Here is a 72,089-nt window from a genome sequence, read left to right on the forward strand (position 1 = left end):
AATCAAAGATGACACAAATAGATGGAAAGATATACCATGCTCATGGATTGGAAGAGTTAATCTTATCAAAATGACTATACTACCTAAGGCAATCTATAGATTCAATGCAATCCCTATCAAATTACCAAGGACATTTTTCACAGAACTTGAACAAAATATTTTAAAGTTTCTTTGGAAGCACAAAAGACCCAGATAGCCAAAGACATCCTGAAAAAGAAAAATGTAGATGGAGGAATCAGGGTCACAGACTTCAGACTATACCACAAAGCAACAATCATCAAAACTGTATGGTACTGGCACAAAGACAGAGATCTAGATCAGTGGAACAGAATAGAAAGCCCAGAATTAAACCCACGCACCTACAATCAACTAACCTATGACAAAGGAGGCAAGATTATACAATGGAGAAAGGACAGCCCCTTCAATAAGTAGTGCTGGGAAAATTGGACAGCCACATGGAAAAGAATGAAATTAGAACACTCCCTATACCATGTTTACATATTTAAAGTCATAAGTGAAAGACAACAACAATAAACAGGAAATCATTTTTCTATAACAGAGCTATCTAAAGTTTTAGAGGATTTTTCTGTGAAAAAGAGTAAAAGATATAATAATCAATGTGTGGTTTTTATTGTTATGAACCAACATATTGTGAAAAATAGTATATTTCAGCAATACATAAAAATGATATTTACTTGATATTACCATTGATAATATAAATCATTAAGAAGCAAATAGTTACACAAATTAAAGATTAAATAAAACAATTCAAAATACTGAAAGACATACTGCAAATGTTTAAAAGCTACTCCTAAATTTTTAAAAATATAGACAGTTTTAATTTCCCTGTTCCATATTTTTGATCTTTGCGTCATAACAAATACCAAAGATGTGTAAAATTTTCTGTCATTTTTCATTTAATATCTTGGTTGGACTATTAAAAGTGGATCTAAAAGCATCTTCACAGTGTTGCTTCAAATGAACTCTTCCTTAGTTTCCTACAGTTGCTGTAACAAATTACCACAAAATTACTGGCTTAAGACAACACAAATTTGTTATTTTATTATTTCACTATTTGTAGGTCAGATATATCATTGGGTTAAAATCAAGATATTATCAGGGTTGCATTCTTTCTGGAAACTCTCAGGAAGAGCGGAACATTTTTTTTGTCGTTTGTTTGTTTTTTTCCTTTTTCCTTTTCTTGGCTAGTGGCTCTTTCAGCATCCCTTCAAAGTCAGAGTGCACTTTCAAATCTTTTCCTCTCTAACCATCTGCCTCTTTCTTTCATTTTTTGACATCTGTGATTACATTGGATAACTTATATAATTCAAGATAATCTCTCCTTCTCAAGATCTTTAACTTAATTGCATCTGTGAAGTCTCATTTGCCTTTTAAAAATACTCATAGTTTCCAGGGATTGAGATGCAAGCATTCATGGGAGCCATTATGCTACATAGCACAAACCCATTCTCTTTTCCAGTGATGAAAATGTTGTGTCTACTTTACAACGAACTATACTTTATAGTGAATATTCAAACACTAGCATTCATAATTAGGCACTTGATATTGTAACTTACAGATCTCCTTAGCATCATTCACAACACATACAAACTCACCTATTTGAAATTGCCAATTTAAGAACCTATTTTCCTTCCAAAATTTATTTTTTGGAACATCACTCATAAGATATGTATGTGATGCATCTAAATTTATTAATATATGTCTTCCTTGGAAGAATGACTCATTATTTTTAGCAGACAAGGCCATAAACCTGTACTTCTAATGTAATATCAGTTGTAAGCAAGAAGATCAATTATGTTATGACCATTTCTCTCCTGTGCTCCCTTTCTGACTCCCAGAAAAGTCTCTGTTTTTTGCTCTTGCTTAGACTTGACAATGGCAGATTCCTTCAAATTAGTAAAGTCTGAATGCTGATTGTCACATTTTAAATTTCTCGAAGTTATAATATTTTCCCTATTTCCTCAATTTCTTACCTCATGTTTTCTCAGAACACAGGCCATATAAATTTTATGAGAAATGCCACATTGAAATTCCCAGAAAGAAATACAGATTAACAGAGCAACAAAATTCCTGGATTGACTAGTACTTAAAGTTCCTCAAACGTATACCTTACAGTAAATTGTCAATTCCTTTGTAAGAAGTCTTCCTTCATTTGACCTAAATATTTGGCTATGCTTCCTCTGTTAAACTCCAGGGCCATGAGGAAGTGTTTTGAAACAGTTAGGTATGAGTTCAAATCACCCATCTGCCAATTAGTGGAAACAGATTTTTCTGTAGCATCAACTGAAATACTTTAACCCTTTGACACACTGTATTGTAATATATAAGAGAACAGGCTAAAGCCAGACAGATTTCAGCCAGACTTAGTTCAAATTCCTTATTTGTCTCTTAATTACTTGGCAATCATTGGACAGTTATTTCACTCCTTTGTACATTATTTTCTTCAACTGCGAAAAGAAGGTCATTTTATTATTTGCTTTCCAGAGATTTATTTTTCACAACTATTTTCTAAATATAAAATAAAACATTTATATTTTGTTCTCTTCTCTGAGGTAATCATCATCTTAAAATTGTTGTGCGACATTCGCAAACATTTTCTTTTTTTGTTTACTATGTGTTGTAGCCACAAAAGACATCCTTGGCATTTTTTTAACATATCATGTGAGTCTTATCATGTCTGAGTTATCATTCTGCAGCTTGCTTTTTCGACTCCAAATTATTATTTTTTTATATTTGTCAAAGTTGATAAAATAAACCCCATTTACTATTTTTAATTGCTATATGATATTTCCTTGGTTGGTTACAATCCAACTCCTATATTACCTCTGGTGTACATTTGCAAATATTTCTCTAGGCTATAGACTAGAAATTTAAATTGCTGGTTACTAAGTATATTATCTTCACATTACCATGTACTAGTGAATTGCTTGTGTTTTATGTTTTTATTTACATATATTGTCACAAATGCTTGAATTTACTATTAATTTTTTTTTCCAAACTAATGGATGTAAAATGGCATCTCACTGGTGTTTTAATTTTCATTACCCAAATACTAGCATGGTTGAGTCACTCTTCATTGGTTTTTTGATGATTCAACTTTCCACTTTAGGGATTGTTTATAGACTTAGGCATTTTTTTCTTTTGTTTTTCTTAATGTTATGTAGGATTTCTTTTTTACATAGAGATGCCCTGAAGTTTAATGTTGACTTCAGTATTCATAAAAAAATATGATACCTGGTTTTATTGCAATTTGAAACACAAGCTAATAAAATCCTGCTTCATTTCTGGGACATTGGTCATCTGCCTCAGTGAGGTCATGGCCACACACATTCACATAATCTCTAATCTGCTAACATTCATCTAATCATCTCTAACATTCATTTTTAAATTTAGGTAAGTATTCTAGAAGTAACTTGAAATGAAAACCTCCATGGGTTTCTTCAGGCCATTGAAATATAGGCCTGTTTATTTATTACAATAATAAAATCTTGAAATAATTAATGCTGATTTTGAAAGCTGTTAATTTGGTGTACAAAAATTATTAAGAACTTTCAAATAGTTAAACAATATTAGAAGTTATAATGAATAAGACAGAGTGCATTAGATAGATAACATTAACAATAACATAATATCCGTTTTGAGCCAGCAAATGTTTATAAAAATTTAAATGCTAATAAAAAGGAAGGATAATAGAAATTAGATTATATCACAATCCTAATCTTTAGAAGCATTAAGAGCTATATTTAATTTTTAGTTATTTAATTCAGCTTAGGCCAAGAGTTTTTCAAGGAAAAAGTCCCATTTGAGAAGTCTTCTTATCTTGTAAAGATGAATTAAAAGCAGAATTTCAACTTTGCCACCTCTAAATGTCATGAGGAGGAAAAACTGCAAAATCATGTGCAACAATATCCATGATAAATCATTTTTGGTCTCAACATAGTGAAGAATATAAAGAGTATAAAGCCTAGAAGAAAGAGTGGAAGGGAAATAAAACAGCTCAAACAAATTTTCTTCTCACTTATCCAACTTCAAAATCACATCCTTTAAAAGTACACTTTAAGAAGACAATTTCTCATCCCTTTGAGTCTATGGATGCCAAAACTTTTACCATGGTTGAAATAAATTTTAGAGACTGCTAACTATTTTCAGTATCTAAACCTGAAGGAGTTTTGAGTCATGCTCAAAACTTTAAAAAAGTCTTCTTGAAATGTTACTGATTTTTTCTTTCTGAATTACATTTTGGTGCATGTAACTATATTAGTGATGTTATGGTGTGTCTCTTACAAGTGAACTTCATTCTTAGTACATTAATAAGACTGTACAAGCTATTAGTAGCTAATAGTGCAGAGAAATGATTGCTCCTGCATCATAATGTCAAACGTTTAAATTTGACCATTCAAATTCTCAATAAGTAAATTGCCACATCCATTGATGTTTGCCAAAATTCAGATTTAATCTTGTACCAAAAAATTGATTCTATGGTATTTGCAGTCAAAGTTGGCCATATATTTGTTATTCAGTCACAATAGGGATTTAGTAAACACTACCCAGTAGATGTTACTCTATTATTTATTTGATTTTCAAATATACACATATGCACATATATATATATATTTTTTTCAGTCTGTTGGCTTACTTTAGGATTTTATTTATGGTATCTTTTACATAAATTACAGCCCTTTGATGATTCAGTTCCATTGCCCTCTGTACCTATTATAGCTGCAGAGACTTTGGCTATCAGTTAATTCTACTATAGATATTCCAGAATCAGCCCAGGGTTCCAGCAACCTAGATATATTGTGGTATAATGAAAGTCGGTCATCTTGCTTAGTTTTTCCTTTTCAGTATTTATACAGAGGCCTAGCATTCTCTGACCCCTCCTAGGATTCCAAGGTCCTTCAATGTGGTAATTCCATTTTGCAGACCCTTGTGTACATCATGACAGGAACACAGTATTTTGCCTGCAGTATTGTCCATTGCAAAGATGAATAAGAAAGGAACACTGCCCTCTATACCATGTAGCTTGTAGGGGAATAAATATGGAAGAAATAGTTACTCATCAACATGTTATCCATTAAAGTGAATGTAGATGTATATAACACAATTGTGATAATTTTCCTACGTATACAAATATAGAATCCGATTCCTAACATATTGGGCCATTTTTTTTGTTACTCTGTACAAGTCAAAAATACCTATATTTGAAAGATTTCAAAAATCTCCCTGCGAATTTGAGAAGTGAGGGATGCAGAGAGTTGGTGTCAGACTGCTCATTCCATCCTTTGAAACTTAATATGATCCAGCTCATTGTCCCTATGAAATCACCAACCCTGCAGTCAAGGTCTGCTGAAGCATCCTACTCCAGGGAAACTGCCCTTTGATGTCCACTCTCAAGTTGCAAACTCTGGGATTGTTTTGCACCACTCCATCGCACTTGGTGAGCACGTTCTCCCTTACGGAGTTTCTATAGCCCCCTTGTGTGCAAATAACAAGAGTGAACTTCTTGTCTCTGACTGGTTTCTCACTAACTACAATGGTAGCAACAGCAGCTCAGTGCCCTCATGGGGAATGTTAGGGCTCCTAGAAAGCTTGTACCTCCCCAGGAGTGTGCTCTTGCTCTGAGTTACTTTCCCCATACCCTTCAATTTGGCCTGTTTGTTGTCTCTCCATTGGTCATGACAGCATCCCGTTTCAATGACCACAGATACCCTAATTAAATATGTTACCTACTGTGGTAACTAGAAAATAATAGGTTCTGCATATTATGGAAGTAAATATGCAAAAATAATATGCATATTCAAATTTTCCTCATGATTATAACATATGTAAAGTACCTCAGATACGATGCAATAAAATTCCAACTGGACAGCAGTCATTTACTTGAGGATTCTTCCCAAAGTAATACTTTTTAATTTTGAACATTTTTTAACTGCTTATTTTACTGGAATCTGCCTCTTTACCATTCTGTCCCCCATGTCCCATTTTGCCCTGTATATGTTTTTAAGTGTAAACTTTCCTTTCCCTGAGTCCTTCAAATATTGAAATGAAATCACTTATATCTTTTTCTCTTATTTTTTTGCCATTTTTCATCATAGGGCTAATTTTCCAACCTTTTAATTCCATGTGGCCTCCTTAAAAATACACCGTGATCTCTTAATTTTTTTCATATGTGTTAATTAGAACCTAACAGCATCCTTCTTCTGGCCTGTCTGAGGACTGTAGGATTACAATCTACCTTGTTCTTTCTAGACACCCAGCATCCTGGAATCAGCTTCAGTTTGCACAGACCCTTTATTCACTACAATTTTCCTATTGATCACTAATATTGAACTCCTGCTTTCACTCAGCATTTGGAACACACTTCAATTTTCTGTTCCTCATATTGTACACCAGTCCTTATTTTGCACAGCAGTTTTTAAGATCCTTGAGGAGAGAGGCAGATTATTTTTCACCTATAAATGAAATATCTTGTTCCCTTTTTATATAAACAATCTTAGCACATGTACTACTATTCTATACATGCAATTCCTTTTTTGTGTCTAAGAATGGGATTTTATTATTTTATTAATTTTTAATGCATCTGGAATGCAGAAAATTGAGTTAATCTTGCTTTTCAGTTAGCTCATGGCATGTTTTTTTCCTTGGCCAAGGTCAGACTTTTCATTTGCTCCTATCAATGTTTAGCATGGTGTCTTGTGCCCATTACTCCTGCCCATCATAATTTGTATTTTCTGGGATCAGCTATCTCACACAGTTCTGCATCATTTGCAATTTGTTCAGCAGAGTAAGAAGATTAAGGTATAACAAACAACAACAAGGAATAGATGACATATTAAGTGCTGAATTTTAGAGCTGGAGACTTTAAATATCCCAAGAATTTGGCAGAGAGGTAGAGCTTTAGCAGGGAAATACATAAAAATAGAGTAGAACCATGGAGAAGTGAGCCAGGTCAAGAAGGCTGGATGGGATTAGAAAAGACAACAAGGAAAATGTGACCAGAAAGAAACTAAGAACCCTGGGTGCTTGCCAGATGAAGAGGGGTATGCTGTGGAAAGAAAAGTGGTAGGATACTCATTTGGAGATTTTGAATCAGGATTCCTCTTCCTATTTACCCTCTCTCTATTAAGGCAGATGGAGTAAGAGACATTGTCAAGAGGCATCTCATATTTTCTCAACACCTTCCTGTAGACTTTACCTTGAAATTTTCAGATCTGAATTAGAAAGAATAAAAGAATAAGAGGGCAAGTAACATGAAGAGAGGTAGTAACAATCTCAGTGTCTGTTGTTGCCACTTGTCTCTCTCCCTTTTTCCATATCCGGTAGATCATCCCTTAAGAGGCCTCATTCCTAGTTTTTATTTTAATTCATACTCCACCCTTCTAGAGGTATGAGGACTTTTCTACTAGCTGCCAATAGAGAATTCATTGAGAAGGTTTCTGTCCACAAATCTGGAATCTTGGAAATCCTATATTTAGCTGGGAGTATAGATAATTCATTATTTAATAGTGTGTCTTTTCTTATTAACAACGGTGATTCTGCTGAGCCCCTTAGATGCTCCATCAGCTCTACTTGTAACACTATGAACCATCTAACAAGTTTTTGCTTTTCACTTCACACTGGCTGATAAAATATAAGAATGCCAGTGTTTTCCTATTTACTGCTAATATTGATATCATCATATAATTTACATTTTTAGCTTTATTACTTACATTTCCTAAACCTCACACTTGTTTTATTTTATCTCATGATTATGTCATGGTATAATTCTCCAACCTATCTCCACATCCTGGACATCCTATCTAAAAGCCATTGATCTAAGTAATTTTTTCTAAAATATAGACTTCAATCTAAACATAGCAGTTGACTTGTGACTAAAATAAATAAGAATTGACTAATTAGACTGCAGATGTTAAACTTTTCCCAACATCAAGTTTAAGTTTTAAAGCTCTGTTTTCTTTATTATATTATATTTGCATTGTAACATATTTTGTGAATAATTTGCAAATGATAGGTTAATAAAGTTACCAGAGATTTTCTGCCTGGCTTTATGTACACATATGGAAATACTGTCAAGTACTAAAACAGTAAAGAAAGAACTTGGCCATACATGCTTCTTTTCAGCTTACTATCCTTCCTTTACTTCAATCAAAACCAAGATTCAGAAGTTTAGTTCATAAATTATGTGATGGTCTTAACCAGAACCCACGTGATTTTGGAAGTGGATGTGTCGTATCAAGATTCTTAAATCCCCATGGTGCTGTTGAAGACATTCAATAATGAAAGAACATTGCAGTACCTGGTTTTCTTTCATCAAAAAATACTATATAGATTTTAGATACATACAGTCTACTTAGTCCAATCTACGATGGGGACAGAAATGAACTGTTAAGGGAAGGCTTGTTGAACCTGAAATAAAACACAAATGGTAAAACATTCCTAATGGCTCTATGTTTTCTTGACATCTGAAGCTGCTATTCAACATTTAGGACTATTAAAAATACCAAATAGTTTGATTCTTTCCTAACAGCAGTAATTCTACCTTCCCAGAACCTAATTATAGTAAAAAATAAGAAAAATTGTATTTCTGCTCTCCTTGAGAGTAGGGTAAAGACATTTTTAGGTTATAGCAATCAGATATTCCTTGACAAAACTTACTTATAATTGAATTATGTGGGGAAAGTAGAAGTGTGCAGAGAATCTATTTTGCAAAGGTGGGTCAAGGCAAAGTTATGGGAAGTAGCATTAATCTAGGCTTCCTGATTCTTATTGCCCATAGCAAAAATAAAGTGACCCTAACATGATTCTGAAACCTCAACTTAGAGTCTCTTTCTATTTAAACTAGAGAAAAGAAAGTCTGATGTCTGCATTAAGAACCCTGTCCAATACAAACTTCTACCATAAATCCATCACACATTAATTTATCTGAAACAATCTTAAATGTGTGACTATTTTACATTTTTGGGATTTAATTTATTATGTTTTCTACTAGGCATGTAAATATATGGCTATTTTATCTCCACAATGCCATTAGAACTTAATGAGACATAGAGAATAATCTATACATTCAGATCCATCAATGTGGACTAAAAGGATTTAACAAAGACTATTTGGAAAATATTTTCAGTACAAGTACAGTTTGTTTCCATTACTCTACAATTACAACTTAATCTTTACATTTTAAATTTTAAAATATCACCATTCTCTAAAAGCAATAATTATTACATGCACAAGTGGACACAGTTATATGAGGTAATTAGACTATCCTAAAGCAATCTATAAATTAATCAATAATCATTTATGGAGCACTATTGTGCAGCAATCTGGGCTAGGTACAAGCAGTCCAATACATTGTCCACTTTATATTCCAACTAGAAAATTCGATATAGATAAAACCACAGTTGTGGCAACAACACTACTAAAAGGAGAAGCAGTCGACCATACCAAAAGAGAAAAGTTAAGTTTCTACGCCTGGCTCCATCACTTATTCATTTGATGCTTTGGGGATGGTTTTCTGAATCTCACTTTTGACATTTTTGAAACAGAAGAGATATGAGACAATACTTAGAACATTTACATTACATTCTAAAATGGATTTCCCCCAATTTACTCACCTGCAGACACTTCACATTGCGTTCTAGCCCAGTCCATTTTTTTGACCCAACCTTGCCCCCCTAAATTGAGAACATTATAACATCATCACAAAGACACACTGGGGAGCATGACTGTCCTCAACGGTCAATTGTCCAGTACTTGATGTATGCAGGGTATACCTCAGACCTCTGTTTGTTTCCCAAGCTGTGGCTTTCCCCTAAGCATACTGTATACAGTTTGGATTTCTATTCACCATCTCATTACCATTCCTGGGGGTTGGACCCCATCATCCCAATTTCCAGTCATGGATGTGACCCTTTGCCAGAGGACCATCTGGAACCACAGTGCTGCCATTCACCTGGTAGTTATCATTGCCTCAGACTGAAACCTCCTGCTATGTGCCCCAACAGGCAGGGCTGGATACTCTCATATATGGACATTGGCCTAAATCAAGCCTGAGATAATGACACATCCTAGAAAATTGCAATGGATGCTGCTACTTACATTCCTCTGGGGCCAATCCAGTAAAACAGCTAACATTTATTAAATACTTTCTTATGCCAACCATTGCTCTAAATAGCTTGTGTATATTACAATATTCTTTGAATTACATACTATAATTATTAATTACATATCCTTATCTCTCTATATCTATATCTATACCTACACCTATTTATAAATCTGACAATGCATGCTCAGGTAATTTACCCCAAAAATGGTGAGGGCCTGGAGTTCCTGTTGTGGCTCAGTGGCTCAAGAGCCCAACATAGTCTCTATGAGGATTCGGGTTCAGTCCTTGGCCTCGCTCAGTGAGTTAAGGATCTGGCATTGCTGCAAGCAATGGCATAGGTAGTAGGTAATGCTTGGATCTGGTGTTGTTGTAGCTGTGGTGTAGACCTGAAGCTGCAGCTCCAAATCAACACCTAGCCTGGGAATGGCCATATGCTACAGGTGTGGCTATAAAAAGAAAAAAATGGTGAGGGCCAAGTATAAGCTCTTAGACTAGGCCATGCTAGTTAGTGCTGCATCTCCTGACCTGTGTGTTTTTTGTTTTTGGTTTCAGCCATGTTCTTTGCCAAGGACTAATGCTGGTGTTTTAACATTTCATTAATGCTATGAAAGACATTCATTACCATTATAACAGTGTTAAACAAGGCAACACTGTGCATGTAATATAATACAAATAATCTTTTAAAAAATTTTAAACCTATATTTTTAAAGGATTTTAGTCATGTATGTTATTTAGAAAATTAGTATTTAATTTTTTCAGTATCAAAATATTTTGAACACTTTTGGTTTGAAAATTTTTTAAACAATTTCATAAACTTCCCAAAGTAAAAAAAAAAAAAATGGAATGGTGAACATAATGCATTATTTTCTGAATTCTGCCAAATGATTTAAATAGGTCTGAGTGAAGGAAGGTGACTTCTGAGGGTATGAGATTTTGGATTTGTGCAGTGTGTTGGTAATAGGCTCTCAATTTCATTCTTAGACCAGTCAGAGAACCTAGGAGGGTAGAAGAAAATTTCTTCCTCCCCCAAGAGCCTTATTCAATTCCATCTAACATGCCCCATAAGGTACACATGTGATATTGACATGTCCACTTAATTCATCACCTCAATCCTTAGAATAGAACCAAGAATGAAGATAACAGTCAGGACAACCTATTACCAACACACTGCACAAATCCAAAATCTCATATGTTCATCATTCCTTTTTTTTTTGTTTAGTACTGTTATAATGGTAATGAATGTCTTTCATAGCATTAATGAAATGTTAAAATATCAGCATTAGTCCTTGGCAAAGAACATGGCTGAAACCAAAAACAAAAAACACACAGGTCAGGAGATGCAGCACTAACTAGCATGGCCTAGTCTAAGAGCTTATACTTGGCCCTCACCATTTTTTTTTCTGCTTTAGAACAGGATATTTCTCTCTTCCTTTCCCATTCATCCACAGATTTCTTCCTCCTAACCTACTTACACATCTATCCTTTTATTGTAAGAGGAAAATTCTGATATGCATTAGCAATTAAATTAACTTTTAAGTCCCCCAAATTGCCATATTCAATTAAACATTTTAATGGGAAGAATGGGGTGAATATGAACAGAATCAGAGAGGAGCAGATTCCCATTTCTTCTTTAATTCTTTGTGCATTGTGTTTTTATTAAACAACTTTCTCCTTCTTTCTTTTATCTCATGACATGAGTGCACTACAATGGATTCTGGGTTATCTTTCACGTTAAGTTATCCCTGTTCTTTTGATGTCAAATAGGAAAAAAGGATGGGGGTTTTCTTAGACTGGGGCAGTCAGTAAACCCCTAGGCCTACATTCAGTTTAGTTAAGAAGGAAATGATGACCTTGAGGGCCAACATGGTACAAAAGAATAAAAGTTTAACTTGAATTTGGAGGCTAATATCCCAGCTAGTAATAATATATGACTGCCTTAAGTGTTCTTTTTTACATATCTCTCCTAAAATAAAACGGTGGATTGCAAAAGGAGATATGCAGCCTAAATTCAAATTCTGGTCATCTTTCCACTTTGTTAAAAAAAAAAAAATGTATTTCATATGTACCAGTCCTAAAGGCTTACTACAGACTCATGTAACAGTAGGGAAGACCCCTGGAATTTTGATGGATTTTAAAAAGATTAAACAATAGATCTAACAGGCATGTTCTATGAAATAGACAGGCACACTGGAGTGAATGTGAACCAGAAGCTCATTCTACTTGGGAACATTTAAATTCAGTATAAAAAGCATCAGCTAATTGTCCAAACCAAGTTTATAATTGAAATTGATAAAACAAGATGAAGACAGTAGAAGCAAAAGGAGGAACAAAAGGCAGAGCCTTGGTATGGATCTTGGCAGTCAGACAGGAACACAGGGAGTATCAAGTTATCCCTATGCATTTTCTTAGAATCTGTGTAATTTCACATCAGTCAAATTCTGCTTCTGTCACACATCTGACAGTGTGGACTCAGCTAAATGAGGGTTCAGCAGAAAAAAATAAATGTTTTCTAAGCAGATTGTTTCTGGTGTGCCCCTCTTCTCATACCACGATCGAAATTAGAGAGTATTCATTAATACCTCAGCACCTTCTACAGGATTTTAATCGCACCTTTACTTTATCCATCTGTCTAACTAGACACCTCTGGATGAGAAATGTGTCTTTTTATCTTCACTTTCTGTATGTCTAGCACTATCTCCCTGCCTGGAATAGGGTAGATACTCTATGAACCCTCGAATGAAAAAGTAATTGAAGTCCTCAGGTCCAAACAGTGTTGATTCCTTGCGAACCAGGGGGGATTTTCCTCTTAAACAGGGTTAAAAAGTATAGGTATGGGCAATTATCACTACTGGAAAGTTTCAGAGTTCCAGACAGCATGTCTTACTGCCATGGAAAAACACAAGAAACAATTAGAAAAGAACTACACCAGGAGTTCTCTTGTTGCACAGCAGGTTAAAGATGCGGTATCCTCACTGCTGTGGTGCAGGTTCCATGCTGACATTTCCAGGGCGAGGCAAAAAAAAAAGGAGAGAGAGAGAACTTTTCATTCTAAAATAGAATGCAGGGGTTCCCATTACAGAGCAGCAGAAACAAGTCCAACTAGGAGCCAAGAGTTTGCAGGTTCGATCCCTGGCCTTGCTCAATGGGTTAAGGATCTAGCATTGCCGTGAGCTGTGGTGTAGGTTGCAGATGTGGCTCGGATCCTGCGTTTTGGTGGCTCTGGCTCCCATTCAATCCCTAGCCTGGGAACCTCCATATGCCATGGGTGTAGCCCTAAAAAGCCAAAATAAATAAATAAATAAATAAAACAGAATGCACTCTGGGTTTGTAAATGTCGGCCTTTAATACTAAGTCCTCAAAAAATACTTGCTAAGTGAATGAATGACCCTATTCAAAGTGGTTAAGTTATTGAAATGACAGGGAGATCAGAGCACACTCTCAAAGAACAGACAGGATTCCAAGAGGTGGGAAGGTAGGTGGAGGGGATAGTAGACAGGATCAACCCCAAACTTCTGGAATTCGACATGGCATAGCATTTACCACGACCTCTGTGCCAAGAGGCATATTACCGTATGAGCAAATTCAGTTCAGATAACTTTTCCCCAAACTTTTCTATCCCCTCATACTGAAGCTCTTTTTAAATTCAGTCCTATAAGTCCATGCGGTAAGAATGCCTTAAAAATAAGATTGTCTTATTAAAATTCTTCCTAACTTGGGACTTTTATATCCTTGGGTGGGGATCTAAATAAGGCCTGAACTAATCACAAAGAAATATGACTTTTTCTTCCATTTTTTTTTAAACCAAGAAAATATTATTGTTTGTGGTGCTCTTTGACAAACAAGGAGATTAAACTTGCTCCTGATAAGGAATCTGAAAGTAAATCTTTTGAGGCAGGCAATAAAGACTATTTCTAGACACACCTCACTTAAATATTTTCCATCTTTCAGCATTCCACACAAACAAAACTTGCTCCACTGAGCCATCCATTGTCACTCCTGCAAAAACACCATTGTCTCCTCGGGACACTGTGGTAGTTCGTAATAGCCAGAGTACATTCTTAAAATAAGACAGAAGCAGAACTTGGCCAATGTAACATAACATGGGTCCTAAGAAAACACATAGAGATAACTTGCATAAGACTTTGAACAATAAAATATTGTAATCAACTAGTGTTTCAATGTATGTTGCTTTTTGACAATGCCCTGATATGATACCTGGGATGAAAAATCTGTTTTTTAAAAGAAAGACAGTTTTAATCTCCTGATCTAGATACCCTTTGCTACACATTTTTCTAACACATTTGCCTCTGAGAAGTTTGAAAACAAAAGTGAAGACAGACAAAGAACATATGCTAAATTGATCATTTTTGTGTCTGAATATTCACTCTTTGAGAGACAAGAAACTGTTCCATCTGATCTGGCGTATGATTATACTGTAGTCCAAATTGAAGTGTCTGTGGAAATGGATTGGGTGAGCTTCTTGGGTGTCAGTCATATCACTTACTCCAGGCAGAGTGAAATGAGGCCACTCATGGGTGACCGTGGAAGTGGTTCCACATACACCTAGACGGATGGGTGTTCTTTTGCGTGAGGAGTCCCGCACTGTCTCAGCCACTGTGGTGGATGGAAAGCAGAAAGAGCCCTCCCCAGTACCACCAGCACCACCCTGTGTGTGTGTGCTGAGGGAGAGGTCCAGAGCGCCACCAAAGGCTTAGATTCTGGATAATGCATTCTTCTCCCATCAAACCATCAATGGTGTCTGAAAGCATTGGGCGGGGATGGGCAAGGTTTTGACTGGACATGGAGATTAGATGTAAAATTGTAAATAATAAAATATTCAAGTTAGCAGTTGCAGGCAACCAAAGCAAAGCTCATAGTGAAAGAGGAAGAATTCTTGTGAGAAATGATGTATCTGAAATTGATCCTCTTCACCTACTCAAAACAATTTAAATCCTGTCTGTTACTTTTAGTAAGGGAGTTAAGGGCATAATTAGGTTTGCTCTCAGGGCAGTGGATGAGATTCCTTTCTGTTTGTTTGTTGTTTGTTTGTTTGTTTTGACAATGCCTGCAGCATACAGAAGTTACCAGGCCAGGAATCAAACTCCAACCACAGTAGCCCCCCAAGCCACTGCAGTGACAACACCAGATCCTTATCCTGTTGAGCCACATGGGAACTCCTGAAAGATACCTTCTTGCTTCTTTCCCTCATGTTTCTCCAGAGGAACAGAACAAATAGGATGTGATAGACAATGGGTAGATAGATAGATAGATAGATGATTGATAGATTGATAGATTGATTTTAAGGAATTAGCTTAAGACCTTGTGGAGACTGGCAAGGTTGAAATCTGTGAGGGCAAGCTGGAAACTCAGAGGGACTCTTCTTTTACCGACTTGAGGCAGATTTCTTTCCTCTGGCAAACCTCAGTTTTTTTGTTGTTTGTTAGTTTTTGTTGTTGGTGGTGGTTTGGTTTTGGTTTGGTTTTATTCTTAAGGCATTCAACTGATTGGATGAGCCCCTCATACATTGAAGGTATGTAAATGACATTCCTTTATTTGAAGTCAACTGCTTGTATACATCTTCCTAATCCAATCATCTGTCAGTGGATATTTGGGTTGTTTCCATGTCTTGGCTATTGTGAATTGTGTTGCGAGGAGCATGCAGGTCCATGTGTCTTTTTCAAGGAAAGTTTTGTCTGGATCACCATCTGTACAGCAGAAAATTGACAGAACACTGTAAACCAGCTATAAACTGACAGAACACAGTAAACCAGGAAAAAAATTAAAATTATTATATAAAAATAAATAAATAAATAAAAATAAAAAAATAAAGTCAACTGCTTGTAAATGATAATCACATCTACAAAAATACCTTCAACAGCAATATTTAGTTTACTGTTTATTGAAACAATGGGATCCCACAGCCTAGCCAAGTAGAAATATATAAGTGACCATCAAAGTCCCCTTAGGGCAGTCCTACACAAACACATACACACACACACACACACAAAAGCCTTCCTATGATGCAGTGCAAGTCTCTTAAAACATAATTCTTCTCTAAATGGTCCTAGTTTTTCTTTCTGCATACCATTTTTAACATTGTTATTATTTAATTTTATGTAATATTTACACAAGAGCTCAACATTTTCATCATACTATTTTTTTCAAAAAATCAATGGGAGTCTCCAATCCTTTTCTTGATAATATTCTTAGGTTCCCCACAATCTGGGCCCACTCAGTCTCTCAGTCTTACTGGCTGGTAGGTATCCTTCCAAACCAAGCTGTGACTGCTGTCAGTTTGTTCACCTCCTGGCACTGGGTGACTCTTTCTTGCTTTTGCTTCTCTGGGTTCATTCACTGAAGGAAGCTTCATCCTGTTTTTAGCTCTCGGTGTCTTCATCATGGATTATTTCCTGAATTGCTAAGTATAGAATTATTACTCTCTGAAACCCTGATGAATGGCTTGCTAATTTTTTTAAGGTGCCTTGATATTTGCTGACTAATCTATAATTATACATGTGTCCATCTATTTCCTCACTTTTTGAATATAATGCACCATGATGTTTGAGCCGTGTTCCATCTGTCAAAGTATTACTCAGAGGCCAATATATCTTTAGTATGTAGTTTTGGTATATATTTAGTATGTACTTTTACAAGAAATTAAAAAAAAAATTGGAAGATGGGAGGGAAGGAAGGGAGGGAGGGGGAAGGAAAAGAAAAATTAAAGTTAAATTGACAATTACATAGAGAGAAAATACTAAATCATGAAATTTCAGAATTTTAATAATGAAAATATCTTTAGTGATCTTCTGGGTTTGTTCTGTCTTTTAATTAGGAAAGAAAAGGAGCCCCAGAGATTTGAAATGATTTATTTAGAGAGAAGACAACTGACTTGAGTAAAGTTAGCTGAGGTAGAATGCACCTGAACCAGAATGCTTTCCTTGACACCATGCTGCCTACAAATGTAAGACAAATGTCAGTAGGACACAAAATTTCTTCCTCTAAAAACCCTCCATATCTGCAGATATTTCATTATTACCCACACCCCTCCCCCCATCAGAGGTGTGGTAGGATAGCCATAGAGTGGTTCTTGAGTAATCCAGCCCTCCACCTTCCTGACAATGGAAGGGCTACACTTCCTGCCCCCTCTAGTTTGGGGCCAAGCCAGGGTCCTGCTTTGGCCAATGAAGTGGAAGAGGAAGTGGTTTCCAGGAACTACTTTGGTGGTATCGCTTTCTGCCACATGAACACTTCTCAGTGTTTCTGATATTGGAGGCTCTGCAAGTCTGGTTTTGAGTTAGTATTACCTAGGACAGAGCCTCAAGCTGGCCCATGAAGTAATTCAAATGATCTTTTTGTGTTTCAACTATGAGAGTTTGAATTTACCTATTATTACAGTGTAACTTAGCCATCCTATCTGATGCAGTGGGCATAGTAAAGGTGAGTATGTTAACTTTTTATGGCTGCTGTAGCAAAATACCACAAACTAAGAGCTCCGGTGGTGGCTCAGTAGTTAACGAACCCAACCAGTATCCATGAGGATGTAGGTTTGATCCCTGGCCCCGCTCAGTGGCTTAAGGATCTGGTGTTGCTCTGAGCTGCGGTGTAGTGTAGGTTGCAAACACAGCTCGGATCCCCTGTTGTTGTGGCTGTGGTGTAGGCTGGCAGCTACAGTTCCGATTCTACTCGACCTTTAGCCAGGGAATCTCCATATGCCATGGTTGTGACCCTAAAAAGACAAAAGACAAAAAAAAAAAAAAAAACCCTGCAAACTAAATGGCTTAGACAACAGAAGTGTACTTTCACACAGTTCTAAAAACTTCAAGTCCAAGTTCAAAGTGTTGGTGGGATTGATATCTTCTGCAGTCTTTCTCCTTGGCTTTCAGATGCTGCTTTTTTGCTGCCTCTTCACATGGTCTTCCCTTTGTGTGTGCATATCCATAGTCCTTTGTGTGTCCAGTTTCCTCTTCCTAAAAGGACACCAGTCAGACTGAATTAGGGTCCACTCCACTCATTTTAATTTAATTATGTCTTTAAAACCCTCTCTCAAAAAACAGTCTGATTCTGAGATACTAGGGTTAAGGGCTTCAACATATAAATTTGGGGCAAGCACATTTTAGCTCATAAAGTTGAGAAATATCATAATCTTTTTAAGGTGTTGAAAAACACATTATCTAGTGAAGGCAATGGAAGCAATACATTGATTTGATTGCCTGCCCCTGCCTCCACTAGAAAATACAGCTACAAGTAGATAAGTTTTATTTTGATTTATACGATTGGTTTTCGTGTTACTTCCTGCCCAGCTATGTTTTAGCAGAAGGTGGAGATAGAGAGTGAGACATGGATAGTTACTGCTCACCAAATGTTTGTGAATTCTGTGACATTTCCTAGCTTCCCTACTATTAGATGCAGCCGTGTGATTGGTTCTATATGGTAAGAAGATGATAAATCTCCCTTCCAGGTCAAAGCATTTAAGAATTGGGAGGAATCCTGCAGTTTCTCCTCCCCTTTGGTGCAATTGTGCAACCTGTGTGTGGGGATGTCAGGAAAAAGATGGGAGCAGCCTGGTTGCTAAGTTACCACTTGGAAGATAGTTGCCTTGTGGAGCTCTTGGACTTATGTCAGATTTATGTGAGCAAGAAATATATTTTTAACCATCAATCCACTGAGATCTGGAGTTGTTTGTTACTGCAGCATATGCCTGTCTTATCCTTACTCCACAAAAGGTACATAGGTTTGGGGTGTGTTTGCTCATAGCAACTACGGGCAGCAGAAAAAAATGAAAACATCAATAACATCAGTACATTAGCAGAATGAGCTTTCTTTATATTTGTTCTTTTCTTTTTCATTTAGGATAGAAAGATACCAATAAAAATCCTCATCTACTTCACTATTTTACCTAGGGCTGGCCTTGAATACTAACCTAACAGAACCATCTTTTCTCCCTGGACAATTTGCACTTCAGAAAACCATTTGGAACGAAGTTTTCATAAGGTAGAAAGTAATTTAATGTTGAAAAGGTAGAACCAACCATACATGAATAAATGCATATCCATTGCATATTAATAATGCAATATAATAATCTACCTTCTCACTTTTAGAAGACTCCTCTGAGCCCTTTCCCAATGTGAAGGCGGCTCTGAGCTCCAGGCCAATTCTGACTTTTTTCTCCTTGTTTCTATGAACTGTTCAGGAGAGTTACAAGCAGACTCCAGGAAATCCATTTGAAATGGAACATTGAGAAAGTTCTCCTAGACCACAGAATGCTAAACCAAAATATGTGTAGATATGTCATACATGAAATAATTTTAAAAAACAGTGGTTTATTCTAGATAGGAAAGAACTTCGAAAGAGCATGGTTGATGGTTTTAATATTTTAAAGCATGTTGTGTATGTGATGTAATGAATAAATTACAAAATAATTTGAATTTATTTTTTGTTTTGAAGTGGTGGCAACCTCTGTATTTGCAGAGATTAAAGGAGAAATAATTCTCAGGGCTAATGTAGAAGTAATTTCTGTATTGGAAATTGTGTCCAGTTTACTGAAAGGTTGCCCTCTATAATCTACAGGATCTATTCATTATTCATTTATCAAGCTTGGTGATGTATTTCTAAAGATCAAATAGGTCATGCTCCCTGATCTCAAAATCTCAAATAACTCATATTCTAGTAGGGGAAACAGATGGATGACAAACAAACTAAAAACCCCTATAATGGAGGGAGAGACGGTACATACTAGCACATAAAGAGAGAGATCCATATGTTCTCTTGGGGGTCGCTAGAATGTGTTTTTGAGAAGGCAACATTTAGGCTAAGACTTTTAAGAAAGACCAGGTCAAGAACACACTATTGCAGGAAAAGGAAACATTATATAATGGCACAGAATATTAAAAAGTGTGTTCGATGTGTGATAGTTAGGAAAATGTAAGAAATGATGTACAGCCAGAATCTTCTCCTGGTATGAGATGAAGTTAGGACAGTAGAGAAATCAGAGTTGTTTGGATTTTATTCTGCAAGCACTGAGAGCCATGGGACTATCTGAAATCTATAAGAAGCTTAGTTGCCTTTGTACAATATCATCATTTGCTGATGTTCCATGATTCCAAGTAATAATGGACTATTACTTTCATTTTCAAAGTCCTTGCTCTCTATATCTTAATGGTATTTGTCTTTTCCCTATCATAATAGCCTCTAATTTTATTCTTAGAGAACATTTTGATTCTATTTTTATTATTTCAATAGCACAGAAGTGTCTTTAGTGCAAGATTTGTGTCCTCTTTGTTTTGATATTTCTTTTGGTTACTGGCATATATGTTTGCCTGTAATAAATGGTCAACAGAGGAATATTGCTGAGATTCTATGATTTGCATTTTTTAAATATCTCCCTAACGGAGAGAATGTCAGAAAAATGTATAAGACTCCCATAGCAAAATCTGAGGGGACAACAGATATTTAATAAGCATCTAATTTAAGTTAGAATACCTGAGATCAAGAGAAAGCCATGTCTGGAGTTCCCATCATGGCTCAGTGGTAATGAAACTGACTAGTATCCTTGAGGAAGCAGTTTTGATCCCTAGCCTCACTCAGTGGGTTAGGGATCTGGCATTGCTGTGAGCTATGGTGTAGGTTCCAAATGCAGCTCAGATTGGGCATTGCTGTTTCTGTGGTGTAGGCCGGCAGCTACACCTCCAACTGGCCCCCTAGCCTGGGATCTTCCATATGCCACTGGTGCAGCCCTAAAAAGACTAAAAAAAAAAAAAAAAAAGCAGGCTATGTTCCTTACCAGCTGAATTATTAACACATCTGAGACTCAATTCCCTTGTATGTAAAATGGGTCTTATAACTATGTTATTTATCTCATAGGGTTTTTGTGAGAATAAAGGAAAATGAAATGAAAGTAGTACAATAATTGTGAAATAGTATAAAATTGCTAGCAATGTTGAAGATGACAATAATGAAGAAAATGGCAATTAATCTGCAAACAGCCAGACATAGAGAAATACTCTACGCTCACATAATGCAGGTATAAGCTTTAGAAATGAGGACATCTTTCTTCATTTTGATAAGCCAAGAGATATTTGTCATCTAAACCATTGTCTGAATTTGGCTAGTAATTCTCCCTCCCCAAGTAACTTCTATTTGGAAAGTGGTATTGCATATTGAAGAAAATAGAATGGGGATTCAGAATTGCCAGGTGCTGGCTTTAGCTCCATCACTAACCACCTTTTTGGTTTTCACAGCCATGTATGGATAATATTATTATTTTGGCCTCCTCTCCTGGATTAAATTTTTGGTCAAAGAATGCCAAAACAAACCACCGTATATATGCAAAGGAATATGCTATTCCTATAAATGTAATACTGCATGGTATAATATGAAACTCATTCGGTGATTTCTGTGGACCTACTTAGGCCAGGAATGAGGACACTGGGGACTCATTGTTATGACCATCAACCACATCATCTACATACTCTAAGTCACACTTGTACACACAGAAACCTTTTGCATAGAAATGGTTTTCCCTATCACCAGGATTGTAGGAGCAAGGTTATTGCAGCTGTGTGGGCACATAAAAAAAGACAGAAAATGAAATGTCAACAGCAAGTGTAATACCTTTCTAATATATGTTCTTCACTTACTGAGACAGTTACCAGGCTGTTCTTGAAAGAAGAATGATTTGTTTATAAACCAAGTACATTATTCCAGCTCTTTAGAAGAGGAAAAAATATGTCTTCATCACATTTCCTCTCCCCACATCATCTCATAATATATTTTCTAAATTTTCTTGAAAGCACATTCATGTTTTCATTCTTTCATAACAAATTTCTGGGCTCCTACTACGTGCTAGTTACATTAGTGAAGGCTGATGGAGTTGGCCTTGCTCTCAAGCAGCTTTCAATTTAGTAGGGAAATCCAGTCATGTAAACAAATCAGAGCAATAAAACATTATAGTTGTTATGATGGAAGTATATGCAGCTTACACAGGAAGACACAAAAGGGAATGCTTAATTATGCCTGGGGAGAAAGAAAAGGATTCATGGAGGAGGTGGAGTTTGACCTGGTTCTTAAAATATGAGTGATTTTACAGGCAGACCACAGCGGGAAGAGCTTCTTAGTCAAAGAGAATGAGGAACTAAACATAGCTCAGTGGAGATTGGGTCAGAGGAAGGATGATCAGTTTACTGAGTAAATTGTGAAATCAGAGTGCATAAGAGAGATTATGGGAGACTTTTGGAGTTGGAGGAGCTTAGATCTGAGCAATAAGAGAGCCATTGGATATTTTAAGCCAGGGAGCAATTTCCCATTTTAAAATGAAAGTGTGGTGGCTGTGGAAATCAGAACTGGGCATAGGCACTAGGACACCAATTAAGACATTTGCCATGGTCTATATGAGTGAGGGTGTCCTCCTGGGCCAAGGAAGTGTGAATTGGGTGAGTTACCATATTCTGCTGAATTATTCCCTCTCATTCCCACATCTCCAGCCTCTACCCTGGTCCTAACCTATCATCATTTAAAGATACTTAAGGGCCTCTCATATTAAAAACAAAACAAAACAAAAACAAAAACAAGCTTTCACCATTTGATCTTCCCTTTCATTGCTAACTTCTTCAAGTGTTACCTTTTCTCAAAATCTTCATCTCCAATTAACCTCTCCAGTTAACTGGAAGCCCTCTATAGGCTTCTGACTTCTTGGATGTAATATGATAGTAGTTAAGAGCTCATGTTGCATATCAAAAGGCTCAGATGGGGTTCCTAGTTCTACCACATTGAACTTTATAACTGGAAACAAGTGAAATTTAATTTCTCTGTGCCTTAGTTTTCCTATTTGTAAATTGGGGATAATGATGGTATATCTCATTAGTGGATTTTTGCGATTATTAAAAGTGCAGATATATTAAAAACTCTTGGCACTTGGTAAATCATCAGTTAAGGCTAATTTGGTGACTAGTCCCCAAGAAGGGAAGTCAACAGTATAAATTTGTGTGTATCCAGAAAAAGAGAATAGGGTTTCATAGAAGTGGGATTAAAAGAGTACCTTAAATAATAAGGAAACTATTTGGAAAGAGCAAAACAAAGGCCAGTGTAGCAAAGCAGTCTCAAACATCGATTGAATACACACGTATAAGATATTACCCACCTTCATGGCACCGTGCTAGGCCTGGTGGGAAATGAAAAGATATTCAGACAGTCAACTGGCTGTCCACAGAATATGGATCATCCTAGAAAATAAATAATTTTAAAGATAATTTTTAAATAAGATCAAAATCACATGAGATATAGCCATAGTCAAATATCTAGATATAGGACACAGCTTGCAGGAGTGTTCACTGAAATGATCCACGTCTGACTCTGGTGCTGAGGACAGACATCAGTCTCCCAGTCTACAGGCACATTTCCCAGTTGTGTATTAGAAAAGAGTATCTCGTCAGTCATTAGAAGTGCTGCTGCGTCTTTTTGTTGTAAGCATCTTTGCCACCAACGTCTTTGCAGCAAGCATTTTTGCAATAAATATTTTCACCATATCACTAATTGGCTGTAATGCAATTTTTCCATAAAAGATAAAATAACTGGTTGACAGTTCAATTTGACATATACAATCAAAATATCTTGCCAACTGACAATGATTTGCTCCAAGAGTTGGTTTCTTATTTCAAAACACCCTACTATGGAGGAGAAAGATGCCAAGGGCCTCAAAAGCACAGAGTTGAAACCACATTTCCCAAAGAACTTTGGGACCACAGTCAACAGACATGTGACAATATTCTACAATATTCTTCAACATTGTAGAAGGTTTTCATAATGCAACACAAAGTTCAGTTAAAAATATGCACCATTGGGAGTTCCCTCTGTGGCTCAGCAGTTAACAAACATGACTAGGATCCATGAGGATGCAGGTTCGATACCTGGCCTTGCTCAGTGGGTTAAGGATCCAGCATTGCCATGAGCTGTGGTGTAGGTAACAGACACAGCTTGGATCCCGCGTTGCTATGGTTGTCTTGTGGGCCAGCAGCTGTAGCTCTGATTTGACGCATAGCCTGGGAACTTCCATATGCCGCTGGTGAGGCCCTGAAAAAAAAGATGCATCCTAGCTTTTGGAAACATACTTCTTTTAATGAAGAAAGAAATTTTAGTGAAAAAGAAAGATGCAAAACAAGGATACAGATCAATGAATAGCCTCAAAAAATGTATAAAATACTATGAATGAAAGACTTAGAGGACAAGTGCTGAGGTACGACCCAATAAAATCAAGTATTTGTATCCTTATTGCCATGACTCTATAGCCAGTCTAAATGTGTTCAAATATACTGTATTTTGCAATAAAGCCTTTTTAGTTTGTTATATCCATTTCTTTTGTTATTTTATCTTTAGCTACAAAGTTGCCTTACAGTCAATCACTTAGGTGGTGAAAAGCTTTGTATCAGAAATTCCCATTGTGACTCAGTAGAAATAAACCTGACTAGTATTGTGAGGACGCATGTTCCATCCCTGTCCCTGCTCAGTGGGTTAAGGATCTGGCATTGCCCCAAGCTGTGGAGTAGTTTGCAGACATGGCTTGCCATAGCTGTGGAGTAGGCTGGCAGATGTAGCTCCGATTTGACCACTAGCCTGGGAACTTCCATATGCCACAAGTGTGGCCCTAAAAAAAAAAAAAAAAAAAAAAAAAGTTTTGCAGCAAAAACGCTTGTGGGAAAGACATCCAAGATGCTTATGGCAAAAAATGCTGGACGCAAGTAGACATGGTTCTTGACCCACTTGCTCATATCACTTGATTTTGCAGATTTAGACACTGGTTCTGCATTGAAGACGGGTCTATCCTCCTTTAAGGCATATGCTACTATATAGCTGGTGTCACAAAGTTTGTGTTCAGGTAGATGAGTTGTCATTACCGGAGCAGAAAAAGAGATACTCAGAATAGTCTTTTTATGTGGTAGAAAGGCAGCATGCATACTGGTCAAGGGCATAGTCAGGTAACAGGCAGCATTGTGACCCCAAGTACAGGATCCAAGGTAAGCCTTCCTGCACCCTAACTTTTTTATCTCTAAAATGGAAATAACAATAGTGTCTGCTTCATAGAATTTCTGTCAGAACTCTAGCATGTGGTAAAAATTAACTTCTGTCATGATTATCATTCTTATGAGGTAAAAATGGTGGTATTTTGTCCCTGGATAACTGGGTCAGAGCTGCTGTTTATGGAACCTCCTGTACACCAACTTGCCCAATCGCTTCAACCTGTGTATTGTCAAGACTACACATAAGTATTTGACCTGAGCTTCCCTGAATGATTGCTTTAGGTTTTTATCTAAACATTTTGATTTTCATGCACTTAGAGGTAAAAGGAAGTGGCCTATATTAAATGCTGGTCAAAGCATTTTTTATGATTCTTAAAAAAAAAAAAATCCGCACTCTCCATGACATTAAATTACTTAAAATCCACATGCAAAAGTGGTGACCTCTCTCCCATAAATAAGTAAAAAAATCCCAGCATGGAAATGCATTAGCTAAAATAAGTGTTTGATCCTTTCAACCAAAGCCCATTTCCTTCTTCCATCTAGAAAGCCTTGAAGTGTGAGTATTACACTACTTGCAGATTTCTATGTAGGCAGGGGATAAATAGTCTGCTTCTGTAATTAATAACTATTAAAGCTGTTTGACTGATCATATCTTTGGGCTCCTGAAATCTCTTCTGTGCAGGTGTGCATTAATGGAATCCATTAAATTCATATATTTCAACAGATAGTAATTTACGATCTTTTATAAGATCTGTCAGAAGCCGCAGCAGGAGATACAGGACTGTCTCAGGGTATTACAGAACAAACCCGGCTCCCTCCCTCAGAAATGACTTGCCTTTGCGTACTAAATATGAATGTCAATGCACCGGGCAGTCACATTACCTGCCTCTATGCCATTCGCTGTCTGGGAATACACAATATAAGCTTTTTATCACTGGTAAAGCCCTGAGCAGGGCTGAACAATTTCCAGAGATGCTGAAGGAAAAGTGTGTGGGAGTTCTAACCACTTTATATATGCCATAAAAAGGGAGAAATTGAGAATATAGCAGGGCTCTGGGAAAGTAATGGGTTTTCCTAGAGGTGAGTCACCCTCCCAAAGCCAAGTATATTTGTAAGTTTTCTTAATGGGGCAGCCTCCCTTTTCTGACGAAGGTTTCCAAGGGAAACCATCATCAGCTTTGACTTCTGCCTAGTCCCACCCTCTGGTTCAGCCCAAAGAGAAGTGCTGTCCTCTCAGAGGTAGGATATCCTTTCAGCAAGGCTGGGTTTCTAACAGACATTTTCCTGTGCAGATTCAAGAGCAGCAGAGCCATGTTTACAATATGAAATTCTACTTGAGAGGTTTTCATAATTCTTTAGTTGCTGAAAACATGCCTGACCAATAAAAATGTGATGTAATTATCAACTAACACCTGAAGGTCTGGCTAGTGGACAGTGAGCTTAGAGCAGAAGGTTAGTGAATGTGGGATATGGGGTAGGAGCTACTTTGCATCACACGAGGCAGAATGAGGAGAACACTTCTGGATAAGCTAGAAGGCAACAAACATTAGAAGTCCTTTTATACTCTTTAAATGAAGTGAAATGATTCTCTGGTGATTTTGAAAGGGGAGTGAGGGTTGAACATATGATTGAAATGAATCTTTCTTATTTATGGAATGCTTTGCCATTCAGAGAATTCTCTAAGACAATTGGATGAGACTGGCAGTCCCTATTTTAAGGAGATAACTGAGCCTTATCTCTCTTCAAAAGTGAATTCATGTCTTCCTGGAAACAATGTGGTAACTAGAATTTATTCTTTTCTTGGACATTCTTGAGGAAACACAGATAGAGAAGCATCTGCTTTCAGAGCCCAAGTCAGCAACACCACAACAACCACCCTCGAACTAAATCCAGTTTGTGAGAGTGTGAACTGTGAGTGCCCTTATTGGGGGAGTGCTGCTTTTTAAAATGTTGTTTTGCGTCCTTGTTCAAGATTGCATATATGTATTTGAATCTATCTATCTATCTATCATCTTTGACTCTAAGTTGATTAGGGAAGTTATTTGCTTTTAAAAAATTCTCTGTTTTATAGGCGTTCCTGTTGTGGCTCAGTGGGTTAAGGACCCAACATAGTCTCTGTGTGGATGTGGGTTCAATCCTTAGCCTTGGTCAGTGGTTTAAGGATCCGGTGTTGCTGCAAGCTGTGGTGTAAGTCACAGATGTGGCTTGGATCTAGTGTTGCCATGGCTGTGGTGTAGACCTGCAGCTGCAGCTCCAATTTAACCCCAAGCCTGGGAAATATCCATATGCAGAAGCTGCGGCTATAAAAAGAAAAAACAATACTTGTTTTATAGATTAACCTACCATAGAATTATCTGTAGATAATCTACACCTAACTTTTTTCCATCCCCAATCACTAAAAATGGGATTGCTCAAAATATAAATATGATATAAATCTAAGTAAACTAATATTCTGGTGAGGTTATAGTCAGAATTTCTTTAACTTCCTTATTACACTCAAATATATCCAGAGATATTATAGACAAGACTGATCAGTGTTAACTACTTATTAATGACTTATGTTAAATGTTTTAAAGAATAATTTGTCAAATATTCCAAGATACTTTTTAAGTACTAAGTTTACAAGGAAAGTAAGAAAAAAAAAAAAAACTCATACTCTTGAGAAACTTATCATTAAGTAAGAAGATCCGAGAGCTAATAATTACAAGACAACATGCTAAACACTAATGCAGGTGCATAAACCAGTGCTTTGGGGATATGATAGTCACATATCTTAATGAGGGTGGGGCTGGGGCTTCAGAGTCCTGAGGACATTTGATCTGTGTCTTGAAGAGGTCTTTCATTCACTCAACATGTATTCATTAAGTGTCAATTATGTTCAGATGCTAAGTGAATGGGAATTGAATTGTGAAGGAAAGGAGAGGGAAGGTCAAAGCAGGAAGATCATATTCAATCTGAAGCCAACAAATTGACAGTGAAAGGGATAGGAATTAATATTGGCTGCACATGTATTGTCTACCAGGTTTTTAAGCCTCCCGACAGATCTATTTCAAGAATGTTTATTCCCAGATTACAGATGAAAAAACCTGAGTTTCAGAGATGTGGATTTGCTTGCCCAGGTTCATAGAGCTCACATGAGGCAGAGCTGGTGTGCAAATGGAGCTGGTCGCCTTTCACAGCCATTATCATCCCATTCCCATAACAGCTGCCTTTTTGCATAGGCATAGGCAAAGAAATATATAAAATAAAGAGAGAGTAAGGGATGACACAAGAGTCAGTTGATTTGTTGGCTGAGGTCCTTTATGCAATATGAAGATGGAAGCCTCAGAGGCAGTAGAACAAAATGGAAAAAAGGATTGGCCTTAGAGTCAGAATCAAGAGGGCTCCTGTTGTTACACCTGATTCTGAGCCTAATCATATATGAAATGGGGATAACAGCATCCACCGCATTAACGTAAAGTCCAGTGTTTAAGTAAATAATGCATAGAAGTTGTTAATGTTATTTAGAAGTTACTTAATGTTATTTACTTAATGTTATTTCAAATTTCCACTTTATTCACCCAAGGAAAATTCATTGCTTAATGTTTTGCAGCAGAGAATTTCACTAAATGAGATAATCTTTATGAATCAAACAAAGAGTTCTTCATACTTATTTAGACAGTTATTGTGTATTGCCTACATATGCCTTTTACCAAATTCCATATGCAAAAGGTTTGGTTCCTGTGTGTATTGTTTTGTTTCTTCTCCTATATGTTTTTTTTTTGTTTGTTTGTTTGTTTTCTTTTTATAGCTGCACCCATGGCATATGGAAGCTCCTAGACCAGGGGATAAAGTGGAGCTGTAGCTGCAGGCCTAGGCCACTGCCATGCAAACACCAGATCCAAGCCACATCTGTCAACTATGCAGCAGCTGTGGCAATGCCAGATCCTTAACCCACTGAGCAAGGCCAGGGACCAAACTCACATCTTTAGGGATACTATGTTTCTGGGTTCTTAACCTGCTGAGCCACAATGGGGACTCCTCTTGTATTTTTATGTTTTTTTTTGTTTGGGACATTGTGACAGCATTCTAAGTCAAAATGGTCCATTGAGTCCAGCCATTACCTACTTTTAGGATGCTTATTGGTTTCAGATTTAAGATGTCCTACATGGGCTATACTCCTGTTACCTTCATGATATTGGTACTAATTCCTTAAAATTGCATTTACACAGTCTGTCCTCACTATTTTAGATAAAGCTTAGCTGACCTGAGCCTGCTTTTGAAACTTTCATTTACTCCCAAATTCGCTAGCCTTATGATGCCTGAAATGGGTTGACACAATGACCTTGATCATAGTTGAAAGCATCACCAGTTCCACAGAAGCAATAATCAGAAGTTATTCCTGACATTGAGGAATGTCATATGATGACTATATTGGATCATTAAGCCAGTTACCTTAAGACCAGGCACCTGAAATCAAAAAGGGTTTTAAATTGCTGTGTGACTATGTTTAACCAAGATATTCACTTTTGCAAAACTGATGGATAGGCTAAATGATGATACCTAGGGACAGTGCCCACAGAAATGGGCCCGTTATATAATCAAAAATGCAACTTGATGGAGAACTCTTTTAAGGTAAGGCTAGAAAGTAAAAATGAACTGAGTCATACTTCTAAGAGACTGAATCAAGTTGAAAAGCTAATAGAATCAGAACCAACAGAGTAGAGGCATCCAGTTGGAGAATTTTTTGAGTAAGATATAATCGCTCAGGTGATGGTTAAACCCAGACTGGACATGGCAGTAGCAAATACACTCTAAGGAACAATTTTGAAGGGAGGAATAAGTTGGTCTTATTGCCTTAATGGATCATCCCTTTCTCTATCTGCTGTGATATGAGAGCTGATGAGTTCCTGCCCGAGGCAGCGGGACTGTCTCAACACAGATTGTCTCTCCATCCACAGGGGTAAACACTTTACTGGGAGATTTAAAGTGAAATTTAGAATTATAGGGAAGTACCTAGGAAACGGATATTTTTTTCTTCAGTGAACTCTTAAGAGGGCTTGTCAGTAAAGTTCAAGCAAGCAGGTGTGCTGAAAATTGCTTTAAAACCAAAGAGACAGTAGGAGGCATGCATATGCCAGAAATCATAGCCCCCGTGAGAGAGACAAGCCCATTTTTCAGCAGGAACAGCTGTTGGTGCATCTGCAGACAGGTTGTTGTCAGGAGTGTTGAGCAGAGAAATTCAGGGGAAAGGCGCTCCTGAGGCAGGAAGAGGCGCGAGATCTCTGGTGTATGAGATTCAGCAAGGAAACTTGGGTGATGAGCCGAGTCCTGGGCTGATATTGTTGGAATTTCAAATTTCATCTGAGATTGGGAGTCTGGCAGAAGGTGGCACTGAGACTTTAGACTGGAGTTTGTTAAATCCCGAGCAATAAAAATTGCAGCTCACTCTAATGAAACTTCCTGGGAAGACTATTAGTATTAAACAGGGTGACTCTCCCCCCAGAAATAATGCTAAATCATAGTCACAAATAATTCCAAGTCCAGTTCTGCACAAGGCAGAACATGATTGCACTTTTTAAATTAAATTCACTCTTATTGCTTTGGCGGTTGCTGTTTTCTGGAATTAATAGGAACTGCACACATGGGCCAAAGGGTAGTCATGATGTATAGAGGGCATGAGGCACAAGGTATAGATGACAGAGGTGGGTGGGCAGGCTGATGTAGGGACCACGATATCTTTATTAGGCTTTTACTTTATAGGAGTAGCTAGATTAAAATGTCCGTTAGATTTTCAGACGCAAAATTTCACAAAACTATTGTTGATGTTAAAGCTCAAGATAACACTGTATTTTACCATATTAAAATTGCTTCTTTTAAAATCTCTGTAAGTATAAAATGGACAAAAATTATCCTATATCCTTTATATGCTCCATAGTTGATAACAAATTGTTGTCTTCCAGATGGATATTAGTTCATTACTTTTTAAATTAAATGATAAATTGGAAATAAGCCCCATGGCTCTTTATTCATTAATAGTAACCATCTTTATTCAATAGGAATCATTTACTGAAAATCAATAAATGAATCACTTATTCATGAGTTCAGCAAATATATGTTGAGCTTTACCATTCTATACCACGTGGTTAATTTTTCAATATAGGCATTAATAGCACATGATTCTTATTCTCTAGGAGTTCACTTTGGAATCAGTGAAAGAGACAAGAAAACAAGTGATCACAGTAAGCACTGAAGAATATTTATTTACCAACATAGTCAAGGAGCCTTGAGCTCAGCCTGGGAGTTGGGATTAAGGAATACTGCTTGGAGGATGAGATGTTGGTGGATCCTGCTGGCTTTGCAAGATGAGTGAAGGCCAGCCAGGTATTTAGTGTTGGGAGGGGTCTTCTAAAGGGCAGCAGTGCAGACACAAGCACAGAGGAGAGAAAGAACACAAATTATTAGGGAATCGAATGCAAACCAAGAGAACCAAAGAGAAATAATTAGAAAAGCATGGCCTGAGAGAGGCATGGAGCATCAAGTTGAGGCCAGAAGCTGAAGAATGTTTTGCTAAGTACGTAAATATACTTAGAAATTATTAGAAGCCTTGGGACAGCAGTGATGTGGGCAAAGTTGCAGTTTAGAAAAGGATTTTGGTGGTACTATGGAGGAAGAACTAGAATAAAATGAAGCCAGAGGCAGTAGACCACTTTGAAAATTATTATAGCAATCCAGGTAAGCAATAATCAAAGCCTGAGCTATGGCAGCAGCATGGTAGATAGCAGGGGATGACTGGAGGTATTTAGAAAATAATGTTAATGGGATATGGAAAAGGACAGAATGGAGTTGTTTGGGGAAGGGGAGAGTAGTTTCAAGAAACATTCTTTTAAGTACATTGAAAACATCTCCCTATATAACAACAATAAGTGTAAAATCAGATATTAATCTTATATCCATATTGCTTATGGGAAAATGGAGACAAATCCAGGCAGGTTAATTTACTGTACTGTATTCATCCAAACAAGTTGTTGCAGGATATTGTTTCAGATCAGAGTATTCCAATGCATCAAATGAAAGAAACAGAATGAAAACCAGAATGTGAATTCTTTCAAGTACATCATCCTGTATACAGGGACTGGAAACAGATGAATGAAAGATGAAGGTCACATTCTATATAAACTCTGTTGCACTAAACAGCAGATGAAAGAAACAATACTATATAGGAAAACAGACTCCAGTCCTCATGGCAAGTGAGTCTATGCTTACTTTATTTGTCTCCCTTTAATACTGTATATATGCCACATGTTTACTGCAGAAAATGGCCTCAGAACATAGTTACTAACATAAGAATTCTCAAAGATAAGATTAAAGAGGAAAGAAAACACCAACATTTAAAACACAGGGGCAGGAGTTCCCACAGTGGCTCTGTGGTTAGCAAACCTGACTAGCATATGTGAGGATGCGGGCTTGATCCCTGGCCTTGCTTAGTGGGTTAAGGATTTGAAGTTGCTGTGGCTCTGGGGTAGGCCAGCGGCTACAGCTCCGATTGGACCCGTAGTCTGGGAACCTCCATATGCCATGGGTGTGGCCCTAAAAAGACAAAAAAAAAAAAAAAAAACAAACCAAACAAACAAAAAACAGCAGCTGAATTTTTTTTTTTTTCAACAAATTGGAGACTTTCAGGTTCAGTTTGAAAAATTGAGAGTTTTTAATAAAATGTTTTTGGATGGGTATCCTCTCCATTTCCTCATTAGTAGTATGAGCTTAACATTGATACCTAAATAATAAAACTCATGATATTCAATAGATTCATACTTTCAGTGTGTTAAGAGGGTATTTTCTGGACCAGTATTCCCATCCCTATGTACTTATCATTCTCCAAGTCTTATAAATGGGGTATAGAAAAAAATAATTCACACCTGACAGATAATAGTAAAAAAATGACAATATCTAAGTTTATAAAAAACAGGGGGAAAATATATATTACAAAGAAATAGCTATTGGACTGAGTATTATGGAATAGTGTGTCAAACAGCATTGTTTTTTCTTATGTAAATACTGAGTTAATTACCCACAAGTCTTCAAGGAAATCTCAAGTAAAGAACAAACTTTACCCTGCCTGAAATAGGATCCAAGAAAAAAGTTAATATTGAAATAGATAAGATATATTGATAAATTATTTAACTATTAAATGCAAAAACAAAGTAATAGCTATTTTACATCTTTAAAAAGTCAACTAAAATTCTGAACAATTAGAAGAATGTTTGAGTTTGTTTTCAATCTGCAATTAAATTATAATATTTTCCTTATTATGCCATCAAAGATAAATCAGTGAATAACTTATACCTTTTAATTTTAATAAGGAATTATGATATATGCATATTTAAATATGTACATATGAATATATTAATACATATGATTAAACATTTGAAAGAACAGAAATATGATGCAACACTTTCACACCAGAAGAAGAAAGAAAAACAAAACAAAGAAAATAAAGAAAATTCTGATAATAAAATCAAAAACTAGGAGAATACAAAAGTGACAAACATAAATAGAGGAGTTCCTGTCGTGGCGCAGTGATTAACGAATCCAACTAGGAACCATGAGGTTGTGGGTTCGTTCCCTGGCCTTGCTCAGTGGGGTAAGGATCCGGCATTGCCATGAGCTGTGATGTGGGTCACAGATGCGTCTCGGATCCTGCATTGCTGTGGCTCTGGTGTAGACTGGTGGCTACAGCTCTGATTAGACTCCTAGCCTGGGAACCTCCATATGCCGTGGGTGCGGCTTAAGAAAGGCAAAAAGACAAAATAAATAAATAAATAAACAAATAAATAGAAAACACTAAGTATGGCAGAAATCAGATCAAATATGTCGACAATCATAAAATTCATAAACATATTAACCTTTCTTAATATCAGAAATATAAGTTATTGAATCCATTTTACTGATTGTTCAAGATGTATTGAAACAGAGTGACATAGGATGATTAAAATATGAAAGAAAGAAATAATATGGAAGACAAAAAATCAAAGAAATGCTATATAATAATAGAATAATATTAAATTCATATAGCATATATCATATAGCTAAGAGAATCCAGTGTAAAGAAAGAAGTAATTCAGTGGTAAAAGGAAAAATAATAATAATCTATCACAATCATAAGTATATGATTAATTATGTCAAAAGATATAAAGCAATACATAAGATAATTAAGAAAATCTAAAGTTAGTCATATTTAACATTTTAATATAAATTTATCAGATACTAAAATATCAATCAGACTAAAAAGTCAACATTGAAATGATTGGAATAAATATATTAAAAAATTTGAATACCTTTAAGTCTATTTTCATTTCTAGTTCTTTTGTAATTACTTGCAAAACTCTGTTTAAAAAATAGACTATTTTCAGATATAAGTGACATATTTGCATTTTTAAAAATCTATGCTACAGGGAACAAAAGAAATTTCATACATTTTAAAGAATTAATGTTATATCAATTAATAAATTAAACAATTTTGGCTATTTATAAAAGTACATACACTGATATAAGCCCAGAGTGAAAGGAAGTACAAAAATAAAATAATACTTAGAAATGAATAGAAGGTAAATCATTAAACACCAAACTTTAGAAAGTAAAACCATATTTAAATTTAAATAGAAATAGATGGCTTTAAAATATATATCTGTTTAAAAACAAGGATTGGAGTTCCCATTGTGGCTCAGCGGGTTAAGAACAGGACTAGTATTTTTGAGGACATGGATTTGATCCCTGGCTTTGTTCAGTAGGTTAAGGATCCAGCACTGCTGCAAGCTGTGGCTTGGGTAGCAGAAGTTGCTTGGATATGGCATTGCTATGGCTGTGGCTATGGCATAGGCCAGAAGCTGCAGCTCCAATTCAACCCCTAGTCTGTGAACATCTATATAACACAGGTGCTGATCTAAAAATGAAAAAAAAAAAAAGAAAAAAAAGGTTTTGTCAGGATATATGCCCAAGAGTGGGATTGCTAGATCAGACAGTAGTACTACATTTAGTTTTCTGAGGTACCTCTATACAAAACTTTCATTGAATAAGATACATGCACCCCTATGTTCATTGCAGCACTATTCACAACAGCCAAGACATGGAAACAATCTAAGTGTCCATTGACAGATGAATGGATTAAGATGTGGTGCATATATACTATGGAATACTATTCAGCCATAAAAAGGACAAAATCAGGGAGTTCCCTTCATGGCTCAGTGGTTAACCATCCCAACCAGGATCTATGAGGATGGGAGTTTGATCCCTGGCATTGCTCAGTGGGTTAGGGAATCCAGCATTGCTGTGAGCTGTAATGTAAGTCACAGATGCAGCACTGATCCTGCATTGCTGTTGCTGTGTCTGTGGCATAGGCTGGCAGCTATAGCTCAGATTCAGCCTCTAGCCTGGGAACTCCCATATGCTGCGGGTGTGGCCCTAAAAAGCAAAAAACAAAACAAAACAAAAAGGACAAAATCATGCCATTTGCAACAACATGGATGGAACTAGAGACTCTCATCCTAAGTTAAGTAAACCAGAAAGAGAAAGACAAAGACCATATGATATAACTTGTATGTGGAATCTAAAGTATGGCACAAATGATCTATCTACAAAACAGAAATAGGTCATGGACATGGAGGAAAGACTTGTGTTTGCCAGGGGTGACAGGGGACAGAGGGGGACTGAGAGGAGGTTGGGGTTGGTAGATAGAGCTTTTTATATTTGGAATGAATGAGTGATGGGGTTCTGCTGTACAGTGTAGGCAACTGTGTCTGTCTCTTGAATTAGAAAAAAAAAAAGAGAGAATGAGTGTGTATGGGTGGTTGAGTTACTTTGCTGTACAGCAGAAATTGAAGGAACATTGTAAATCAACTATACTTTATAAAAAATTTTTAAAAAGAAATGAGTTATTAAGTCATGAAAAAATATGGGGGGAAATAAATAAGCTGCAAGGATATGTTGCACAGCACAGGGAATATAGCTAATAATTTACAGTAAGTTTAAGTGGAGTACACTCTCTACAATTATTCAATAACTATGTTGGACACCTGAAACTAACATAATGTTGTAAATCAATTGTACCTCAATAGGGTGTTCCCTTCGTGGCACAGTGGTTAACGAATCCGACTAGGAACCATGAGGGCTAACGATCTGGCATTGCCGTGAACTGTGGTGTAGGTTGCAGACGCGGCTCGGATCCCGTGTTGCTGTGGCTCTGGTGTAGGCCGGTGGCTACAGCTCCAATTCGACCCCTAGCCTGGGAACCTCCATATGCCGCTGGAGTGGCCCAAGAAATAGCAGAAAGTCAAAAAAAAAAAATTTTACCTCAATAAAAAATAAAAAGAAACAAGGCTTGAGAAATTATTGGTAAAATTTCAACTGATAAAACCAGAAAATTAATATAATTAATACAAACAAACAGTAAAGGAAATGAAATAATAACATTTAAAACATACATTAATGGAATAGAAAACAAAACTAACACAAAGCTATAATAATATAATTAAGGAGCTCCCTGGTGGCACAGTGGGTTAAAAATCTGGCATTGTCTCTGCAGTGGCTCAGGTCACTGCTGAGGTACAGGTTCAGCTGCTGACCTGACATAGTAGGTTAACAATAGGTATTGCCGCAGCTGCCACACTGGTTAAGCTGTGGCTCAGATTCAGTCCCTAGCCTGGGAATTTCCATATGCTGTGTTTGTGACCAAAAACAAAGTTGTTTCCTAAAAACAAAGATCAAAGAAAAGATTAAAATTTTTCTAGTAAGACTACTCAAAAAATAAAAATAATTCAACTAAACACTGTTACAAACAAAAAGACACTATAACTGAAAAATGTTAATTATCATTTTTAATACTGCAAATATTTTATATCATTAAATATAAAGATAAGAAAGAAATGGACAATCTGATAGAAACACATAAATTGCAAAAATAAGTTAAAAGATAAAGAATAAAACTACATAATGCCGAAATTGAAATAGTAGTCAATACTTCTTTCTTTTTCTTCTCCTTGTCCAATTTTATGTATATCACACCTAGATAGATTTAGAATCATTTGTAATGCCTATCTTAGAGAAAATAGAAAAGATGTATTTTTTTTATAAGGCTAGGATAAAATTTTATTAAACTGAGGGATAACAGTGTAAGAAATCTAACGATTGGCCAATATCATTTACACTATATTTAGCTCCACAAAAAATAGATTAAGATTTATACCAGCAATGCAAGGATGGTTTAACATCAGAAAAGCTATTTTCTCCATTAATAGATTAAAAGGCAAAGATATTGTGAATATTTAGGTAATTGCTATTTAGGTAAATTGGATAAATTACTTACAGATGATAAATTAAAAAAAATATATTATAGGAGTTCCCGTCATGGCGCAGTGGTTAACGAATCCAACTAGGAACCATGAGGTTGCGAGTTCGGTCCCTGGCCTTGTTCAGTGGGTTAAGGATCTGGCGTTGCCGTGATCTGTGGTGTGGGTCAAAGACATGGCTCAGATCCTGCATTGCTGTGGCTCTGGCGCAGGCCAGCAGCTATAGCTCCAATTGGACCCTAGCCCGGGAACCTCCATATGCCACAGGAGTGGACATAGAAAAGGCAAAAAGATAAAAAATAAAAATAAAAAAATAAAAAAAATTGTAGCAAATTAGGAATGAAAGAACATTTTCTTAAACTGATCCAGGACATCAAATGATTTGACATGTGAATAGACGACCAATTTAAATGATCAATTTTTATTTTTATTATTTGAAAAATATGAAAGAGTCTGCAAATAGTTAGAATTAACGAGAAAAACTGTAACACTGCTGTATACAATTTTTTTTTTTTTTTTTTTTTGCCCACCCGTGGCATATGGAAATTCCCAGGCCAGCAGCAACTGTAAACTTTGCCACAACTGCACCAGATCCTTAACCCACTGTGCCACAGTGGAATCTTATATATATATAAGATTTACCATCAAAAATCTATCATTCCTTGTGTTTGCCAGGGAAGAGGTGGGAGAGAAGGGTATGGATGGGGAATTTGGTGTTGGTAGATGCAAATTATTATATTTAGAACAGATGGGTAATGGGGTCCTACTGTACAACACAGGGAACTGTGTACAGTCTCTTGGGTGAGAACATGATAGAAGATAGTATGAAAAAAATAATATATGTATATACATATATACATACATATATATATATATTTCACTTCACTGTATAACATAAATTGAAGGAACTTTGTAAATCAACTATACTTTAATAAAAAAATGAAAAACCTATCACTTCCTTATAATCTTATACATCATCAATAATAAATCTGAAAATCACAGAAAATACCATTCAAAATGGCAACAAAACTCAGGTGCTTATGTGTAAATCTAACAAAAAATGTGATAAATGGTATAAGAAATTTAGGGAAAAGTTCAAAATAATTTTAAAGAATAATTTTGAAGTAAGATTTACATAACTAGAGATGTATGAAAATTGTATAAATATATGTTGATTTATCTAAAATTTCATGTAAATTTGATACAATTGCAAACAAAATTCAAAGACCTTAACCCACAAAACATTTAGAAGGTTTAAGGGCAAGGAATGTTCCAGAAGAAAAGGAAAGGAGGAGGTGGAGTAAGGATTTGTCTCATTATTTATCAGATTTATTAAAACTGTAATGCTGAGGCACTGCAGATATATTACACCAATGAAATAGAATGAAAAACCAGGCATTTCCATTTTGGTTCAGTGGGTTAAGGACCCAACATAATCTCCATGAGGATGTAGATTCTATCTGTGGCCTCACTCAATGGGTTAAGTAAGGATCCATCATTACTGCAAGCTGTGGTGTAGGTCACAGATGTGGCTTGGGTCTGGTGTTGCTATGGCTGTGGCTTAGGCCTCAGCTGCAGCTCTGATTCAACCTCTAGCCCAGGAACTTCCATATGCTACAGGTGTGGGCATAAAAAAAAAAAAAAAAAAAAAAAAAGAATGAAGAATCCAAATTAGACCCACTTAAGTGTGAAAACTTGATGGGTAATAAAAGAGGAGGTATTAAAAACCAAAGGGAGGAGTTCCGATTGTGGCTCAGCAGAAATAAATCTAACTAGCATCTATGAGGACATGGGTTCGATCTCTGGCTTTGCTCAGTGGGCTAAGGATCAGGCCTTGCCCTGAGCTGTGGTGTAGGTCACAGTTGCGGCTCAGATCTGGCATTGCTGTGGCTGTGGCATAGTCCAGCGGCTACAGCTCTGATTTCACCCCTAGCCTGGGAACCTCCATATACCACAGGTGAGGCCCTAAAAAAGAAAAAACACAAAGCAAAAAACGAAGGGAGATATTGTTACAAATACTGTCTGAAAAATAGCTATTTACAGGAAAAATAAATAGATTTCTAAGTAATAATGTAGAAAGAAATCAGTTTTAAATGAAAAAAGTCTATATGTAAAAAGTCAAACTTAGGAAATTATATTATTTATATAGATAAACAGACAAATATACAATTATAAGCACATGCATGGAAATAACACATACCAGCTTCAGAATAATGATTATATCTGGGCAGGGAGGTAGGGAAGAACTGGAAGGTGAGACTTTAGACCTTTCAGTCATGTTTCCTTGCATCAAACAAAGAAAAAGAAATCTGAAACAATTATGGTGAAGATTTCTACGTGTTAATACCAATTGTTCATTCAGGGAGATAGATTATATTAATTTTGGTCATATTTCCAATTGATTGAAATATTGCCCAACTCAAATCTTATAAATAATGAAACATAATAACCAATGCATGCATCATCAAATTTATCTTTAAAAATAATAATGACTGAAAAACCTAGGTTAAAAAAAACATGTGTATGGTATGTTATTTTGTATAAATTTTTAAAATATGACATAATTCTATAAGCTGTCTGTGGGTATAAGTATATGTAATAAAAGTATAATAATACAAATACGAAGACACACATCAGATTAAAAATATTCATTACCATGGGGGAGGGAAAGAGCAAAAAGAGTTAGGGAGCAGTAAAGGTCACTTCAATCGAATTTGCAACATTATAGTCCTCAAAACAATTTCACTTTTGATAAATCTGGATAATAGAACACAGTTCTTCTTGTTTTAAAATTTTCATGACACATAATAAAAAAGGAATCATAAATCTGTAGGGTATAAAAGAGTGCCCCTACTTCTCAAGTTAGAAACAGCAACGCATGATACATAGGAATTTACTAGCACATTCTGAGAACTCTTTTTCCTAGTAGTCTGTGGCATTAGCTTAGATCATCTATTATTGATGATTATTTATTGTATTCACTGATTACATATGATGATCTTCCTCTGCTTTGTGGCTATTTTTTCAAATACCTTACATTTCATTCCCAAATCATAAAATTTAAAGAGTTTTTACTGTTTCTTAGAAACAGCCATCTAACCAAGCAGGTCTCCCTGCATAACTTGGAACAGTGTTCAATGTCTCTTGTCAAGGAGCTGAGATCACAAGAAATATCTAAGCAACTCCCTAGGGGAGCTGCATGTTGCAAATGACTCTAATTTAGCATCTTCTTTAAGAGAAAGACTTCTTCATTAGATCTAAAGCAGAAAGTTTAAGGTAGTTACAATTCAGTTCTTTCTGATCCTTAGCTATCTTCACCAGCTAAGATTGTCAACATGGAATCTAGACTCCAGAGTGAGGTAAGCAATGCTGGGGATTCTGGAACCATATTAGGGCACCTGCTACTACCAGAAATGAGGGAGATGCAAAGAACCGTGGACAAATTATGAGAGAGGAGGGCCTGAGTCAGATTTCTATTTACTCAAGATGTGGAAACCGGGCTAAGACTCTCCACAGTGTGGCCAAGGGTTCAGTCTCCCTGCATACCCAGAGCAACTGGGTACAGAGATAGGAAGGGCAAAAAAAAAAAAAAAAAGCCATCCAAGGACCATCAAGGCAGAGGCCTACTCATTTCCTCTCTCTTTTTCCACCTTCCACAATATTTAATTTGTTTTCCTGGTTAAAGCATACATTCACAGCCATAATAAAGCCCTCCTCCAGAACTATCTATCAATTCAAAGTGGTTTCTACTTTACAATCTCAAGCCACCCCACTTCAATTTCCTTAGAGAAAAAATACAATGGAAATGCAAAATACTAATAACATATACATCCTCAACTCTTTCACAAGGGTATTGTAAAGACTAACGAGTTATTGTTTGAAAAGACCTTTGTGGCTTTCTAATGAAAGGTGGAATATAGAGAGAGTTTTGAGAGTCTTATTTTGCTGTCCTTGTTATAATTACAATAGCTGTATAGTCTGTGAGGCATCCATCCAGCCAAGCATCTCCTCCTTTCTCCTTCCTTGTTTATGCTTGAAAAGTAAGCCTGTCTTGGTTGTGTTAATCACTTTTTACTCTGTTGTTAGACAACCCCCGACCAAATGCTGGATTATTTAGTTAGCCAAAAGGCCAAACTCAACATTCTGGGAAATTCCCTGACCTTTGTAACGTTTCTTTTTACACTTATCCTCCCCTAAAGAGGGTCCCCTCAAGAGTGCTAGACTTTTTATTTTCAAAGTTCATCTAATCTGCTACATTTGATTAGGGAGATTTGGGAAGCCAGGTTAAGCAGCTAAGGAAGTTTTATTCTGTACCCTTGCAAAATGGAAGCTAGTGCTCTATGCACTTCTTTAGTAAGGAACATAGGAGCTCAAAAGCACCATTCATGGAAAACTGTGCATAATTCTTTGTTTACTTGCAAGCTAATTTCTTTAGGTCTTCTTTGACCCTGGGTTCTGGGGTCTGTTTTGCATTTGCTGAACAGTATACCTTTTCCCCGTTGCTTGCCCCTCTCTTGTTATGTATGGGCTGTCACTGCCTAAAATCCCTTATGCTGATTTCCCAGACACGTTTATTTATGTTCACTCACTAATTGAAAATCTCATATTTGAAGTTATTATTCTGATTGATGTCTGTCATTTTGATCAAGCAGTAGCTCACAGATGCTTTGTTAGAACAATCTTACAAGTGAGTTTATCATTATGCCTTTCTCTCCTGACCTTCTCTACGGCTGAAAAAAAAAAAAAAAAAGAAAACCTCAGTGGAGTTTCAGAAAGAGGAGGTGCTTGGCAAGCCTCCGAAATTTCATTGTGGCTTTACTACTAAAACCAATTCTATTTCAGACGTCGTCTATGGTAATGGAGGAAAAGCCTGCAAGTCAGACTCAGTGCAGGAGAAGAAAAACAAGTAGAAAGAAATGTGACCTCTCCCCACCAACTGGAACAACCTCTCTGTCCCCAAGCTAAGCCCACCTTCTCAGTCTCTTACCTAGATTGCCTTGTAGGATGGGGATAGAGAGCAGTTTCAGTAATACTTGCTGTTAAAATATGTATTACGGTGCACTCTTATTTCAAGTGCCCTAAGGCTGTCCACACCCCCTCAATCAACAGATGCTACCCTGTACATTGATGCCATGATGCTTGATGTTGCCTTATTATAAGTCCATGGCATTGAACCTAAGGGTAAAGATATTTTCATCCAGATCCTGGTTCCATCTTTAGTAGTTCTGGGATAAAAACAAGCCATTTTCTTTCCCTGGGTCTTAATTTTCTCCCGTGTGAAAAAGATCATGTCTGCACTATTCATCTAAGGTTAAAGATGAACTCACTTAGAATTTTATTTTTAAAAAGTCACAGATAAATGAGTTAGTTTACTACTATTTAAATCTTTTTAAAATTTTACCATTATTAACTGAAATAACCTCTATGGTATATTTTAGATTTTTTTTAATGAAAACATTGAAAAAATATATTTGTCAGATTGTTTTCTGTGATACGTGAAGTTTGAAGCTCAAAATTCCGTCACTGTAGATGGAAGGGCACTGAAATGTGGAAAGGGTCTCAGGAAGAAGAGGGGTAAGGCAGAGAAAACAAAGTTTCAACTACTATGCACATTTGTTAAATCCTATCAATTTACTTGCTTTGTTTAAAGAAAGTGTTTCCTAAAGTATATAAATTGTTCTGTAACCAAGTGTATTCATATTCAAATTAATCTGGTTAATGCTACAAAGGATATTCCTGCCTTGAAGATTAAGGATACCCATTAACACCCTTAAGTTCATTCTATCAAGAAGCTTATTTCAATACATTTATTTCAAAGTTCTCAAATGTATTTGAATCACAACTTTTTATTATTTATCATAAATATTTAGATCCTAAGAAACTATTTTTTTTAAATAGTTGTAAAAATCCTGTGCTCAACACATAGGCCTCCTGTGATTAGATACTTCTGATACTCTAATCATGAACCATTAGTGTTGGAAGAGCTTTGAGCTCATTAATACCAACCCGCATCTAGTGCATGGATTTTTTCCTGCAGGAGGAATATTCCTCTTAACACATGAGCACATAGAGCACATAGGGTTCATTGAATATCTTTAAAAAGCCTATTTTTTTATTTTTATTTTTTATTTATTTTTTGGTCAGTCACTGTTCTAACCACTGGGGATATCTCAGGGAATAATACTCACAGAGTCCCTGCCCTCGCTGAACTTAAATTCTTGGATAAGAATAAACTGGTGGTAAACAAATAAACTGATAAATAATATAACATCAGGGTGCAATAAATGCTATTAAAAATTTTTTTTTAGAGATAGAGAAAGAAGAGGGAAAGAGGGAGCCTGTTTTAATCAGTCTAGTTAAGGAAGCCCTCTCTGAGTAGGAGATGTTTGAACAGACCCCCAAAGAACGTGAGAAGAAAGTGGGTTTTAGCAAGAATGAAGAGCAAAACTCAGGCGTATGTACGAGTCGGGTGACATGGAGGATTGGCAGAAAGGCTCCTAGTGGAAAAAGGAAGAGATGGAGATGAGGCTGGACCATTGTCAGATGGTTTATCTCAGGCCTGTGAGTACCAGGTAAGGTATGTGGATTGTGTTCAAAGTGGAATAGGAGCCAGTGCAGCACTGAAGATCTGGAGCTGGTGGATGGTATTATTAACCTTAAGTTTTCAAAGAGATCCCTCTGTTTGGAGAATAGACTATAAGGACAAGAGCAGAAACAGGGAGTCAAGTAAGTACACAGGACCATTTTCAGACCCCTTGTCCTTTGTGATCTGCTGCCTGTGCTCTGGGTCCATGTTCCACCTCATGTCCTTGGACTCTAGCTCCGGTAATATTTGGTGGACTTGGTTGCTTACAATTCCATCTCTATCACTCCTGCTAGGCTATCACCTCTGCAGAGGCAAGGACCAGAAATTACTTTTCTTCTGGTCTCTACAACCAAATCCAGTGTTAGTCACATGAACACTAAAAGCCAGGCAGCATTTCTCTACTTCTTATAAGAGTCAGGTCTTAAAGGTCTGCATTTGAAGGCAATTGTGTTAATGTCTTTATCTAAAAATTCACTTTGAAGCAAGTCAGAAAAAGAAAGACAAATACCATATGATATCACTTATATATGAAATCTAAAATATGGCTCAAATGAACCTATGTGCAAAACAGAAATAGACTCACAGACATAGAAAACAGACTTGTGGATCCCAAGGAGGCAGGAAAGGGGGAGGGAGTGGGATGGACAGGGAATTTGGGGTTGGTAGATGCAAACTATTACATTTAGAATGGATAAGCAATGGGGCCCTCATTTGCAACACAGGGAAATATGTCCAATTTGTTCGGTTAGAAAATAAGGGAAGATAGTATGAAAAAAAGAATGTATATATATGTGCTGACTAACTTTGCTGTACAGAAGAAATTGAAGGTATATTATAAATCGACTATACTTTAATAAAAATTAAATATATATATATATATATATATATAATCACTTTGAGTTCTGCTTCCCCCCCTCCTCATTTCCACATATGGGTAAAGCATACCCTCACTAATGAGGCCATCCATAACTTTACCAGTGTTGCCAAGGCATTTCCCTACTTTGCTTACAGTTTTTTATATCAGTAATCATATTTTTTCTCTGTTCTTTTCCAAAATTTGTGACCACAGAAAGACCATATATGCATCACTTTATCCCCAGACCATCATGACTAACCCAAAAAAGTGATTAAGCAATGTTTACCAAGGAGAGTAAATTGAGAAATTGAGCAGTATGTACAATATCAGATCATTAGGGTACTTTAGTTTTATAAAGAAATCTTTTTTTTTTCTTTTTAGGGTCGCTGCCAGATCTGAGCTGTCTGCCTCTGCGAAGTACACCACAGTTCAGGGCAACACCCAATCCTTAACCCATTGAATGAGACCAGGGATTGAACCTGCATTCTCATGGATCCTAGTCAGATTCGTTTCTGCTGCTCCATGACAGGAGCTGTTAAGAAATCTTTTTTTTTTTTTTTTTTTTTTTTTTTGTCTTTTTTGTCTTTTGTTATTGTTGTTATCTCTTGGGCCGCTCCCGCGGCATATGGAGGTTCCCAGGCTAGGGGTCGAATCGGAGCTGTAGTCCCCGGCCTACACCAGAGCCACAGCAACGCAGGATCCGAGCCGCGTCTGCAACCTACACCACAGCTCACGGCAACGCCGGATCGTTAACCCACGGAGCAAGGGCAGGGACCGAACCCGAAACCTCATGGTTCCTAGTCGGATTCGTTAACCACTGCGCCACGACGGGAACTCCCAAGAAATCTATTTTTAAGAAGGGGAGTCAAATAATAGTGCAGTGTTTTACAGTAGCTAAAAGAACTTGTATTATGAAAAAAAAATGGGGGAGCATGGCCAATCTACCTAGATAAGAAGGCAAAAGGATGAGTTTCCTAATACAAGTAAGGGTTTCTTTGGAGAGTGGGGGAGGTTATGGAGAGAAGAAACACATTGTAAAATATTTTATAAATTTGATATAGCATTGAAAATGTTCCTTCCAGATATGGTCATATAGTCATTTTGGACTATATGGAGAAAAGCTCCACAATCAGAATTATTTGAAGCATAAATGAGAATGTGACATGTAAGGTTAACAATAAATTAGAAGTTACAAATAATACTTCTTGTTTTAAGAATTATAAATCAGAATTATTTAAAATTAAAGAAACTCTTAAAATGTGGGTTCAGAAATCACCAGGATTTTTCATTCAGTACCGTGGCTTCATGAAATTATTGTGAGTTAGCTAAAAATCTAGAAGTTTTGGACAGTAAAGGAATCATGTAAGAAAAATATTAATATGGAATAATCTATCTATTAATATTTGTGACTGCATTTATCTAGATTCCAAATCCATTGGCCGATTGATTCCAACCCTTTTTTTTTTTTAATTTCTCATGATAGAAACAAGCTTTTAAGCTAGTCAAGGGAAAGTATATTATTTCCATCCTCTTTTTAAACACTCTAAAAAGAACTCTCCCGTTCATAATAGCTTTGTTTACTGCATAGTACAGCATGTTCTAATTATCACCCCTGCCTCACTAACGACACGGCTTATGTTCCCACACTCATCAGTTATTTTTATGCCTCCTGCAGAAATGAAGAGAACATTAATAAGAATAATACTTGGGGGATAACATTTTTGATAAAATTAGAAAAACTGTGCCTGATAGTACAGGAAATCAGAACATTTCACTTAAAACGAAATGACCTATTACCAACAGCTTACTTTCTTTTCTGTTTTCATTTGTGATTTGTATCAGTCCCTAATCTGATACATTCTTTTTTTTCTCTAATAATTCCCTTGGTTATTATTTGGTTTTTCTGTTTACTTTTCTCTTTCAGAGAGTGCTTCACTCCTTTTCCATCTCTAACCTGAGACTGCCTTCCATTTTTCCTGTTCCTTCCATATTTCAGAATTCTCTCTTACTTCTATTTTCTTTTACTTTATATTCTTATTTTCTCCTTTGCTCTTTTTATCTCCCTCCTTTTCCGCTCACCTTCTATCTTCTACTTATAATAACTTCTTTAATATATGCACAAGAAATATCTTTTTATACCTCTGACTGCCAAGAATGTATATACATATATATTGATATGGGAATTAATACATTTTCACAGAAGAAATGGGACCAGCGGGAATGTCAAATGGAACATTAAAACATTTAAAAATCACCCCATAAGCTGAATAAGGTTTAAATAATATTTGTATGGCAGAGTCTAAATAAAGGGGCAGCAAGAACTAAGCAATAGAAGGGAAAATTGATATAAAAATGATTCTCTCCAAAAATAATATATGGACACAGAATTGCAAGAATATTTTCAATCTGTAGAAGGTGGAGTCAATATGTTTTTTTTTTTTCTCCACACAATCTTTCCTTACATTTAAAAATATCTATGTGCACAAATACTTCTTACGAGACTGAAGAGGCAACAGGTCTCACCTCATTAAGAACTACATTTGCAGTGCTGCTGATTTCACCATTCAAACAGTGGTTACTGTTTGCAGAAATCTTTTCTAGGATAGAAACCTTAAATGGATGGAAAACACACACACATATCCATCCACACACGAGAGGAAGATTGCTAATTAAAAGGGAGAGAAATTGGTCCGTGGATATAAACATTTTCAGTGATGACTCAGGAACACTTTTGGATAGATTACGTCAACCCTTCCCTCAATGGTTGAATATAATCATCCCTGTGAATTGATTGAAGTTTGAAAAAATAGCAACTATGACTTCTTTCACATGCTTATAATCAACTTTTGGAAATGTTCCATTTTAGAGAAATGGTTATCAAGAGAAGATTGGTATGATGCAGAAATATCCCAGTTGACAACATATGGTTTCATAGCATTTAGGGCTAAACACCCCCAGAAGCCACCTATCCCAGCCCTTAAAGGGGGACTGCTTTGCTGGGGTGGAAATCATCACCTAGTATGCCTCTGTCCTCTCCATCCACTGTCAGGGCCAGCACCAGTTGTAGCCCTGCTTTGCAAGTCTCACTTTGCTAGTATTTCTAGCCTCTTCTTTCTCCATCCCAAGTGAACTTCCCCTCAAAGGGTATTATGATACAGATAAAGGAAGGGAGCAGCCTCTTGCTTCCACCTGGGATCTCCCTGACCTAAGAGAGCCATCATTATCCTCTGCTTCCAGAACGCAGAGGAGAGCTCCTGAGTTGCCGAAGGAGGTAGTGTAGATGGAGAGACTGCAGACTGACAGTAGCCTCCCAAGTTAGTGCAAATAGTGGGCAGTTAATGGATTTGGGACACAAAACTAACCAAAAGCCAGGCTGAGATTTGTTTTAATTTCTGTGTTCTCTTAGGACATATGGATTAGAGTGTCTCAGCCATGATGTTGTGAAGAAATAGAGGATAGCTGAGGTCCTCAGAAAGCCAAAATTGGCTTCCAGACAAGGACAGCTATACCCATAGAACCCATAAAAAGTAAAATGCTCAGACCTTGCTTCTAAATACTCCATACACAGCAAAGCCATGCAATAGCCAACGTTTAGGAAACAGGAGGGTGTCACTCTCTAGATGCATTTATATACCTTGACAGTGCAGGAGAGGGTCATGCTCAATTCCTAGTCTGGAGGGATAGTTTGAAAAACTGGGATGAGACTGGGAGAGTATGGAATAGGGCTAAAACTAATCCTATAGCTGAGGACAAAACTGAGTGAGAGGTTAATGACTGAGGTGATTTACAAGTGATCAGGGTTCCTATGGAATCAGGGCCCAAGTGTGATTGTCACAAAGGAGGAATGGGATATGTTTGCTTGGGGAGGGACATTACAGAGATGGGGAATGTGAAGGAGGAAGACTCTGGAACCAGCCGCTCTATCTGGGACTTTAGCTTGTGTGCCTGTGAGTGTCTTTCCAAGTTCCAACAGATTTAAGTCAGTGGAGATACATGGGGGGCCAGTGGGAAACAAAGACAAGGAGAAAAAAATGTAAGAAGTTGCCCAAGGTCCACCCTTGTAGCATGTGGTATGAAAAAGACAAATTACACAGCATAGCCATAGCTTCCCCTACCCTTCTCAGCTTGAAACAGGAGTTCCTATCAGGTGCCATGCTATTTTCTCTGCCCTCTCCCAAATTAAGACACTAGAGAAGAAGCTTGTTGTTGCTATGGTTACATAAAAGCTAGTTCATCCACATAGTCACATGCCTTTGAAAACATCCTCAGCTGCAACCCATCAGATTGCTTTGCAGAGGAATCTATAGCACCTTAAAGACATTTATGGAGAAGAAAATGCTTGTGTGTTCAAGTTTGTGAAAAAGCATTGCTTTGTTCTGCTTTGTTTTGGCAAAGAGAATAACTTCCTGGTTTTTCTCTTATGATAAAATCCAAGCATTTCTCTAGCAGAGCTCAGCACATGCCCCTTTGGCCATTGGATAGTATATTGAGGGAAGTACAGGCTATCTAACCAAACCTTCCTTTTCCTGTCCACCCTCAATGGTTCAGACCATTAATGACATAATTACCCTTTTTCCTATCTTTACCCAATCAAAATCATTTTTGACCTATAATTGAAAATCTCTTACTCCTCAGGAATGCTAGTGCAAGCAGTTCTCATGCTCAAAAGTCAAAGGATAATACATTCCAGTATTTTAAATTAAAGAGCTTATCAGGAAACATTTTCAGGGTTTATTTTCAAACGGAAATAAATGCATCCTCTGTAATTTCATGTACTTTATAAAAATATACAGAATAACCTTCAGTTCACTCCATCCATATGCAAAAACAGTCATTTGTAAAAAAAAAAAAATGTTTTTTCACTTCTGTTAAATAGAATTCAGGTGATTTAATTTTTTTTTTCCTTTCTCCCCTCAGGTTTTGCTGTCAGCTCTTACTATCAGCAATCATTAAACATAGAAAGAATTGTGATTCATCAAGAACTGATAGACTCATCACTGATGTAAACATTCTTTAGTCCCAAGGTCAGATCAGGTAGGGAGCCAGGACAACATCATACACAGAGCTCTGAAGCTAACTTTATGTAAACTGATTTATTGTCATAGTGTGACAACATGTGTGCGCACACGCACACACACACACATGCACATTAAAATACACTGAAACCATCGTTTTATGAAATTCAGAGGCTTGGAAAGAAATTGTTCAGTTAGGTATAAATGTTTGTATTCTAACTTCTTGAAACTTCAAACAAAGAGACTGAGAAACTAACAGTTTACCTGAGTAATTCAGCCTGCAAGTTCACCAGCTTCGTAAAGCCTATATGGAAATCTGTCAGTGAGAGCAACACAGTATTATATATGCTGCCTCCAAATATGCATATGAAAGGCTTAAAGCCCAGTGAGATATTATAGAAAAAAATATTTTTCCTTAAACGTTAGAGAAGAGAAGAGAGCTGACCTTGGGACTATATATTGAAACCTCAAACTTCTCTCTGGATCTTGGGATGGAATCTAAATCAGTTTAAAAATCCTTACAGCTGACCCGCTTCACACTTTTGCATCTTGAATTTGCCATCTGAGAGATACAGACTTTCTGTCTATTTTTCGATACTGGACATTTTTTTGAAACTCTCCCTTAAGTTCTGTGACTCACTGTACACTTCTGATTCCTCTTTTTCCTCTCAATCCCGTCTTTCTTTTCCTTCTTACCATAATATTGTATATGCCCTGTGTACTAGGTTCCTCTTGCTGCTCTAAAAACTTATCACGAACTTAGTGGTTTAAAACAACAGGAATGTATTCCCTTGTAGTTCTGGAGGCCAGAAATTGGAAATCAGTTATCACTGATTCAAGGTTTAGAGGTTCTGGGAGATAGTATGTTCTTTGATATTCCAGAGTCTGTAGGCATTCCCTGGCTGTGGCTGCTTTACTCCACTGTCTGCTTTCATTGTTACACAGCCTTCTGTTCTTCTGTGGTCAAATCTTCTGGCTCTCTCTGAGAACTGTCATAATGTTTACAGCACACCAGGATAATTTCCCATTTGCAAGGCTCTTCACCTCCCATTTGCTCTTTGCCTTTTTAAACGAATCTACATTTGAGTAACATTATGGGTTCTAATGATTAGATAATGAATATCGTTTCAGGCTGTTACTCAGCCTACCTCATCCTGCTTTCTCCACTTTTTTCAATTTTTACCCTTTTGTGGTCATATTTGCCCTACCTGATTGCCTTCTTTACCCAGGGGACTTCTATTCTAAACCTCTGATGGAGAGCTTTAACATCCAAATTTGACTTTCTGAGTAGCTGTTGTACACTTCCACCCAGATAGGGTGCTTAAAACAAACAGAAAATGCCTGGCATTTAACCCAAAGTCTACTTCCTCTCTTTTCCACAGAGATAAATATCAATCATTGTCATTATTAACTGTATCTGAACCTAGAATAATACTGACTTAGTCCTTTCCTTTCTTTCCGTATAACTGCTCTCACCTATAACTTAGTCTTCCTTTGATATAATCTTGTGGTCTCTGTCTTGGCTTTACAATGTCTAGCACAGGTGATAGCTCTGTTATGCTAAGCCTTACATCATTTTAACAATCTCTTAATGAATTTTCCTTCCCTTAGTCTCTTCCCACTTCAGCTTCTCAATGCATTTTGCTTCCAAGACTCCACCTTCCAAACTACTTTGATTAGTGCCCTTCACTTCCTCAAAACATTCAGTGGGATTCTCAGTGCCCTGAGTCTAAATTGTTTAACCTTCATCCAGCTGAAGTGGACCCGACTGTTTTCAGATGTACACTAGTTTCTCCTAATAATAATCTGTTTGTATTAGAATCAAGTTTCCTAGTCTCTCCTTTTGTGGATTTACTGATGTCATTCGTTCACCTTGAAATGCCCTCACATGCCCCGTTCCTTTAGGGTCCATTGCAAATGCCTCCTCATCCATTATACTATCCTTGATCACTCAAGTCAGTTACCCCTTAAAGTCAAAATAATGTTATGACACATTCTTCTGTGTTCATTTATACTAATGCCAGGTATTCAAAACATACTTGCCATATAGACTAACCAACTTTTCATAAAGAAAACACATAAAGTTATGATTCACAAAATCTTTACTATTGCAAAAGTGTGCAGTGTGTGTCTTTTTGAAGAAGCCAGGTAAAATTTTCTTCCAGAGATACTTAAAAAGTCTCTCACAAGACTTTTTAATATGATATTTTAACTTTCTTGGGCATCGGTTGCTCAGCTTACTTTGTCCTGCATTTAGAGGCAGGATAGAAACTTCAAAAAAAAATTAAAGTTCTGTCTTTCTTTTCTTTCGCACATCATTTGAGTTTGATGGATATCAAGAGACATATATCAGATCCTGAACAGGATCCCATTGAGAGTTCCCACGGCACTTCAGTCACTTAGTCATGATCTATGCTCTCAACAGTTGAAGATAATGACTTCAGGAACAATCTTTCATGGGTTTCATATTAAATGAGACGAAAGTGCAGGCATGGCATTAAACCACCTTGTTATTTGCAGAGTACTTAGAGTAACCTTAAATATGGAGATGATCAAATTTCATGACCTTTAGTTTTAATTCTTCCATCATATCTTCTTGTGCAATTCCTATTTTTAATAAAGATGTGTGTGTATGTGTGTGTGTGCGTGTTTGTGTATATGTGTCTGCCTAAATTAACCCAGACACTTAGCATAACATTAACACTTTAGAGTTAAATACAGAAGCCGGGGAATGAAAATATAAATATGCTTATTTTTATTGTAAGCTTATCTATATTACCGTCATGACCATATACTTTTAAGAGACTATTATTTCTAAAGTGTGCTAGGGGCATATTATAATGTTAAGAGTCTCCATCTTTGATTTCCTTTCTACTGATTTGCATATTTCAATTTAGCATAAAATGCAGAGCTCATTAAGTTCTATTTTTGACAAGATGTTTTCTTTTTAACATTAGTCCTAATAGAAAACTCTCCCTTTACAACAATGAAAGAACATTCTCCAGAGTGTAAAAGAGTCCCCAAAAGATGGTGGAAGAATTTGAAAAGAATAGAGCCTAGGGGAATGAATATATGCATATTTTCCCAGAAAGAACCATAAATCCTTGTTAAAATTCATAAACATGTGAAGCAAATAACCACAGATAACTTCTGATAAACTAACATTCATAGGTATCAGCCAGAGAAAGCAGCACGCCATTCACCTAAGGCAACTAATATCCCTTAAGCCCCATTCCCACTGAAAACTGGGAATGTAAATTTCCTCAGCAAAATACTGGAATAAGCAATATCTTGGGAAGACCTAACTCTACCTGATTTCATAGAACTCACACTCTGCCTGCTGCAAGCGGGCACTGCAAGAGCACTTTCATTTGTAGTAAGTGTCAGTGAATTAGAAAGAGAGAGGCGTTCCCATTGCGGCTTAGCCAGTTAAGAACACGCCATAGTGTCCGTGAGGATGAGGGTTCAATCCCTGGCCTCGCTCAGGGGTTAAAGATCTGATATTGCTGCAAAGCTGCAGCATAGGTGACAGATGCCACTTGGATCTGTTGTTGTCCTGGTTGTGGTATAGACTGCAGCGGCAGTCCCAATTTGACCCCTAGGCCAGGAACTTGCCTATGCCACATCTGCCACCTTAAAAAGAAAAAGATAAAAATAAAAGTAAATAAAAAGAGAAAGAGAAGACAGAGGGAGGGAGACAGCACAGTAAATCTGAATGGACCTAATAAATAATTTTTTAATCCATCTGAAGTGAAAACTAGTTTGACTCATCCTAGTAAAGCTCTCAAAGTTTTCATGATTTTTGTGTAATGGGGCTTATTATTTTCCCTCCATTTTGTGTGGCTTTCAGAGGCTACCTGCTATGGTTTCTTTATCACTGGCTTCCCCTAAGAAGAGGAATAGTAAGAAAAAGCACTGTCTGTGGGCACTTTGCTGATGAAGCAGCTGTGGTTCTGAAAGAGAGTCCAATCTCTTTCAGTTGTATATGGACTCTTTATTAATGCCCCTCAGCAGTTGGCTCTTGATTTTTTTCATATTTATTTATGTGCATATTTTCTCAGGGTTTTCATGTCTTTTTCATATTTGTTTTCTTGCTTTGCTATTAAAAATATGAGCTCCTTAAGGGAAATCATTGTATGCCTCATTCCTTTTGTTATTTGGGGCTTTATCAATAGACAGTAGAACAAATATATCATTTGCATGCAGTGAATGTTATTGACTGACTGGCAAGCATTTATTTCCTGAATAAAAATGTCACATTCAGAAACGAATTTTGAAAGACTCTGAAGATCACTCCCGAAACTTGGCAACTCCTCCAAGCGAGTAATAGTCACATCTATAGGACTACAGGTACACAGCTAATAAACTGCCCGACTCCTATGCTTCGATTTAAAGATCTTCCGAAGACTGGTTCTCTTTGGGTCACCACACTTGCCAGTTTGGACTTTTGAAACCTACTAATATGGGCTGACATAACAAATTAGCAACAAGAAAAGTTCAGGGAAGGACAAGTGTGAGAAAGTGTGCCAAATATATTAGCATTCGTTTTGCAACCTTGTCTCCAGTTTGTGTGAAGTTGATGGTTGGAGGTTACGCTTTCATTAAAAATTGACAACATTTTAAATGCTAATCAAAACTGCTTGTCCTTTCTACTTCTATTTATCTTGGAAGGGGAAAAAAGAGAGAGAGAGAAAGGGAAAAAAAGGACAGCTTGCTTTGAACTGCAACAAATAGTCTCCTAATTGCCCCCAGACCCCTTTGCTGCTTCCTGCATAGGGCAGATAAGAGCTATACAGATTGAGTGTCAGGACCTCTCCTGGAAGTGAAGGTACCACAACGTGAACATGTGTGTTCAGGAGGAGGACAGAGAAGGGGTGTGTGTGTGTGTGTGTGTGTGTGTGTGTGTGTGTGTGTGTGTGTCTAGGGGTGGCCCTTTCAATGGGAGTCTTTAATGAATATTAGGGAAGAATTGTGGAGGTGTAGTTGATCTTACAACAGGTACAGGTGACAAGAAATATCCTTTCAGGAAAAAAAAGAGCCATTTGTCAAAGAGGAAATAACCATATAAAATTAAAAAGGAAAAAAGCTGTTCCAGGTATGGCTAGCAAAACATGATCAGCTATGAACCTTCGGAGAGAGCTGATTTCTTGTCAGGCTATTCTTAGGAAGGGCTGAAGAGGGTGAAGGAAAATTCTTGGCCCAAGTTCTCTTTTGTTCCAACTTTATCAGGATGTGATTGGGGAGGGGGCCAGGCCCAGCCTACTGCAACCATGCTGTCCTGCCAGCTGAAAGAACACCAGGGCAAGCAGAATGAACTCAAGGACCTACAGGAGAGGAAGAGGAGACAGGCTAGCGACCTGCCTGGCAGAAGTTTTGGTGGATCACCTCAACATGGGCATGGCCCAGGCCTACATGAATTAGAAAAAGCTGGTCAATGAGGTGAAGACCCTCCAAGTCCAGGCTGCCCAGTTGGCCAAGCAGACAGGCTAGTGAAGCCAGTGGATCTGGATGGTGGAGAACTTCAACCAGGCACTCAAGGAAATAAGGGATGTGGATAACCGGTCTCAGAGCATCGAGCTGGACATGCACACAATTGCCACTGCTCTGGAGTATGTCTACAAAGGGAAGCTGCAGTAGGCCCCCTCTTAGCCCTGGTGCCCCATGTCCCCCGCTTCCCCTCCCCCAGAAGGCCATGAATAAAACACAAGCCTCCATTCCTCTGTGTTTGTCTCAAGGAGCTACTAGTGGAGTTCCCTGATGGCTCAGAGGGTTAAGGATCTGGCATTGTCACTGACATGGCATGGATCACTGCTGTGGCACAGGTTCGATCCCTGGCCTGGTAACTTCCACATGCCATGGCCATGGCTGAAAAAAAAAAAAAAAAAAAAAAAAAAAAGGGAAGTATTAGTTCAGCACGGAGGTGGGAATGGACATGGGGAATGGGAATTGAAGGTTCAAAGACTCTTCCCCTAAGAGACAATACCTTTAAGTAGAGGCTGGAACCAACTTCTTCTTACAGTCTCAACTCTCCTCTCCTTCTTGGTCCTGGTGTCTGTTGCAGCTATCTGGAGGGAAGCAGAGAGTGGGAGTTTCTCACCCCTCTGCATAGAAGGCCAGTGGGCCCCATCCCAAACTTCCTAACCCAGGAATTCCATTTCCAGCGGAGGCTAAACAAGGCAGGGAGCAGGCCTGGTCCAGGCTCTGGCTCTCTGCCTCTCCATGTTCTCATGACCTCTCCCCGCCTGGTGCTAAGAAGTGTCATGAGCCTGGACCAAGTGGAAGATTAACTCTTGGGTGTGGGAACACTTCAGGGCAGGGAAGCGGGATTTTCGCTTTTTATAGATTCCACATAAAAGTGATATCATATAATATATTTCTTTCTGTGTATGATGTATTTCACTTAGTGCAATGCCTTCCAGTTTCATCCAAGTTGTTACAAATGGCACAAACTCCTTTCTTTCAGCTGAATATTTCATTAAATATATATTATAATGATATATATATATATCACATATTCTTTATCCATTCACCATTTACAGATTCTGTTATTTTCATATTATTATTATTATTATTATTTTGTCTTTTTGCCATTTCTAAGGCCGCTCGCATGGCGTATGGAGGTTCCCAGACTAGGGGTCTAATCGGAACTGTGGCTGCTGGCCTATGCCAGGGCCACAGCAACGTGGGATCTGAGCCGCGTCTGCGACGTACACCACAGCTCACGGCAATGCCGGATCCTTAACCCACTGAGTGAGGCCAGGGATCAAACCTGCAACCTCATGGTTCCTAGTTGGATTCGTTAACCACTGAGCCATTACAGGAACTCCATATTTTCACATTATGGCTATTGAGAATAATGCTGCAATGAACATGGGAATGCAGATATAAGCTGAGTCTACCTAGAGATATGTTTTCCAACGTTTGGTATGGAATTTTCTTTCCACTCATTTTTTTCTTGTTTTTCAGGAGAGGATTAAAAATGATCCAAAGAGGAAAATAGCTCCGATTTTAGTATATACTGAAAGATAGCCTGTTTTATAAACAATATCACTTGATCAGTTTAGCTGAGTTTCCTGGTCAAATTGACTTACCGACTTACTGATCTATACTAAACTGAAGACTCCTACTAAATTGAAGACTCATTGGACCAAGAATTTAAGAGTGTGTGTGTGTGTGTGTGTGTGTGTGTGTGTGTGTGTGTGTATACATGTGTCTGTATATACATATACACTTTTTTTGTATGTATAAGTCTGTGAATCTTAGTAACATAATTAAGAGGATTGTTTATGAAATAGTTTTCTTCAGTGCATAGCTATTGTCTACATCTGTGTTTCTCCAATGGGGACTCATTTGCATTCTAAAGAATGATTTTCGTTGTTGAGTAGGACTGTCCTGCAAATATCAGAAACATCCTAAGATTCAGCTGAATATGGAAAAAAGGAAAGATGTTTTCTTTGATATTGTTATTCTTCTTGTTCTTTATAGACTTAATTTCTTCCTCCTCTTCATCTTTATCTCCTTTAACTCATTCAACAGCTCAACATCATCATGTGCTACCATGAAGTTAACATGCATTATCTCATTTAATCATTTCAAAAATCTTAAAATGCAATCTTATTATCTCTAAGTCCTCTTTTCAATAAGGACTGCACTGGAATTTAAATTCAAGTATGGATGACAATAATGCAAAGGCTCCCAATCATTAATATAAACCTGAACCTTCCTTAGTAACCCATTGCTGATCTTTATTCAGAAATGGATCTTTGTCTGAATCTATTTATATTTTTAATGAATAGCAAAAGTTGGGATAATGACTTCCATAAGTTTATCTCCCACTGTGTTAAAAAAAAATAGTTCTCTCCATTTATCCTAAATCCTCCTTTTTCAAGCTTCAAAGAGGGCCCTTTGTTCTGGAATTTGATGAATAAGTCCATGTCAATCCTCTCGCTATTCTTTTCAATTTTATAGACTTGTAGACTTTGAGTCAATTCAGCTTTGATTTTTACAGACTAAAGAGCCTGATTATATGATGTCCCCAAAGAAAATATTCCCCTTCCTTTGGTCATTGCTATATTCTCTGAACTTCCTCTAACTACCTTTGAAACAAAAGATGGTTTAAATATAGCACAACCAAGTAAATCATGGCTAATTCCTGAGGTGAAGGCTAGCCAAGTGAACTTGGCTGAGCTTCCACCTAAATTTTGCAATGATGCGATATGGTAGCTGACCTAACACAAGAGGCTCAATTCATGACAGCGCACGGGGAGTAATTTTAGGTGAATGGGAATTATCCAGTGCTCCATTTTTTTGCCTCCAGATTTTGAAATCTGGTTTAAAAGTTGTTGGTCTATTTCAAATAGATCTTTTGGAAATGACCCATGAGAAGGACTATGCACCACTGTTTCATTTTGCTCTGTTTTCTTTTAACTATTAAAACCTCAATATGGTTTTGGATTCCTAGAACTAGAGTCCTGAGTTGTGTAGTACTGTGGAAAGAGGGCAACACATTAGGATCTTTTGGCTCTGCCTGGGAAAACTCAGTGGGAGAAAAAGATTCCTCTGGCTCTTTTAGAAATGAGATGGTGGTACAAAGCTGCTAAATCTGATAAGCAGTGGAAGGTGTGCCAGGAGTAAGCTAAGAGCCAGTAAAGGTAAATACAAAGGCAGAGTCCACCCAATGCTAACATAGTTTTTCCCTCTAAGGCAGCTGAAGGTGCAAATATTCCTTATTGATTTGCCTCCATCTTTGTATGCTGCCATTCACTGTGCTTGGCTTAAAATTGCCCATGCTTGAGTTTCCTTAGCTTAAAGACTATCTGATACCTGGATTTGTGTGAGGAAAACAGCTAGGAAAATTTACTGGGAGGTGCTTTGCACCAATACATGCAATTTATATGCTAAATAATCACATCAAATAGATTACAGTCTCCCTCTACTTTCTCAATTCCATTATAATATTTAAACTTCAGAACCAAAATACAGTGAAATATACTTTTTTTAGTGATTGGAAAAAAGAGGGCTTTAGACACATTACATTGATTCTTTTCCTGACATTATAATTGCAATAACAAGTCAGTGCTGTTATAATCACCTTTTACCCTTCTCAATGACATGGGACGTATTATCATTTCATTAATATAATTTTACAGACAGAGAAACTCAGGATACTGAGAGGTGAAGATATTTCCCCAAGGTCACACTGTCAGTGTTGAGAGCAGAGCTAGGCAAAGACAACTAATTCTTAATCCAAAGAGACTATTTAAGCTGATGAGATATTCCTATGATCGATAAAATGGGGGCCCAGGCTACATGTCAAAAACCAGAGTGTCACACAGAGATATAAGTGTTAAGCACAGCATCAGAAGTATCCTGCAGCTTATGAAAATAATGGAGGACAACATCTACATATTCTGTAGCTGGAAAATGTTCAATTAAGTATTCATTTCGTTTCACAGTTATTTTTGAAAAAAATAAATAAATCCGTGTTTCTTTATACCTTTAAGCTCAGTAGTTTTGTGCCTTAGGTTGACGTGCATAACAAAAAGTGGACTATTTTTTAAATTGCCAGATAAGAGCTAGTATGCTGTTACTATTTATATATTGAAGTTGTAACAATCATGTGCTTTTAATTCATTTCACCTTCAAAGATCTGAATGTGGCCAGTGTGTAATATATTGCAAGATGTATTAGGTACACTGAGTCCGTCTGATTCACAGCTTTCTAATCGGCTATTTAGAGTTTACGCCAAGCAGAAAATCAATGTATTCAAAATGTAGTAGCTCTCTTGTTAACTCTAGTCATTTGCTTAAAGAGTAATGTCAAGCTGATAATTGAAATATGGCTTAAAACCTTGCATTTTAATTCAAAAGAAAAAAATGTTTGAAATCGTACTCATTAGATCATTCCCTACTCCAGTCCCAAAGGGCAGATTTTGCTTACCTAGCCTGACAGTTGCACTCAGGGATAGCTAGTTCTTGCAGTAAGGCCTGCTGATGGCAGGGGTTGGACATCACCCTGTTTCAAGGATGATTTTGTCTTAACCAGAAGCTGGGGGGCTTCCGGAAAATGTTGTGATTTGTCTCTCTGTAAGCTCTACTTTGTATTCTTTTCATGGCTGGGGACGTGGCTGTGCTGGCTTCATGGGGTTTGCCCTGCGCTCTGCTACTTTGCTTTGTTACCTTGTTCTAAGGAACACAGTCATTTGCTATGAGATGATAACTCATGTGTTCGAATTTAAACACTGCATTCAAGCCTTAACATGATCTCTGAATTATGGCCTATATGCAGGGCACTGAGTCATGCCATTTGACAAACAGTTGGGGTCAGGCAAAATTTTAACCTATAAATATGTTTAAAGTGGGACAACCACATCAAATATGTTCCAATAGGTTTACAGTTCTTATTTATATGAGGAATTTGACTTATTCTATGAGGTCCAATATGAATAAAGATAGAAAATTTTCACAAGAACTGTCATGCAAGAAAGAAGTTGTTAACAATTAAAATGGTATGAAGGGTGAAATGGGATACCTTAGTGATAATACTTTTCTTGAGGTAATGTTTTCCTTGATAAAACAGATGCTCAGGGATTGTTTTGCAGACTTGCTCCAAATACAATGTGATGAAGCAGAGGAGAGAGCTGATATCCGAGGTCTCTTCCAATCTGTAGACTACAGCTGGCAGGGCCTGTGTCCTCTACTGTCCTACTGCCTTGTGCTTATTCTGATTCTGTCCCTAATCATCTTTTATTAAAAGTTTTGGTGCCTAGTGTTGCAGCATGATACGTATGTATTTACCTGATGATTGAAATAGAGTGGCTGGAAAAGGAGATGCCGTTAATAACTAGAAGAATAGTAAAGTCCTGCAAAGACTATAAGCTATTTACTGATTCATCTTTAGGTAAGTCATTGCTGCTATTATAGCAGACAAATCTAAGCAAAATGGATTATTGCTAGACTCTGCCCAGTTCTTTCCAATGTTGTGCCAGTTCTTTCCAATGTTGAATTCCAGTTTTCTCCATAGTCAAACGGGAAACTACTTAATATCTTAAAATATGTGTTCATTGCTGAGAAGCAAAGGAAAAATAAAATGTATCCTGTTGAATTTTCAGGAAGAAAACTGAAGATGATAGAACATAATTACCACACGTGGAATATGGTCGAAATTTTGAAAAGAAAATTGCCACTCCCATTCAGAGGGCCACCAGACCCCTGTAAGGGAGATTAAGTGAAAAGTAAACCACCTTCCTGGCTTTCTGTCAGATTTAAGTATATCTCTTCCTAAACCTACTTTTTTTTTTTTTTTAGGAAAAAGAAAGGACATAAAAAGAAGCAATGTGAAGCAATCAAGAAAAGAGCTTTTCTTGCAGGCGTGATTTACAGTGGTTTTCAACAAGGGTTGATTTTGCCTTCAAGAGATATTTGTCAATATCTGGATGTATCATTGATTGTCAAGGCTGAGGGTGGGTGTGGTGCTGGCATCTAGTGCACAGAGGACAGGAATGTCGTTTAACATCCTACAATGCACAGGACTGCTCCTTTCAACAAGAAATCATCCAGCATAAAATGCCAATAGTGCTGAGGTTGAGACTCCCTGGATTATAATTATAAAGAAACTAAAGTGAAGGAGAAGAAAGGGGTCAAAATCAGAGGAGAGTGATGTACAAAGAAAAATGGAGTGGGGTAGCAGCATATAAAAATCTAGAGAGAAGCAAAAAGGAGAAAAACAAGTGAAAGAAGTAGAGGAGATTGGCTGACAGCATAAATCAGAATTATACTTTTATTATAATGAACATTATGGATAATCTTTAATTATTAGAATAGTACTCTAATTCTCCTTTTCTCTCACTTCTATGAATCCCTCAGAGGAGCCAATTACCACACCTGTCAAGATGAATGAAAAGAGATCTTCCTATATTGAATGTTATAAGAGTGCAGTGCCAACATATATTAAAAATAGGGTCTCATTCAGTGTAACCACATAAGAGCAAGTTGTTCTCATGCCTTATATCTAGAATGGCAGCCCATCTCTTTCACCATCTCTGCCTAGATATCAGCCCTATCTGACATGTTCTTTATGTAGTGGCTTCAAAAACAAAGCAGCTACATTTAGATATAATTCACACATCAGACAATTAATCCATGTAAAGTGTGCAATTCAATATTTTTATTATATTCATAGTATGTAAAACCCATTACCATAATATTATAACATTTTCTGCATTTCCAAAAGAAACCCTTCTACCATTCAACTATCACCTTTCTATTCCCCCAATATCTCCTTTCAAGCCCAAAGCAACAACTAATCTACTTTGTCTAGATAGAATTGCCTATTTTGGACATATGTTATCTTCTGAGAGCTTTCTAGTTTAGTACTTACACTTACCTGTCTGATTTCTCTTGTATTAATGTTTGTATATAGTGTGAAGATTTCAGCTTCATTCTGTCACACACATCTTTTCAGTTGTCCCAGCACCATTTATTGAAACAACTACTTATTCTTCCATTGAATGGTCTTGACATTTGTTGAAATCTGTTGACCATACACTTGTGGGTTTATATCTAAACTCAATTACATTGCATTGATCTGTGAGTCTATTTTTATGCTGCTCCACACTGTCTTGATTACTGTTGTTTTGTAGTAAGTGTTAAAATCAAGAAGTGTGAATTCTCCAATTTTGTTCTTTGTTGAGATTTTTTGGCCAAATCGGGACCATTGAAATTCCACATGAATTTTAAAATCAGCTCGTCAATTTTTACAAAGAAGCCAAGTGGGAAATTCCCATTGTGGCTCAGCAGGATAAGAACATGACATAGTACCTGTGAGGATGCAGGTTCGACCTCTGACCTCGTTCAGTGGGTTGAGGATCCAGCGTTGCTGTAAGCTGGAGCAGATGCTGCTCAGATCCAGTGTGGCTGAGGATGTGTCATTGGCCCCCAGCTGAGGCTCTGATTTGGCCCCTAGCCCAGTGGGATTCTGAAAGGAAATTACATTGAATCTATATATTAATTTCAGAATTATTACTACGTTAACAATATTAAATCTTCTGACCCAAGTGTATTGGATGTCTTTGCACTTTTAAGACCTTATTTACATTCTTTAAATAATGTTTTATAGTTGTAAAGAGTGTAAGTTCTGTACATCTGTTGTTAATTTATTCCCATTTTATTCTTTTTTATGTTATTGGAATTGTTTTCTTAATTTAAGTTTTACATATATGGTAAGTTGGTACAACTATTATGGATAAGAGTATGGAGGTACCTTAGAAATCTATATATAGAACTACCATATGATCCAGCAATTCCACTCTTGGGCATATATCCAGACAAAACTTCCCTAAAAAAGACACATGCACTTTCATGTTCATTGCAGCACTATTCACAATAGCCAACACATAGAAATAACCCAAATGTCCATTAACAGATGATTAGATTAGGAAGATGTGGTATATATACACAATGGAATACTACTCAGCCATAAAAAAGAATGAAATAATGCCAATTGCAACAACATGGATGGAACTAGAGACTCTCATCCTGAGTGAAATAAGTCAGAAAGAGAAAGACAAATACCATATATCAGTCATATCTGGTATCTAATATACAGCACAAATGAATGTTTCCGCAGAAAAGAAAATCATGGACTTGGAGATTAGACTTGTGGTTGCCTGGGGGGAGAGGAAGGGAGTGGGTTGGATTGGGAGCTTGGGGTTAATGGATGCAAACTATTGCTTTTGGAGTGGATTAACAATGAGATCCTGCTGTGCAGCACTGAGCCTATGTCTAGATACTTACAACGGAGCACAACAATGGGAGAAAAAATTGTGTACACATGTATGTATAATTGGGTTCCCATTCTGTACAGGGGAAAAAAAAGTTGTGTTGGGGGAAATAACAATAAAAAAACTTTTACATATATGCTACTATTGTATAGAACATAACCAATCACTGTATATCAATCTTGTATCCTGTAACCTTGCTGAACTCATTTGGTAATTATAAAGTGTTTTAGTAGTTCCTTAGGATTTTATATATAAAATCATGTCATCTGTAAATAGAGACAATTTTACTTTTTCCTTTCCAATGTGGAAGCTTTTGACTTATATTTCTTATATAATTGTCATAGCTAGAATGTCTAGCATGATGCTGATTAGATGTGGTGAGAGGAAATATACTTGAATGTTCCTATTCCTTGAGAGAAAGTATTCAGTCTTTCATCACTAGTTATATTAGCTGGATTTTAAAATTCTCTTCATCAGTTTGAGGAAGTTCCTTTCTGTTCTCAGTTTGTTGCATGTTTCTATCATAAAAGGTTGTTGCATTTTGTCAATGTCTTTCCCACATCTATTTATACAGTCATGTTTTTAAAAATTTTATTGAAATGGTGTATATTAGTATATTCTCTGATGTTAAACTAACTTTGCATTCCTGAGGTAAATTCCACTCACACATAGTGTATAATTCTTCTAATATATCATTGGTATCATTTTGCTAATATTTTGTTAAATATTTTGGAGTCCTGAGTCATAAGAATTATAAGACCACAGTATTATTCTCTGTGATGTGTTTGGTTTTCTATCATTAATAAACTGGCTTCATAGAATGAATTGGGAAATGTTTCTCCTGTTTTACTTTTTGTAAGAGTTCTTGAAAAATTATTATTAATTCTTCTTAAATGTTGGGTAGAATTTGTCTGATGTATTTGGACCTGAGCATTCCTTTATGGACAGTCTAGTCCATGTCTTTACTTATTATTTGGTCTATTGATATTGTCCATTTCTTCTTGAGTCAATTTCAGCAGTTTGTGTTTTTCTAGGAATTCATGCATTTCAACTGTTATCATATTTATTGACATAAATTTGGTCTTAATTTTTTATCAGTTTAAATAGTTTTTATCTTTTTTAGTTAGTAGTACTGTGTCTTTTTCATTTCCAAGTCTTGTAATTTGAGTCTTTTTTCCTTTGTTCAACCTAGGTAAAATGTTTTCAATTTTGTTGGTCTTTGCAAAGAACCAGCTTTTGGTTTCATTGATTTATTTCCTGGTGTTTGTTTATTCTCTATTTTGTTGATATCCATTCTAATATAACTATTTCCTTCCATCTTATTCTTTTAGGCTTCTTTTGTTCTTTTCTTTCCTTTTTTTTTTCCCCCAGGACTTACGGTGGAAAGACAGGTTTTTTATTTGAGATATTTATTCATGTTTAATATCGGCATTTACAACTATAAATTTTCTTAGTTACACTGCTTTAGCTGTATTCCGTGAGTTTGGTATTCTGTGTCTTAATTTTCATTCATTTAAAAATATTTTCTCATGAATTTGTTTTTTTTTTCTTTATCATTACTTACTGCAGAATATATTATTTAATTTCCACATATATTTGAATTTCCCAAACTTCTTTCTGTTATTGATTTTTAATTTTATTTCATTGTGGTCTGAGAACATACTTAGTATCCTTAAAAAATGTATTGAGGTTTACCTTATGGCTTAGCATATGACCTAACTTGGCAGATTTTCACATGCACTTGAGAAGAGTATATTCTGCTGTCTTTGGACTGTGCTCCATACAAGTCTGTCAATTCTGGTTGGATATAGGGTTGCTCAAACCTTCTTTTTTTTTTTGACTTCCTGTTTATTCATCAATCCATTGTTGAAAGCCATTACTATCAATTTTTCTCTTTCTCCATGTATTTCTATCAGTTTTTGTTTGAGAATTTTTTTTTTTTGCCTTTTGTCTTTTGTCTTTTTAGGGCCACACCCATGGCATATGGAGTCCCAGTCTAGGAGTCTAAACTGAGCTGTTGCTGCCAGCCTATGCCAGAGGCACAGCAATGCTAGATCTGAGCCATTTCTGCAACCTACACCATAGCTCACGGCAATGCCAGACCCTTAACCTACCGAGCAAGACCAGGGATCAAACCCACAACCTCATGGTTCCTAGTCGGATTTGTTTTCACTGCACCATGATGGGAACTCCTGTTTTGAGTATTTTTAACTATGTTTTGTCTGTCTTCTCTATGAGGCAAATCATGCATTTGTTTTATCCACTTCTATGTTCTTAGCACCTAGAATAATGAATAGTCATATAGAAGCCAATTACTAAATAATTAGCACACTAATATTTTACTAATATACTATATTGTAGGATTTATGAATTAATGAAGGAATAAAGGCAAATTGATTTCAGTTTTGAAATGTACACCAATCTTTAGTACATTACACATCAAACATTGACTATCCATTTCCTCAGTGAGTGGTATTGACCATAAAGTGGGCAGGCACAAAAGAGTGGAAAGTTCCATCACTCTGGGGCAGGAAAACCGGGGGATGAGAGTCAGGATCTTCTGTGATTGTAAGGACAATGTGGGTTTCAGGTCAACCTTGAATGTTTAAGGTCATTAGAAATACTGAGAAGAAAACAATCAAGAATTGGGAGTTGTTTTTGGAGCTAGATGATAATAAATATTCTAAAATAAGGCACAAAACCTCCGAATTTGCTTAATTGTACAATATTATACCAGGAGGAGAGATTTCTTTCTGACCTCAGCTGGTGATCAGTTTATGCCCTGATGTATGCAATTTAATGGTCTGTATCATTTTTATCATGTCACTGCAGATGTTATTCTCACCCATATGAATGCCTAATCCTCTTGTTGAATACTTATCCCTGCTAATTATTTCTACTGTGTCTGAAGCAAGCCACTCACAGCCAAGGCTTAAGAATGGGAGTGCCTCCTCCCTGGAGCCAAAACAGAGAAAAGAATCTTTAAAGTTTATGGTAAAATGTAATTTCATTTATTATAAAGAAAGTCAAGATGGCATTTTGGTAAAAGTGATGTAATTTTATGAAAAGATACTGTCCCTGATTATTTGTAGATCTCTTTGCTTATGTCATTTCAAGACAGAGATAAACCACAATAGGATTTCTCTCCAAACTGAAATCAAGTGGAAAAGAGTTGACCTTAATAAAATAAATAAAAACAAAGAAAAATACCTAAATGTCACTTCCCAGGAAGATTCACAAATATATTTAATGCCCTCTTATATACACATATTCTGTGAAACCTCACAAAACAGAGGCAAGGAATGGAGCACTGAGGACTGGATGAGACCAGGATAAACACATAGTTATTTAAATATTTGGCATGCAGGAGTTCTGGTTATGGCTCAGTGGATTGTGAAACCAACATAGTGTCTGTGAGGTTGTGGGTTCAATCCCTAGCCTTGCTCAGTGGGTTAAGTATCCGACATTCCACAAGCTGTGGCTAGGTGACAGATGTGTCCTGGATCCGGTGTTGCTGTGGCTGTGGTGTAGGCTTGCAGGTGCAGCTCCAATTTGACCCCTCTCCTGGGAACTTCCATATGCTACAGGTCTGCCCCCAAAAAGAAAAAATAAATAAATAAATAAAATATTCAGGGAGTTCCCATTGTAGCTTAGCAGGCTACAAACGTGAGTAGTTTCCATGATGATGTGGGTTCAAATCCAGGCTACACTGAGTGGGTTAAAAATCTGGTGTTGCCACAAGCTGCAGCATAGTTCGCAGAAGCAGATCAGATCCTGTGTTGCTGAGGCTGTGGTGTAGGCCAGCAGTTTCATCTCAGGTTCAAACCCTAGCCTGGGAATTTCCATATGCCACTGGTGCAGCCCTAAAAAGAAAATAAATAAAAATTTGACATGCACCTACAGAACCAACATCATGCTTACCTTTACATTAAGCATGAGTAACGATTCCATGGGCTGCCCATCAGTCTGTAGGAACAAGTCATTCTACCTCTCCAGGCTCACAGGCCCCTCAATTTTAATAGAAGGTGATTTTGTTCCACCTCAGGGCCAGTGTGTCTGGCATGATTATGGCTATGGGAAATACAAAGTGAATGAGACATCCTTCTAGTGCTCAAGGCGATTTAACTCAGTGGGTCAGACCAAATTTTATCAAGGTCCCCTCTTACTCTAGATGTCAAGGAAACATTTTCATAGAATCTCAGATGTGAAAGGAAGTTAGAATTTGTCTAGTTCAAAGTTTTCACTTATTAATGAGACTCTATTCTAATGTTCTCAGATGTGGATGAGGTCATCCTAAGAATGCCCTGGCTCACTAGACAGCTCTTTCCAATATCCCTCCAATGCTGCCAGTAGAATTCACTCTTTGGGATGCCATTCAGAGACAAATAATGAACCTAGAACATCATCTCAGGGAAAATGCCGAGCAGCAGCTGAGATCCAGTGGGAAGCAGACAGGATCACAAGTTGAAAAATAAATGTAGTTTTTAGGGGGACGTGAGAGAATTAACACATTTTGAGGGTTTTGGGGTGCCAGATTCTGCAGTGGGTCTTTTCATGACAATGGGCTACTGAAGCAGATAAATAGGACTTGCCCACTTTATATATAAGAAATCTGAGCCCCTGGAGTTCCCATCGTGGCTCAGTGGTTAACGAATCCGACTAGGAACAATGAGGTTGCGGGTTCAATCCCTGGCCTCCCTCAGTGGGTTAAGGATCCAGCCTTGCCGTGAGCTGTGGTGTAGGTTGCAGACGTGGCTCAGATGCGGAGTTGCTGTGGCTCTAGTGTAGACTGGTGGCTACAGCTCCAATTACACCCCTAGCCTGGTTACCTTCATATGCTTTGGGAACGGTCCTAGAAAAGCTAAAAGGCAAAAGCCAAAAAAAGCAAATAAATAAATCTGAGCCCCAGTAGTGGGGTAGCTTGACCATTGTTACAAGATTATACGTAACAGAGGCAAGGTTACTTCCTTGTCTTCTCTCCAAATCTTTTGAGCACAGCACATAATGCTGCCTCCCTCTGCTTATTTTGTTCCTATCTGCTTGCCTAAATTTGCTGAGTAATTTGGGGCCACGCATATAATCTCATGAGGACTCATTTTTCTCAAAGCTCAAAGCTGATAACATTCCCCCTGCAAAAAAAAAAAAAAAAAAAAAAGTTATGTGTACAGCAAACCACATTTATTATTAGCTGTACAATCATTAACACCTCAAGAGTCCATTTTTCAGAAGAAGTGCTAACCATGTAGAATGCCATCCCCTGATATAGTTCACATTATGGGCCGGCATGACTCACCACAGCCTAATAATGTGTGGTCAGGATAACCACAGATAACCACAGATGATGTATAGGCACAACAAATATGAAGTGGGTAATACCCATAATTTATTCAATATCAGTGGCCATTTTGTCATGCTTTAAGACTAATGCTAGATAAAGTAAAATTTAAAAAATGGTAATTTGAAATTGGAGATCAGTTATCACACAGTATAGTAATCTCCACTCTGGCATGTTTAAACAATCTTCCTGCATTGTGAGGTCTGCTTCTTTGGTTTTCAAACCATATGACACAACTAATAAAACTGCTTTACAAAAATAAGCTTTACTACCTAACTTCTGTAATTAAATTCGTTTATTATAATAGGTGTACAATTTACTGGAGTTCTGAATGCTAGTCTCTATAATTAATAATGAAACATGTTTTAATGAACATTTATTAGGAGTATGAAATACAAATATCTTGTAGATCAGCTACCATCTTGGAACACTTCATTTATTCCCTGAGATTAAAAAGTCCTGCTTTACCACTATCAGTGTTTCAGTCTTGACAGCTCAACAGTTTCCTCTGTAAAACTCATTCATTTGAACCCCCACCAATATGGATACTGATAATTCAGAAGGTGGTGGGACTGAAGTTTGTCTTTGTACTATCAATGAAAATAGTTTGCTAAATAAATTAATCGTGTAAATAAATTATATAAAGGTCTATTTAGCCACTTATAAGAATTTTCTTTCAAATATCCTAGCACAAAGCATTTACATACACACGATGAATATGCCAATTACAAAGGAGTCTTATTTAATCATTCAAAGGGACTCAGTCCCTTGCTTACCAAAAAATGACTTAATAAATATTGAGAATCTACTAATATAAGGTGATATATTAAGAACTTGAACAGATACAAAGAAATTTAGGGGATGAACAATTCTCCAAAGAAGGTTATATTTTAATCCAGTGGTTCCTAATACTAGGTCCATATCAGAAACATCTGGAAAAAGCTTTTAAAATATTAATGCCTAGGCTCCACGCCTAAGAGTTCTGGTTTAATGAATCTGAGTTGAGGCCCAGGCAAACATTAGAAAGTGATTATTTGGCATTAAAGCATTATAGTTCTTCAAATAGAGTCTTTTAAAAATGCAAAAGCTCCCGTGAATATTAATGTATTAAGTTGTTGTCAGTCTTCTTGTCCTCCTGAATAACATTGTCAAGAATGTTTTTTTCTGCCTCCTGGTTCTGGGGCTGGCAAAGACCTGTAGGTGTGACTTGTGCTATCCTCAAGGTGAACATGTGGTCTCGGTGGCCTGGGACATTCTTGATTTATCCCTGTCATTCTGGCATGATTACTAGTGGTAGACACTCCATGTATTCTCAGAAGTGTTTAAATGTTAAATGATATGTCACCCCAACTCTCCTATCAATCCCAAAGCCCCTCTTAATCATCTCTTCCTGTTTACTCCTACCGAGTCCCTTCTAACCCAGGATCATTTTATCTCTTGCGTCCAGTCTCATTAGTCTCCAGTACCTCACCATGGAATCCTCTCCTTGCAACTGTTCAAGCACTCATCATTGCCATTAAAATAAATCTCACACTATTTAGCACGGCAGGTGTGGTCCTCTATGACCTTGTTTCCTACTCATTTTAAGATCCCATCTCTAGCTCCTCTGCCCTTCCTAGTCCTATGGACCCCTCTTTTTGTTTCTCTGTGCTTTCTAGCATGCTGTACTCGCTGCCCAGATTCACCCCTCCCACCTTCTTTAATTAGCAACTCCATGCTTCTTGGAGCACTAAACACATAAATCATACGATTAATGAAAGATTCTTTGTCTTTCCTGGAAATAACCAATGTGGATTTACTTCTTCGTACACAATTCTCTTATGGTTATTATCTAAACTGTTTGTTCATTTGGTTGTTTTGTATGCCTGTATTGATGCTCTCTTTTGAGAAGCAGAACTCATATTTTTGTTTCTGCAGCCTCTGTCTCAGGGCCTCGGCTTAGTAAATATACTCCTTAAAGGGAGATAAATTCAAAATACTAATAACACAAAGGACTGTGCTGAGATAACTACTATGCTTCTTTGACTCTGTGGCTCTGACAGTGTGTGAAATTCCTAATATTTTAGAGTGACCTTGAATAAATAACTTTCCCAGCACCCAGGTTTACATAACTAAACATGAAACACTGCTCTGACTCATGTTCTTCCACAGTGAACTAGGGATATACTCATTATAGACTGTTTTGAAGATAATTAGTTCTATAGATATGATAGTTATTGTAAATATTGTAAGGAATACATCCATTATTTCTAGTTCCAATACAGTGCTAGGTAAAACAGGGATAATAAGATAAAAGGTACACCTGTTCACATGCATACATGAATGAATCATAACTCTCATTCCAAAATACACACCGATTACTGATAATGAGATGTGTCTTTCAGGCAATAAATTTAAACTTTCATTCTGACTGATGACCTGTCCTAAGACTTGTCAAAAATATCTTTATTGAAGTCGTTATAAGGAGACTGATTATGTTAAAACCAGAACTAACCTTGGCTTCAAGTCAAGAAATTCCAATCTCAAATGTTGAGGTCTGTTGAGGAAATTAAAATTTAATTGACTTTATTTGACTGGTCTTGTCAGAAGTTTTTTTCACTCTGGTTTACCATATCTACCTAAAGCCAAGTTTTAGATGAAGAGTGACTTCTAAAAAATAAAAATACAACTAAAAGTAGGTTTATGGGTAATTATTTAAATTGAGTTAAATTGTGTATATTTCTTTTATAAAAGGTGGTGTGTCTATGAGCATATATGTGTGTGTGTTTGTGTGTGTATGTATGTGTGTGGGTATGAGGAAGAGAGTGAGAGGCAAAGAGAGGGAGAGAGGCAAAGAAATTAAGAAATAATGAAAATCTGGTTGTCAAATACAAGATTCCCTATGTAACATTGTAGACTGAAAAATTTACAATGACAAATTAGTTTCATAAAGCTCATTGTGGTTCTTTAAGCATTTACTTATTTAACTATTATAGGATATTAATAACTGAAACATTTGATAATCACTAATGTTTGAAGCACAGATGTTTCTATGAGACTATGTAGGCCAATAATAAAAATCTG

The 72,089-nt window shown here is 36.9% G+C and overlaps 1 long non-coding RNA gene across 1 annotated transcript; it reads right to left on the reverse strand.

Moving 5' to 3' along the window:
* LOC110261441 lies at positions 17,866–56,125 on the reverse strand. The gene is made up of 3 exons (XR_002345521.1): positions 55,895–56,125; positions 23,259–23,340; positions 17,866–18,090 (listed from the first exon to the last, which is right to left on the reverse strand). It is a non-coding gene; the product is annotated as an uncharacterized LOC110261441 (long non-coding RNA).

Source organism: Sus scrofa, chromosome 6, assembly GCF_000003025.6.
Source record: "Sus scrofa isolate TJ Tabasco breed Duroc chromosome 6, Sscrofa11.1, whole genome shotgun sequence".
NCBI lineage: Eukaryota > Metazoa > Chordata > Mammalia > Artiodactyla > Suidae > Sus > Sus scrofa.